Raw genomic sequence first — 51,978 nt, forward strand, 5'->3', positions numbered from 1 at the left:
AGCTAGACACCGAAAGGATGCATGCGGGATCACAAAACAACTTCGGATAATGGTACACTGAATAAGGAATGTTCAGAGCGTGCATTCACAGGACACATGTTTTAGAACTTATGGCAGCACTAAGTCGAAATTAATCATGCCATCGGTTGCACTGTGTTATTTGTACAAGAAATAAGGATTTTCCAAGTCAGCAATCCAGTCCATGCTGTTTCACCCACTGCAATCGAAGAACCAAAATTTAATTTGTCAACCGAACGGAATGACGATTAACGTGATTTAACCAGGTGAATGGAGAAGATTGTAGCTCACAACATGTGGCATACAACGTGTCTCTTGATTGCTGACTGATTCCCCTTAGAAGTAAATACAGTATTCACGAACCCGCGGGAGTGAATGCCTCGGAAAAATTGAAAGTGGTTCTCCTCGAACGGATATCCTTTCCAGAGAAGAATGTACCCTAGTTGTCGTCCCACATAAATACTTGATATATAAAGAAAAAAAAACAGTTGAATGAAAAAATTTCCAAAACAATCTGCTTCTTCTTTGTTTCGTTTAGCCTTTTCTGTACATATTCTCACTTCTGGGAGTGTATCCCATTGTGCCTAACCTTGAAATTGTGAGACTTTGCATCACTAAACGTCTTCTTCGGACTCTTCGTTGTCGGATTTACCTTGCCCTGAGAGTTCGTCGGAAATTTATTGATGGTCTGACAGGACCAGTGGTCGCGTACTGCTTCGGGCATTAGGCCTCTTAATCTGTGGTCTCGAAGTTTGTGCTTGCCTCAGCAACAAGGCTGTCGAATCTAGTCAGTCTACCAAAGGGAAACACCCGTAGACTGTTGCACTAGACAGATTGCTCCAGGCTAGACGTTGTGAGAACAATAGGTAAAAACGACTCGCTTTTCTGGTTGAAGACTTGGAGGTGATTTCCGCTAACCCAATTTGCCTCCAGTGGTTAACATTCCCGAGCTGAATGATTCCTGCACCTGGTGGCTGCAGAGGGGCCACTTGTAGACGACAACCGTAGTTCGTTCCGAATAACTGTTCGCTCAGTTTCGTTCTATCCGGGCAGTGGTTCGCTCTTAAAGGAGTTGACTCTCAGTGGAAGCTATTATGCCGAGACTCTGATGGGAGATCGACCAATTCGTAGTTCTGTGCTGCTCCACTCTTTGGGTAACCTCGTCTTGACAGACGTCGACTAAGTTTCCATCAGGTTAAAAACTTTCTTTCAACGGTTTAACAATAGAATGTTTTGCCTCGTGTCATGTAACACCAGTTTTTCATGTTCGGGCAGTCAAAGAAGTTCGATAATGCCGCGGTGATTGCGATAACAATGAAGATGATTGTGAGGTTGATGGTGATGACCGGGGGTCGATGAGGGTGAAGATGCAATCGATTGGGGAGATGATGAAGATGAGGTTTCCAGTGGAACGCCTGCACTTCACCAGATAAGCATGACGTGCGAAAGTTGGCGATAAGGTGTGTTCGGCTTTGGTAGGATACCAGTTTGGGTGACTGAAAACTCACAGCAGCGGAGCAGATTAGGCTCACGNCAAAGCGGCTATATAACGTGGATGGTTCAGCAGACGAGGTGAAACACTGGACACATGTGCACTTTTTGCTGTCTACGGAAGTTGAGGTTTCACCATCTCAACGCAGAGTGAGATAGTACAAGCCAAAATGAAACCTGCGAGATTCTAGAAGGGCGAATCATATCACGTCTCAGTAACCTCGATGTATAAATGAAAAAGGATTGCAGTACAAAGCATTTCATACTTTTATCGTCATCGTCGCACACGTTTACGTACACTACCAAACACAGCTGACTAGCCCTGCGGTAATCCTCTCATAGCGTCTAACAAAACGAGTCACGTCAAATTAAACATCCCCGTTTCTTGAAGTCGCCAAGGTGTGTGGTTTGGATCGGTGTGCACAAAGACGTACTGAATGTAACCATAGGGCTTGGGGAGTTACAATGCTGATTTGGTGAGACTCTGCTCAGCAAGAAACGACTTGATGCAGTCTGATTCACTTGTTTAATTGTGACACTCTTGCCTGACCGAACATGAGTTGCATGGGTGCGTGACGCACTAATAGCATAGCAGGTGAACTCGCCGGTTATGAGTTTACACATCTGAATGAACTTTGGTGAAACGTCAGCCTCCAGTGGACGGAATCCCCACCAAAAAGGAAACTACTCACAAGGTTGCTGAAAACTCTTCGGTAGCCCACGACGGGTTTCGCCCTTCCTGGGGCTCATCAGGTAGGCGCAGTCCCCGAGTTTCCATCAACTTTATGTTCCACTTGAACCCAAATTGGATTGTGAATGGTTTCCTTCATGAGGCGGTCTGTGTGCAGCACTTTCTGTTGTAGAATATCATAAACGAGGGATTCAGTTGAGTCTCTCGTGAAAACCAAATTAATTTGCAAATGAGTGTATTTCTCGGAATCCCCACAGCTTTTCGGCACATTATCATAATCAAAACCGACACCACCTCGCTGCATATACAAGAGCGACCTCCATGGAATCCGATCTCTAAAATCATGTGTTACGAAAGCTTGCAGTAAACTCAATAAACCTGAAGGAAAAAGGGCAAAACCGGGGGCTAGTTTTACCTGTGAAAGTGCGAGGTTCTGAAGAATCGACCATACCCCAAGGGGGGGGGGTTGTTAAGTGTTTGAACAGCTTCCTTAAACGTTACGTGATACAGATGCCGTCTGGATAATGCGTTCAAATAGTTCAGCATACGAAGGTATGGAATCCGGTGCCGTGAGTCTAGCCGGAAGGTCGTGGGTTCGGACACCCCTGAAGATTCATAAGCTGCTTACTGCTGGTGATTCCAAATGGGTGCAAAACAGCTATACAGTGCTTCTCAAGGTTTCAATGTGGATTGACTTCACTTACAGGGCGAAATCTCCATTGAAATACGAAGAATCCCGTAAGTCGTACGTCCTTCGACGTATTGATGGAGATCTACACTAATTATCCGTAACTTCCTGCGCAAGTCTGTTACAGAGACTCCATTTTTGATGGGAAGCCTCGTTGTCTTCACTTCCCACAAGTGGATTCCCTCTAGAGTGCATAACACTCACAATAAAACGATCAACTTGTACAAATAAACTATTTTCCAAAACTGCACGTGGGTCACAGACCACTGCTGTCCTCATGAAAGCGGTTTGAACGTTCCTGTGAGCAAACGAGCCAGTCCTGGCTGCGAACTTTGTGTGGCCGTTTTACTGAATGCCTTTTGTCAGATCGCCACCTAAGGAAGTGCGAAATTTCCACACCAGTATTCCTGACGCAGATAAAAGCAAGTCAAGCGAACAACTCGCCCAAACTCAGGCTTCTGTGTTATTTTCGCCTGTGGTCTAGCTGCGTGTTCTCATCTGAGGTAACCCAGTGACCCGTACGCTTTCTCATCTCGTTCGGTCAGCAAGTTTTGTTTCGTCAAACCTGGCTCTCTGTCCGCGCTCGGTGCTATGTCAGTATGCTGTTTGATCCGGCCCACGTGAACTGTCTGTACCCGAGGAGACGGAAGTATCTAAAGCTTCGTATGCAGTGGTGTACGCGGCTGCACTGTGCGGGTAACACAATATGCGAACCGGAAGACCAGAAAACTGTGCTGATGACTGAGATTTTGTTGATGTTCTCAAAGTGCGGCGTTCGAGGTGACCTTATCTGCCGGTACTCGGACCATCAGTCTTGTGATTTGGGGCGGCTACGGTACTATACTAATTATCTGTTGTTCTGTCTATCAGTTTTGGTGGGCCTAGTAGCAATCCAGGTTCTCAAAAGTCCAGTGCGTCCTGTCTGTTTACCACTTAGGAACAGAGGTTGCTCTACGCTAGTAAGAGATTTAAGTGTTGTCAAGGCATATGATACGATGGTTTCTAGGATGGGAGAGCCTCCAAGAGAATCTGAAGGGCCTGGGACAATTCAAAGATGACAAGATAATCCCTTGATGATTTGACATTGATGCCGACCAATACGGTAGTTTTCAGTTGGGACTGATTTGAACGTTGTAGCACAGGACCTGTTTGTCAGCAGGACCAACGATTTGGTCAATTCATCCATCATTAAACATCCAACAGGTCCCATAAGCCAAGAGTTGAATTCAGGTGAACTTTTCTAATTTGCTGAACTAGACATTTCGTACGCTGATCTACAGGGAGCAAAGTCAGAAGCCAAACTAACCAGTAAAAGTGAACAACGATTAAGACAAGGGCAACCAACCGCACTGGAGCGGAAGGCCGCCATGGTCTTCTGATCTCTTGTGATGGTTACGGAGCCTGTTCTAACCAGTAAAAGTGAACAACGATTAAGAAAAGGGCAACCAACCGCACTGGAGCGGAAGACCGCCATGGTCTTCTGATCTATTGTGATGGTTACGAAACCTATTGTCGATGTACCGGAACATCCTTTGTTCCATTCAATATCTGGTGGACCTGAACATAACAGCTCGGTTATACGACAGTGGTTTTTGCTGAAAAAACATCGTCTTAGTTCAATATCAGAGATTTTTCGTTCTTCTACCTGATTCGATAACCGATTTAGCGGTGTCTTTCATGCCTTGTAGTCAGGGTGTGTACGTGGAGTGCGTTAATTCTCTTGTGATAAAACGAACTGGATGTGAACAAGAAACCATTTCAAAGGCTTTGACATTGGTTTCTGGCATCTGGCAATTTCAGACAATTCTACGTCCTGCATACTCAGATTGATAGGAATTGCCACATCGGCCTGAAGTTGCTTTCATCAGCTATCAAATACGTAATGAGTATATGAGTAAAGAAAGAAAGGAAAAGAGTAAATTCTAAGCGTGTTAGCAAAATCGCTTACGTTTCACCGATACTATCCCCAAATAAGGAGTGAAGTTCTGTCAAGGGCTTGCCGGTCATTGGGCTATCTTTCTCCCTAAGTTCGTTAGCGAATGCTATCATGTCTCCTGTTTTAGGGCGTTAAATGCCATGCACGTAAAGGTCATGCTTCTGACTGAGTAACATCTGGTAACGGATGAGGGCGGTAGAATTCATCCGCGGTGAATGATGAAAGATGATGATGATGTCAGATTGATTGATGAAGATCTGAAGATCTTCAATCTGATCTTCTTCAATCTGAAGATCAGATTGAAGAATGATGCAAGGTGAACAGATGTCATTCAAAACTTTCTGCCCGATTCGTGAGGCTCTCCGAGCAAAATTCAAGCTTTAAAACTAGTCGGGGAAGAATTCATCCCTTTTGACACAAGCATGCATAGCGAATAACTGGACGGGATGGAAGTAGACGCAGCTTGGGTAGTTCAAACCTACGTATACCAATGAACTACCTCTGGTTGGAAAACTGAGCTGAATTCAAATCAGTAACCTTGAGCCTATAGTATAATCTTTTACAGACCCGGTTCACGATGGCCGTCACGTGCTCGTACTACTTAGGTCTAATTAGGTCCAAACTGATAGTTCTTCCTATGACTGACAGTCGCAAAACAGTGAATCGTTTCATCTGTACGCATCAACGGTAAATGTATGTGGTATGTCTGAATCGCACTCATTCTCAACTGAATTTCAGCTGGATGAGTCCGTTTTCTAACCCGGTGACCAAGACCTTGCTGACTGGATAGCTTCCAATGAACAATGCACAGACAATTCCATTAACTGCATATCTGTGAGTAGGCCCACCCCATTCCTCTCGAGGAGCTACGGTACAAATATGGAAAACTAAGCCTACCATGTGAACCAAAAGTGAAAAGAATGGGTGTGGAACCAGCCGTATTCCACAGCCACCCAGAGTGCACGTCGCAGATGTAGAATGCTTTGAAAGTAATCTGATTCAGAACACCACGTCGAAATTAATCAGAACAATGCCGGAAACCGTATTGTCAAACAGGCAGACGGCAAGTCGGTTTGAGTACGGGAGGGAATTCCACGCAATTATCGATCAGTATTGACACGCTCATGGTGTACAATTCCTGTTCGTTGTACTTCTGTTGAGCGCCAATCCTTCTGCAGGTCCTGCCGCCCAACGAAGCATCGGATTACGTTACATTCGGATGTTTGCCTCCGATGGAGACAGTTGACAGCATTTCATTGACCACAGCCTCCCCTTTTGGGCTCTCCCGAAGACGACACCTTCTTTTAGATAGTCATGAGGCGTTCTGTTGCTGGTAAGTATTTCACGTAACACCATCGCTACCGCAATACCATCTTATCCACATGCGATGGGAAGCCATGCGTCAGTATCACCCGCGAAATGTATTCCCACAGTGGATCAAATTTTACGTTACTATCACTCAAAAGAGGAATGAAACATTATTTTCAGCCTTCGGATGTACATTCCTAGAAGGTCCTGCTGAGAGTGAGAGAAGGTAAGTGGTAAACAGTTCAGTTAGATTTTCGGTGCTCAGGCGTCCCATAGTCACATGCACAACCGCAGGGAACAATGGCCTCACATTACACAATGCTGACGCTCAGAACGAAAGGCTTTTCAGTATTTCTCAACTAGCTGTCTTGCATTCGCTCGTCCGCTGTGCATTTCTGCGGAATTTTGGGGGTTAGTCGATCGGATCTTGGTAGCCCTGCTAATTGGTTTTCTGATGAAGAAGGTTGGAAAAATATGTTCCGCAATTATTCATTCATTTTGTCGTGCGAGTGTGAACGTACTTTCAGAGCTAATCATTTAGGATTCACAGGCGAACAGGAACGTTAATTAGTAACATGGAGAACGCAGTCGAATAGAACCAGATGCCTAGTGGGGATTTCGGTTAGTGTACATCCTCAGTGCCTGTGTGAACAACCACCAAAGGTGGTGTTGTATGCTTACTTGCTTGTGAATAAGCGTGAATGTTTCCGGAGTTTCATGTTGAAAGCAAAAGGCGCGAGCATATATGTTTGTTGTCAATGAAAGGAGAAGCATCACGGTTCACACACACGCGCCTAGTGTTCACTACATCATCCAGTGTACCTGCCGAAGTAATCAACGATTTCGAAGGAAACGGCTTTTTGGGGGTGTGAATGAGGCGGACATGTATACAAACCTACAACCTGTAGTGACTCAGTCGTGTGTGCTATGTATACCTACGGGGAACAGCGTTGTTTTCCACGAACATGGTATCGAGAGAATGGGATTGCGCAATGTCTATCGGAATTCCAAAATGTGTTCCCCTGTGTGTAACAAAAAGTCGGGTATTTGTGGCATTAGAATCCTTTTATTTTCATTTCGGGACTTTACCAAAGCAAACTGACATGGTTTCGTGACAGTTGAGCATCAGTGTTCTCAGATTAAGTTTGCTATCATTCATAGCGATGATTACGCAACCTTCAGTTTTCGCTTACTGAATTCACGTAGCTACTTGAAGCCAGCTTTCATGGTAATTTGACCAAGAGTCAACAATTTGCACCGACCACCTAGCCAAGTCTGTCAGAACCATGACGGTTCATTGATACATGAATCGATCGTATAGGGAAGCAGAAAGGGGTCAGGTCGATTGCGGGTACAGTTTCTATCACAGTGTTCTAGAAAGGACCTGGTTCCAATGGGACATTTCACAGGGATTCAGGCCTTCAAAGCCAGGGAGACTCGCGGGTATTCCTTGAACCGCTGCATTTAAGTCGCCGGTTGAAGTGTGTTAATGAAAGATTGAACTTCATACTCTTACCCTGAAGCAGTGTCACGTTGGGTGACCATGACCCTCATAAAGTGTACTTTAATTAAATCATCCTATCTTCGTTTTGGCCTCCTAAGCTTGGCAAACTTTGCAGTATATGTCACTTCCAAACTTTAGCTGTCCTCGGATCATCATAGTCCATACAGGAGCCAAGATAGTCAATTTAAGTCATCCGATGTTGATCTGGATGACATTTCCTCCTAGGGAGACCTCTCGGCGGCCCGAGTGGATTAGTCAATTGAGTGAATCGGCCAATCGTGTGTAGCTAGACTGTTAAGTCTGCTCCATCCAATCCGTTTGATTATCCACTCTACTGAAGTGAAATTTCGAGGTGAAGTGGTGTTTTACGAAAACAACAAAGTAGTTTAATGTACGTTTGGAGAGGAGAATCCGCTCAAAACATCAATGGAGGAGGCTTTTACGCAAGTAGCAGAGATACGAAGTTGTTACGAGCGGGTGTGGAATTGACTAGAAAACGAGTCAAGTTGGAAAGCACCGAATTACACTGAGTGGAAGTTCCGGATAGTCTGCAAGCAGATTAGGTGAATTCCACTTTGCTAAGTGGCTGGCAGAATGATGGGGGAGGGCATCGGCGGAATTCATTGTGTGGAGCTGGAAAAAGCGTGAACGTGATTGCTTACTACAAGTCTTTAGGATTCCACGAGACCTGACAACCAGGTGGTACTCCTTTTTTCAGTGAGCGAGGTCAGGGTGGGTGGGGAGTAGTACAGCTAATGAGGGATGGCACATGCATTAAAAACCTGGTGATACGACTGGCGGGAGCGGTCATCCCATAGCTTAAAAACTTGGACTTCGAATTACGAAAAGGTCGGACTTGGATATCTGACATCAGAAGTTCAGAGCAGAAGACCACCGAGGACCGAATAGGTTGTTGTGATGTCAAGTGGAAGTAGGTACTAAAAATAGGCTTTAGCATCTCGGTAAACTGAGAAATATCAGTTCGATCAGCATTCGCCTCAAGGTGTGTAAGGTTCTTTCGAACTGGTGAATATACACTCATTTGCAAACTAATTTGTTTTTTTTTCAAGAGACTCACCTGGAACCCAGCTGAATCTCTCGGATCTTGATTGGACAGAATCACTCGATTATCTTCCTCCCTAAGCAGACAAAGTATAATAAATCGTCGTGAAATACACTCAGTTGCAAACCAATTCGGTCATCACGGGATACTCGGTTGAATCCCTCTTTTATGATGTCCTCCAACTGAATGTCCAATTTGGGTTCAAGTAGATCATATACACTCATTTGCAAACTAATTTGGTTTTTTTCAAGAGACTCACCTGGAACCCAGCTGAATCTCTCGGTTTTGCTGTGTCCAGGCAACGGAATGAGCTGCACCAGGCCGCCTCATGTTTCAGTCGCTACGATATTCGAGATATCGTGATACATATATATTTTTGTAACGCACTACTCATAAGGTGGCTGAAAACTCCTCGACAGCCCACGACTGGTTCAATATCAGGATCGGTCGCTCATCGAATGGTTCACTGACGAGAAAGGTAGGTTAGAGTAGGGCGCAGTATTCTGCCACCTCGATTTAACCATCGGCATTTTAGTGTGGACCAATCGGAATAGCCCTGTCTAAGAATATCAAGCCTTCTGCATGGTAATACCACTGTGCAGAATAAATGGGGCGAGTTGAGTCTTTCGTGAAAACCAAATTGATTTGCGAATGAGTGTATTTCTTGAAAACAATCCAATTTGGGTTCAAGTAGATCAACTCGGGGACTGCGCCTACCTGATGAGCCTCAAGAACGGCGAAACTGGTCGTGGGCTGCCGAAGAGTTTTCAGCAACCTGGTGAGTAGTTTCCTTTACAAGTAGGGCGTGTTGTGACGATCAGGATTTAGTAAACAACAGCGCAAGTGTAGCAGAGAGAGTGGAGGATAGGAAGAACGGTCTAATTGCTTGTGAGTTGTCGGCGGATTCACAGTTGAACTTCCTGATTAATTGTACTATTTGCTGCCCGGATGGGCTATCGCGTTGACAACACCGTTCTCTCAGGTGCTGAAGAACGGGTTAGTTAAAAAATTCAATTAATATGAAAGCGAACCCATTTACCTAAGAGTCGGTCATTAACCAGGTGTCGTTCAATTAAACAATTAGCAACCCCTTCAGCTTCATTTTGAAATTTCTGTCAAGATTGTTCTACTTGTTAACGGAGAGATTCACCCGAAGTTAGTGTAGTGCTCAGATGTTTGAATTGTGATTCCAAGTTAATCTGTCAATCGATTGATCATCATCACCGTTAGCAGCCAGTGTTGACATTGATGCTTCAGTGATGTTAAAACCTCAAAATGAAAAGAGTGGTTGAGGAGATGAACTTGGTGCTGGACTACCGCAATCACTCTGAGGTGCCTACGCCTCCAAGCGCTCAATCAGACAATCTGGAATTAACTGAGAGCAGGAACACCAGTGACATCGATAAGTCGCCATTTCTTGTACTGTCTCCAGCCAAGCGCAGGAGAAGTCACGAGAGCTCCAACCTGAAAGGCATACAACACCAACAACACCCAAACTCTTCGTGACCTCTTTCACGTCTTTCTGCGTTGTCCACCTCGCAGTTTGCGCCATTCTGAAGGAGGCACGGAGAACAACACCGGTCTCGGTAGACGATGCTTTGGTATGCGTAGTACATGACCGAGCCACTGTAGTCGCTGATGCTAGATGTCTTGCCCGATTGAAGTGTCTGTTGCACAATCAAACACTTGTTCTCCAATCATCTCGTTTTAATGAACTGTCGACTCTATCCGACACCAGTAACGTATCCTGGTACAAGCGACCTCTGAGACCCAGTGGTATGCCTTTTCTGACTTCGCAACTGACGCAAATAAGCAAACGTGATTCTGACATTTGAGATTCGTGTACTGAACTCATCAGACACACTTCCGTCATAGCTAGTACAACTACCGAGGTATGTAGATATCGATTGAGTAGAGAAAACAACCATATCATCCCGTCAACGCCTGAAAACCAAAGCTTATGCATGCTGACGAGATGTAAACTTTCCGTATTGATGGTTTCCAGAGTTTAACGCTATTGTTCCCACTTTGTCATTTTTGCTCCTCATCCAGTACCGTCCAACCGTGAAAGATTGTTTCGCCTTATATCTACTCACCCCCGACATTCCTTTCTCATTAGTTTCATGAACAAACACGCATTCACACATAACGACTGCGTTTCTGTTTGCTATGACCTTTTGTTCTTTTTACAGATCATCTTCGGTCCACTCACGGTTTCGTGTCATAAAAGCCCGAAGCGAGCACAAACCAATGCCGGAGTAGGCGTATGGTGTCCATAGGCATATCAGAGAGCTCAGTTACAAACAAGACAAGCCACATCAGACCTGGTCGATAAATTTCGAGCAGAAATAATCTCGCCGTAACTATGCTCAATTCATTTGGGTCAGTGTGAAGTGAGAACAAGTTGTTGAGAAATTCACTGCATTCAAGAGGATACTGTAGGAAGACGCCATTAGTGAGGAGGAATTTCGACCTCTCTCTTCACATAAACAAGGTATAGGCTGATGCACAACACCATAAACGAGAGTGCGAAAGCAAACGGTGTGTTCTGGTTTCGTTGTTCCGTCAATTTGGAGTTGTGCTATCATTTAATCTCTCATGAAGTCTTTTCGAAGATGTGCTATACTACTGACAGATCATCATCATAATCATCAAAGACAGAAACATCAGTGTCGGCACTGAGGCTTCACTACTGTACTTGTTAGTTGTGCATGTCATGGTTGTGCGAGGGCTGGAATACTGCCAGGGCGCCCACACAGGCAGGAAGACGATTAGGGTCCTCAATCAAAGCCTTTGGCTCAAAAGCATAACCGCGGTGTTGGGCTGGAAATGCAAGTACATTAACATTTTTACGGAACACGTCACCATACATGTTCGAACCCCCAACCTGGAGGGCCAGGAGACTGTGTTCGTCAGACCCCCACCCATGGACCAACCTGGTATGAGAGACTCTGTGAGCATCGTGCGGACACTCTCCAGTCGACGAGGTACACAAACGCCACACCACGGTAAGGTCCAATCTCTTCGTGACAGAATACTTACTCAAACCAAATGTGTGACAACTTATTTCTCCTGTCTCGGGGGTGACAACAACAACAACAACAACAACAACAACAACAACAACAACAGAAGTTTGGATAGGTGCACGAAGATGAAATATTCCATAGCCAAGTATTGTATTCAAGTACAACTGTGATGGATCCGCTTTGAGATGACAAACATTTGACAGTGCCTCCTTTTCACTTACAAAGCATCACTAGGGATTGCGGTGCCTTTCATCGGTTTGTAAACAACAATAAATGGACCGGCCTGAGCGTTCTGGTTGGGAAAGCGATGATGGATGAGGTGGCTGTTGACCTGCTCACCAAACCTGGCGATTTTTCGTAACCAATTGTGCCAGGCTCGGCAGACAAATCAACGGCCACTTCATGTACAACCAACGAACACATAGTGCCGTCTGAGAAATCATCATTCGAAGAGGCAGACAACACGTTATGGGAACTGCGCTATACTCTAAGTGTGGTGGGTTAATCACATTGCCTATTGGTTGCTCGTTGCTTGTTTCTCAGCCTTACGTTCGAATATCTAGAGTTTCGTAGCACGAACACTTCTGATGAAGGCTGAAACGGTTGTGCTCATCGGGCTTTTCAGCATAGGTTGGTTTCACTTAAAGAAGGACATCCAGATTGGGAATAGTTTGCTGTTTGGTATGGGAACACAATTTGAATGTAAGACTCTCGCACGGTTGTCGCAAATATTGGCATGAAGCCACTGGCTACACATGCTGAATCCGTGTCTGCCGAGACAAATGCTACTTCCGATGCCTCCTTCAGAGTGGCATGGACAACATATGACTTGACGGAACAATGTGAAGGGTGAGGTGTCATTAAGATCCAATTTCCAGCACGAGGTCAGGGGGACCTTTTGCACCGGACTTTGTAAGACCTGATGCAGGGGGCGAGATGGTCCAAGTGGTTAGAGCGCGAAATTACTGACCGGAAGGTCCGTGGTTTGAACCCGACCTCTGCCTCTCGGCTTCCCTTGTCTAGGCTTGGGCAACCTGGCAGTATCCCAGCCTTCGTGCTCCACTCTGGTGGCATGGCAGTTAGGCACCGGACGATTTTTTTTACCTCTGTAATTTTCCGTTCGAATATCAGGGCGATAGCGTTGAAATGCAGTTACCTAAGAATGTCGATGTTGGGGTTTTCTTGGATAAAATTCTTGTGGTCACACAACAGTGGAGTATCATTAGCAACGTGTCACTTACAAAGCATCACTAGGGATTGCGGTGCCTTTCATCGGTTTGTAAACAACAATAAATGGACCGGCCTGAGCGTTCTGGTTGGGAAAGCGATGATGGATGAGGTGGCTGTTGACCTGCTCACCAAACCTGGCGATTTTTCGTAACCAATTGTGCCAGGCTCGGCAGACAAATCAACGGCCACTTCATGTACAACCAACGAACACATAGTGCCGTCTGAGAAATCATCATTCGAAGAGGCAGACAACACGTTATGGGAACTGCGCTATACTCTAAGTGTGGTGGGTTAATCACATTGCCTATTGGTTGCTCGTTGCTTGTTTCTCAGCCTTACGTTCGAATATCTAGAGTTTCGTAGCACGAACACTTCTGATGAAGGCTGAAACGGTTGTGCTCATCGGGCTTTTCAGCATAGGTTGGTTTCACTTAAAGAAGGACATCCAGATTGGGAATAGTTTGCTGTTTGGTATGGGAACACAATTTGAATGTAAGACTCTCGCACGGTTGTCGCAAATATTGGCATGAAGCCACTGGCTACACATGCTGAATCCGTGTCTGCCGAGACAAATGCTACTTCCGATGCCTCCTTCAGAGTGGCATGGACAACATATGACTTGACGGAACAATATGAAGGGTGAGGTGTCATTAAGATCCAATTTCCAGCACGAGGTCAGGGGGACCTTTTGCACCGGACTTTGTAAGACCTGATGCAGGGGGCGAGATGGTCCAAGTGGTTAGAGCGCGAAATTACTGACCGGAAGGTCCGTGGTTTGAACCCGACCTCTGCCTCTCGGCTTCCCTTGTCTAGGCTTGGGCAACCTGGCAGTATCCCAGCCTTCGTGCTCCACTCTGGTGGCATGGCATTTAGGCACCGGACGATTTTTTTTACCTCTGTAATTTTCCGTTCGAATATCAGGGCGATAGCGTTGAAATGCAGTTACCTAAGAATGTCGATGTTGGGGTTTTCTTAGATAAAATTCTTGTGGTCACACAACAGTGATCATTCATTAGCAACGTGTGTGGTGGTGACCAAATGGTGCATATGCAAGATGAATGCAGTGTTCAGTCGGGTCTGCCACACTGCTTGCCTACAGTGTGTTGGACAAAGAAAGCACCACTACACCCATCCACACATGCAACGCAATTCATCTTCAATAGTCGGACAACACTGTTCGCCTGACTGAGATATATTCCTGTCCCTTAAGGATATCAGCAAGTTACCGAGGCTCTGCCTGACGAGGACGGAAATCGATGTGTGACATTCCGAAAGATCTGGTTGTACAGTTCGATTAATGGGCGTTTGCGAACAAAAGCGTCAGCAGTCTAAGCCATTAGTGTTCAATTAGCGGTGTTCATCTTTAGTACTCAGATAGCGTATGGCACTGTACAAACGCTTTTTATTTGGTACGATAAGACAGCATCTCATAAACCAAAGAAAAGCGGTAATCAAGTTTTATCCACTCACTCACTTCGCTATAATATATCTCACTAAGGAGAGAATGTTTCAAACCCGGGCAGATGTACTCTTCCGAGTGGCTTATTTTCGGATCTATCCGAACAGTGGAAACGTCGGTTGCTCAACTATTGACACGATCATACCCTCTCGTCTTCAGTCTGCAAAAAAAAACAGTTGAGTAGATACGGCTAGATGAAACTCTGGTTAACAACAGGCCATATTACCATTTGTCTAGACCTGGGCAACCTGGCAGTATCCCAGCCCTCGTGCAACCTTCGGGTGGCATGGCAGCTAGGCACCAAAAGGGTGCTACAGCAGAACGATATTGAGTGGGACATCACTAGGTACTAGGTGATAAACTCCCACCGTCCCCAGTTAATGACGGCGGTGCATCTGTGTTCCACCATTGATTAACGATGATATTAGCCCGACGCGTCACAATCCGACTACTGGTTACAATAGTACTGCGAGGCCTGGCCCCGGCATATGAGTTGCAAACCACACAGTATTAAGCAGTTTTCATCGGGTGCGAAATACATTGATCACATCTTCACTTTAGGTCCAACGCTTGAACAACAACTATCGCGTCATTATCCAACTTCATAGGAGACTGATTCCGCACATAGGTCAGCTCGTGTACACACACACATACTGTCAAAGAGGAAAACCCCTGAAATTCATGCCTCTTTCGTTCACACTTCTAATTTTGTAAGTTACTGTGAACTGTCTAAATTTCACCTAAACTTGATGGGATCCGGCGAGGCTACCCTCTCTTCTCTTTTGTACTCATCGATAGCATCATGGAGTGCGTATTTCAAAAGAATGAGGATCCTGGCGACGAAAGTACACCTGTGGAAAGCCTAGTAAACATGGGCTATGTGGAGACAACAGTGTACCCCCGAAGGTTCAAGGGGGGCCAATTTACCTATCCGAATAGCCGCATTCGCCATGGCTGTGACAAAAGTCAATGTGAGCGAGCAATATTTGTGGAGTCAGAAACGAACCTCAACAAACGATCGTGTGTACTGTAGTATCGTCCGTGTTCTGTTGTGAAAACTGGCCACTCCCATCCGAGGAGCTCAAAACGGCTGGCCATCGACGCCTTCGGAGTATACGAGGCTTCAGTTCTAAATGAGGTGGTGCTGAATCAGAATCGTTAGAACAGAGAGCAAACTGGTTTGGATAAGTAGTACGCATATCGAACTGGCCCAGCATAGGGAACCGCAGTTTTCTACACTGAAATCTTGTTGGTGAAGACGTCAAAGCAACAGGCTATGAATTAGCAACGCAAGATGAAGGCGACTGATGCCAGTCTTCTTGGTTGGGTCCCCGTGATTCTCCCTATATGTGGTTGGAAGCCCCACAGGGCATGGAATTTTGACGGTCTCAGTGGCCGGCTCAGTTCCTATCCGGACCGCCCAGCTTCAGTTAGTTTGTTGTCGTGTGGTGCGCTTATTTTCGGTTAGGTTCGCAAAGGACGGCGCCTTACTCTAAAGTGATGCTTGGACGCGTTTGTGTGGTTGAGGTGACATTCGCTCAAACCTACCTGACCTATTGCGTCGGACGCAGAACAAAGTCATAAGGTGTCGACCATTCAGGACTGGGATGATGAAATTTGGTCGCTCTCTTCTATTGCCACTAATACGGTGTACATTTTTCGAAGTTTGTCAGTCGTGTTCACAACCACAGTCCCGTTTATCACTTTACTCAACTTTGTAAGTCACTTCCCGGATTCAACGCTGACTTTCCGAGGACACCCAGACTAAGGAACTCCGCTTCCCCAAACCTTGAGTTTAAAGGCGTATATACTGTGAAGTGTTTCTGATGAGCGAGGTTTTCGTGTTTTAATTTCTTTACCAAGGAATTCCTGACCATAAGGTTGGACTTCCTCTATGGTTTGAAACTGATCGGCCGAGATAGGACGACGCACAAAGCCACAAGGCTTCAAATATCAAAACCTGTCCGTTTCTCTCTTATGTAGAATCGGTAGATGTACAACAATGGTGCTACTGTCACATAGAATATTGTTCTAACAAAGCGATCTTAGCAGTCGCTGAGATCAGTCACGATAGTTTAGAAGCGGATTCAACATAGAACCAACTGCACCTCTTGCAAACGCATCCTACGAAAACGAAAGACCAGATAGTGTGTGCTCCACATGACTGGCAGCTGCTAACGCACGCGCACACAACTGATCCGATCGCGTGCCGTAGTAATACAATCAGTAAAACGGCGATCGATCCGTCAGCGTCGATGGCGGCATAGGTGGTGCACTTTCTCATGCGCGGTAGCCTCTAGGTCGCCATCGGATCTATGCGGGCTGTATGCAGAGCCAAGACGATCATCATCAATACCATTGTGTGCGCACATACGGCAACTTAGTGCTACCATAGTGATCATGATTGTCCCAGCAGTTGGTGGCGTGCATTCAGTGTGGGTGTGTGTGTGCACGGACCAACACGTTCCAACCAGGTCAAGTCGGCTTTACTGCTATATGGTGCTGGTGGCAGCATTAGCAGCAAGAGCAGCGGAGTACCAGCAAACAACGACGGAGGAGCAACGCAACGCAACGCAGCGCGCACAGTGCACGTGCTCGCGGGTGTGCGCTTGCATCTGTGTGCGCCTGCACCAGCGTGCAGGCTAAAAGCGCAAGGCGAAGTACGTGCACGCGCGCGTTCTTTGGAATGCAGTTGAAACCAGCGTGCAGGCTAAAAGCGCAAGGCGAAGTACGTGCACGCGCGCGTTCTTTGGAACTGCAGTTGAAGCCAGCAGGAACAATCGATACTCTAGACGACGATGATATCAAGAACACCGATGTACGGGTAGGCCGATGGCGAGAGCGAAGTGAAATCGTGGGTAGAGTCACACACTTATTGTATGCGTGTGTGTGTGTACGTGACAGAGTATGGAGCTATGTGGAACAGGCTTCATGCGCCCTAATTAGATCACAAAACATAGGAGTGATTGACCTCGACGCATCGTCGAACTGCAATGCAAAACGCACACGTACCAAGCAGCTATGCTGTTTGCGTACGTGGAATGCTTGTCACGTAGGAGGTAGACGAACGGGCAGACAAAGGCTTGACGATATTCATAAATGACAATGTTCTCTTCTAATCGAAACGGGGGTCGTTGTTTGTCATCATCCATTCTCCCAAAAAGCAACTATAGACGTACCGATACAAATAACATCAGTGTATGCAAGAAAACGAGCTTGTCAATCTACTTACAAAGTCAGTAGTGCAGACCCAATAAAAAAGAAACACAAGACAACAAAGTGTGGGAGCAACATTGGAATGTCGATTCTCGTGAAAGGGACGAAACCATGTGAACACACAATTGGTCCCATAAGCCATTGAACTGGGGGACGAGGGTGATATTGACAACGCATCCAAACCATAAGTCAACCGCGTGCAGCAAAAGACTGCCTGGTTGTATAGCAAACAAACGCGGTGGCAAACAAATACACGATGTGAAGAAAAACATCTAAAAAATCTATGCTCGTCGGTGAATTTTTTCTTCAGTGAACAAGGGTGAGTATAGAAGCACCGAGAACAGGATCTTGTGTTAGGAAAAACTGGCGGCGTTCACGGTGGAGGTGGGTATATACAAATTTTGTAACTATGGTGAAGGATAGTAAACCTAATTAGGGTCTATCACGAAAGTGTAAACAGAATAAACACTCGAACAAGAGAAAGCAACGAGAGAACAAATCAGTAAAATAATCGGACTTTGTGGGGAAAAATTGCAGGAGTTGGTTACGTTATGTGGTGGTCGGACACGGACGTTTGGATTTCAAAATCATTGAGCGTCGACTGCGCGACGCCTCAGCTGAGATCAGATCATCACTTATGGCTCGTTCCATGTCACTACCTGATATAGAAAAGTCGGACTGTTCAGGACTACGTGAAGGGTGAAATGCTTTGGGGCGGGGTAACATCAGAATGATTGGAGGTCGGGATGGATCTTCGCGAAACGATGCTTTAGAGCCCGACGGTGACAAGGTCCCGTTTAGGTGAGTGTGGCTTGTGGCGTCCTCATGCAGATCTGAGGGCGACCTGAGCGATTCGTTTCCATTGTTGAAGAAAACTTCACCAACAGGGTCATCGCCGGAGCACGCTTTCTTTCGCGGAGGACTGGTTACATGTGAGCGCAGCACGGGTGAGCCGACAGCTGTTAGTGAACGTTTCCGAGATGAATGTTGTGAAGTTAAATTGTTTAAACCGGTCTTTCGCAGAGTGGTTCTACGTATCCGAGAATGAGAAGACGAGGATGGCCGAGATGAAATCGGAGCCGAGTTTTCAGTCTGAAGAGAATAGTCCTCTCGGTTGAGACGACTGGAATTCATGGCAATGGTTTTGAAGCGTTCCGGTATGTGAGCATGTACACCCAAAATATGTTTCCGCACGTCACCAAATCCATGTTGGGAGGTGGATAGACACGCGCAACATACGTAAATGCGCTGAGGTGGACTTGCAGTGGTATGAAGTCTGGCAATGTAAACAGCGTGGCGACTGTATACCCTCATTCGTTCATGAAGACTTTCAATGAACAATTCGTTGTTGGGTAGCAAACGCCTCAGCTGCTCATCAAACACACTCTCATTGTACTGCAAACGGACGATTCGTTCAAGAGTCCACGTACTTGGAAGTGATAAATCTCGGCCCCAGGAAACAGCTTCTTCAACAGTGAGAATTCGGTGTGGTGCTTCCAAGTCTAGACGGGAATGCCGAGCAGCCAAGGCTTGTGAATTGACATTCTCCATCTTGTGTGTTGCTGCAGCTNTGCCGAGCAGCCGAGTCTTGTGAATTGACATTCTCCATCTTGTGTGTTGCTGCAGCTATTGGCTCGGCCTTTTGTGTGGGAAGAGAACCATTTTGAAGATTACTACAAGCTTGACCATCTAAACCGGATGCATCGGTTTCAGGATCTTGTTTCCAGTTGGGCGGGCGATTTCCAACGAACGGGAGTCGCGATACACTCGCATAACTCACATTATTTGACCCGAGACGGCCAGAAGTATCAGGCGAAGGCGGCGGCTTCTCCGAATTCATATCATACTCATCGGTATTCGCCCCGGAAGTGTCCGCAGAGTTCGCTGCCCTGAAAGGGGAACCAGCCTTGTTATAGGTTTGCATTCGAGCACTGCGGAATTTGTGTTGTTCGGCCAAAGCTAGCAACGAGGAGTCAGAATAGAGCTTGTAACCAGATTCTTTGGAAATCCGTGAAGCCTGGCAGCATAGCGTAAGAAGATCTTGGGGAATGCGTGCGTGCACACCCAAAATGTGCCGGCGACAGTCGGCCAGACTTGCGGGTCGAATAACACTGTCTTCATCCTCACGTATGACCTGTTTTTTATAACGGAATAAGATGTGAGTGGCGTCAAACAAAGTGGTAGACGAAAATAGAAAAGAACAATTCAGTGAGATCCAGTAAATGTTCAAATAAGAAACAGCCACAACGACCAAGGGATGTAGAGTATCTGATGCAATCTAAAGAAGCCTAAAAGGTTACGAAGAGAGCGGCAAAGAAGCTAAGCAATGAGTAGAATCGGAGAGTCGACGGAAGTGGAACCTATCGATACCCGAATTGCTTATAAAACCAATCACTTTTCAGTCACTTGATCAGTTTCAGGCTAGGAAGTTGATCCAGTCGCGGGGTACTTTCCCTTATGTTGATTCCGAACGCATCTGTGATGGCGCAGGGGGCTGATCTGGCATGTCGGTATGTCCTTGGGGCAGCGAACATGCTGATCTGGGATCCAGTACACATCATTCTAGCTGCGCTCCCCACCTCCGGTGTCCCATGGAATATGGTTCCATTGTGGAGCCACAATATGCTACTTCACGTCTTGAAGCAACCCCACGATGGTATTTATGGCGAAACAACCGCAGATGGCGGCAATACGATCACGGCGGCAGCACGCCTTTAAGAATTGTGATCGCTATAGTTACAAGCCAGAGACAAACTAGAACATACGCAACGCATCGGCTACTCAACTCATGACGTCCGACATTAGCAGCTCCCTCTCTCACTTCGGTCCATCTTCTTAATCCTACCGGCAACTGGCAACGTTGTAGTCGTGGCCTCCATCCTTCAATACAGTGTCATGATCAGCCAGATCATTCCACTGTTACCCAGAAAACCAAACGGAAAGGGTCAGGAGAAGAGACACCACATTAGTCGCATAAAGGCCGAATGCTGATTCGAGGATATTGTGTCCACGGTGGATGTCGGGTTGGATACTGTGTCAAGCATGCGGTGCATGCCAGAGCCCAGGGACGGTCCAGCCAAGCGAATTCACTTCAGGCAGCAGAGTGTGGCCCCACGATTGAACCACGTTGCATGGAACATCGGACAACTTTGACGCGGACAGAACCACCTGTACCGCATCCCAGATCGGCGTGCTTACTGCCCCACGGACGGCCCGACATGCGACAGGAGTTCACTGTGCCATCACAAGTCAAATGGATACAGCGGTCGACAAACAATATACTCAAAGGGCTGTCCGAAGGCAAGCCGTTCTAAATGACCGAACATCACGTCGATTGGAAGGGGATGTGCCACGAGGCGGTTACGTAGCGAATGGAAGTATGCCATGGTCGGTCAGAGTGTCAACCAATTTGGATGGAGCATCCACAGCTCGGTGCCTTTCGCTCCTTCACGAAGGTTTTCGTGACCTTGTGGAAACTTCCATAATAATCCCATAAATACAATTTTCCTTTATCTCCATAAAGGACTACTTCAAGCTCTCGTGCCTTTCGATATACCACTGTGGGCGGAACAGGAAGCCGAGAAACAATACAGAAGCTACATTACTACAACACATCACTTTCAAATAGGTGGCAACGACGCCAGCATACACGGTTGGCTATTCGTGACGAGGCAGTTACGCGGCACAAATGTTGAACAGCTGGAGAGAATGAGTATGCTAGAGGTCCAAAGTGGAGTTGCCAACATAGCCTATTTGAACCGTGTTGTCGTTAAAACGGATATATGAGAAACGTTTGGTACCTAGCCCCGGTGACATCACTGTCTTACGTTCTCCCGCCAGATGACAGAGGTTAGTCCAAGCGATTTCAATTCCAGTTCCGAGACACGTTTATTTACAGGTACGCGGATTCCAGGGAAGCAAATACGATGACCGTAAACAGCCGCGGTCTTCATCGGCGGTTTATGTCATGTAGCTAGACGAAGGTGAATACACTCACGCGAACGTGAAGTACGGATTGAATGACTGTGAAACTGAGCGAAGTGCAAGGGATTCAAAGATTCGTTGAAGAAAAATTATAATAATCGTTCAGCTGTAGCGCCCCTTCGGTGCATAGCTGCCATGCCACCCGAAAGAAACACGAGGGCTGGGATACTGTCAGTTTGCCCAAGCCTAGGCAGGGGAAGTCGAGGGGCAGAGGTCGGGTTCGAACCAGGGAACTTCCGGTCAGTAAATTCGCGCTCTAACCACTTGAGCCATCTCGCCCCCATTCGTTGAAGTCACAGCAGGCTAACTCGAGAATCAATCACAAGACGGCTCATTAACACAGGTATGTTTGGTTATAGCTCCTTTTGGTTTTATCGAATCCCCTTGGACCACCTAGAGTGATGAGGAGTGACGGTATGGGTTCCCCAGGGTGGTAATATGCCTCTGGGAGGGATTTGTGCATTGCCAAAAAACGGATTTCGGCATGCTGCATTTAGGATTTGAAATCAGTCGTTGAGTTGAAGTGGAGGCCAAAACATGCGAGTAACTCTCGGACGAACCGAAAACGAGAATGGTCTGCCATACCAACCCCAATGTCAGAGGTGAAAACTAGTCCAACCCGATGAGGTAAAAGCTGCTCTACAGGCTCGGTGACTCAAAGAAAACGACAATAGGACAAACACACCCATTCGAGAACTAATTTTGTTCCCAGGGGGGAGGCTCACCTGAATCCCAGCTGAATTTCTCATGATGCTGGACTGCACTTACGTGATGGTCCGAAATGGGGGCGAAACCGATTGTGAACTGTCGGATTTTCAGCACCTTTATGAGTAGCATGCTACGTCTATAAAACGATAATACGTTTTGATGGGCTGGTAACGGGGCGAGACGCTAACCACAAGATTTTTGTTTGAACCATCCTCCAAATCTCCAGCACAGATCATTTCGGCTGGTTCACATCCGACAACGGACCACTGGATTCGAGTTTCGTTATTGGTAGAGCACATAGGGGCGAGATGGCTCAAGTGGTTAGAGCGGAATTTACCGACCGGGAGGTCCGTGGTTCGAACCCGACCTCTGCCTCTAAGCTTGGGCAACCTGGCGCTATCCCAGTAACCTTCGGGTGGCGTGGCAGCTAGGCACCGGAAGTGTGTTACAGCTGAACGATATAAAATAATAGAGCACATCAGCAGGACGCCTCCTCGGTCATGCCAGAATATGGACTCCGATCATCCTGTATACTAGACAACCTCGCTTCCACTAATACTTCTCCAGCAAAACATGTCGGATGCTGGGCGAACAGCCAGCATAGGGCCCATGTGACCCTTCCGGTGCTTGGCTGGAGACACTGACCGATATTGGTGGCGTTCACGCCGTCAGTTTCTATCCAAATTGTGTGACTGAGCGTTGGAGGCGCAGGCATCCCGGATGTGTGTGATAGGTTAGCTTCCGGGTCCCCCCTCTACTTTCCATTATCAGGTCTTATTCAAACAAATGGACATGGTCGTACGGCAGTGAAGCACCAGTGCACTTCTCACATGTTGCCGTCAATGATGATGGATGTGCAAAAATAGCTCTTTGTAGGTCCAGGTTACGCAAATGTGTCACTGTGCACCACCTCATAGAGAAACGCCACGGTGAACATGATTTTGGAAGGGCTTGAGGGTATGTTTTATGCAGATGGTAAGGATTTGCTTTCCCGACGTAGGCAAGTGAATGTTGAACTAAAACTTGTCATTATAATCCACAGCACATTTATGCATAATGGTGCTTGATTGCCGTAGTAAAAGGTCTTTGTACGTCATACATCTGAGCCAACCTCAACGCTTCATGTGCACTAGGAATCGTCGGGATATTCCAATAACTACGGAGTTCCATCAGTGAAAAATTAAGTTACCGTAATCGATCGATTACCATCTTAAAAACAAAGATCAAGGAGACAATCGTCCAGATATAGCACCCCTTAGGTGCCTAGCTGCCATGCCAACGGAAGAAGGCACGAGGGCTGAGATACTGCCAGGTTGCCCAAGACTAAACAGCTGAGGTTGGGTTCGAGCCACGGGCCTTCCGGTTCGTAAGAGTGCACCCTAACCACTAAGCACTTAGTGAACAACTAAATGAGTGAATTGCGGTCCCGATAAAACAGTTGTCTCGTCTGAAGAAATCACCCCAGGGGGACTAGCAAAACGTGGTCTCCACTGGGGTAGGAAAGGATGGAACGTGGGGAGACAACTTACCGAAAAACGCCGGCCGCAAATGCAAATGTAGGCGATAATTCGATTGCCACGAGATATCACGGTCAGGTGATGGTTTGCGTAGATTTCCATTTTTTCGAGCAAGTCCTGTAGATGCTCAAGTAAACCCTCTCGTTCGAGGAGCGTACGAAGAACATCCGTGGAGTACGGGAGAGTCACGCGTCGATGGATCTCTTCGTTGCGTCGAGAAGTTTCCTCCGGATAGCTTTTCAGTATGGTATTGGCGAGCACCGTGGCCGCATCTGTGGGCGCCTCGGGTTTTGCGGACAACTCTTGTTCGATTATACTGTTGACAGGAGTGGCCGTCAAGAACCGATTATCACACTCTTGATGAATTCGATGCACTTCGTCCGGTGGTTCATCCTCGTACTCATCGTCGGGGTCCGCCTCAATGGTCATAGTTTCCAATTCTTCTTGGGACGTTGTTGGGATGTTTGAACGGAAGTGAGGAACTTTACTGGCGACAGGCAGATCGCCACCACCAACATTACGACTTTGTTCCTCATTTCTATGGACAGATGACTTTTCTACACACGCATCTTCGTCTGATTCAACGTGGTGATTAGTAGCTGAAGACTGCATCTGTCGACGACGGTGATCTTGCACAAAACGGATCATACGGTCGTCCGAGTGCAGGCGATAGGTCGTTGTGTCGTGCCTAGACGCACGTAAACACAGACGAAACCGTTTGGTGGAGATACCACAGTGGGAGCCCATGATGTGTTTCCGAATATCGGCCAGAGAATGAACCGAGGTGTACATACAGGTCGGACAGGAGAAACGCTTCTGCGCTCCACTCGGAACCAACACATCCATGATGACATGCATTCGAGCATAATGATTCATCCGATTGACGAGCTGGATGCGTTCAGTCATTGGAACTTGGTAGGCCTCGAGTAAACGCTTGAACACAGGGTACGAGTAAGCTAATTGAACGTGTTGACGACCAAGTCTAGGGAGGAAAACCTCGTCAGCATCTGAGGGCTTGGTAGCATTGACTGTGTGGGGTTGACTGGCGGCAGCGAGAGCCGCTGAGAGTGGCTTCCCTGCATCATCCAAGTGAATTATTCCTCCACGACCGGCCGGGGCTTCGGAAGCGACTTCTTCTAAGGTTTTCATATCCTCATACTGATCAGAAACACCAGTTCCAGGTATAACACGATGCACTGGAGCGCTTCCAATATAAGCTGAAGTCGGGGAGGTGACAAGCGGGAATAACTCGTCTGGAGTCCTTGGTTCTGTAGAATTGGGAGTCTCAGATTTCAAAGGAGTTGAAAGCTTCGGGACAACGGTGCGTTTCTTGACAGTTGTGCAATTGAGGGAGTGGATGAAAGACCTCCGGCGGAACTGGCGCGATGGCGGTCGTACTGTGAGGCGATGCAGTGGTTGTTGCTTCAGTTCAGGCGTTGGGTGGGAAGCACTCACATCGGATGTTGCCAATTCGTCCGTAGACGATCGAGAGTAGTGCGTGAAATCTAGGGCGAAACGAGTTATGGTACGTCGTACGTTGAGGTGAGCGATCATCAAATGTTTTTTCAAGTCTGTAAAACCATGATTGAACGCTTTCAAACAGACTGGACAACCGGCCACGCGACGCTGGTTAGCACGGCCCAGGATAGGGACTCTATAACCAGCGAAACGCCTGAGCTTTTCCAGTAGATCGGTCAACTCTGCACTTTGAGCAGCACGATTGGTCAAGCCGAGCTTCTCGTTTCTCGTATAGGCTGCTACAAAGGCGGCCTCGTTGAAATACAGCTGTACATACTCCTGTGTAGCAGGCCATTTGTTCGTTCCATCCGCAGCGGGAGAACTTTGAGGATGCTGCTGGTGAAAGAGGTTGGATGTATCTGGGTCACTTTGATGATAATCGGTCGTATGTGTATCCTGCCGAAGACGTGATCCATCGGTGTCGTAAGCATTGGAGGAAGATGATTTCTTTTGAACGTCACCAACGCAGTTGTTCCCGCGCAAAGGTGGAGAGGCGCTCACTGGACCTGGGAGATCTCCATGTCCAAGCATAGGGAGATCTCTTCCGGAGAACAAACCGGACAGTTCGCCCAATTTGGACGTGACTGCGGAAAGAACGGCCATAGTGGAGTTCGCGGCAGCCGAATACGCTGGTTGATATTCCTCTGCCAATGGAGCTGTAGCCGCCGCCGGATCATCGAACCGCGGTACAGTGAACTCCTCCGTGATTACACCAGCGGTCTGTTTTGAAAGGGATGGGTGGGATGAAAAATACAAACAACTGTTAGGCTGCAGGATGACATAAAAGCTTACCACAAAGGTCTGTGTACCAAGGTCTGAAAACATTCTAGTGCCACACAAATTCTACAACGGACTGATGACCGTTTGGCGCTGACTAGTCAAACTGAACGCTGGAAATGATGGCACGGAAAAGCTTCAATCCCAGGTTCCGAAAATCGTTCAGCCGCAGCACACTTTCGGTGCTCAACTGCTATGCTAACAGGAGGCACGAGGGCCGGTATACTGCCAGATTGCCCTAGCTTAGACAACAGCAGTCGAGATGCTGAGCTTGGGGTCGAACCACGGACCTTCAGGCTCGTAAGCTGACACCTAAACCACTGAGCTATCTCGAACCCAGGTTTACAAAACGATGGACAGAGAGTGTAAAACGACTAACAACGGGGAGAACCGCACTAGATTGATGAGTCTGTCGTGCGCTCACAGCTAAGCAAGTTTACTACTCAGCATGCGATTGCGAGCTTTAACAGCACAAAGCAAACGGAAAAATCGCACGGCTAAAACATCACTCCAAACTTTTGTCCTACCACGCTGTCAAACATGTTTGATCCCCTTGAAACTTGTTTTATTTGTACTGATGTGTGTTGTTGCAACTCCGGTGAATGTCTAAAGTGCTAATAGAGCAGCTGTTTTTGACATTTTCCGAGCGTTGGTAACCTCGGGTTTGGCAATCGGACCGAGTGGGCATCCGTAAAAAGAGCATATGATGTTGAACCGAGTACCAAATGAAAACGGAGCACACGCCTGCAATATGAACTTTCACCTTCAATATTTAGGATCGCTACATTTGAGGAACACGTGTTTTTCATGACAGCTGCGATCACATTCCACACACATGGGGAGAGGCATACCTTTCGGAGGGAACCGACATATCTGAGTTTGGACTGAAAGCCGGATACATACTTGAATCTTAGCTGGGCATGTCCGAGAAATTTGGGATTGGTTTATATAGTGTAGCAGTTTGCGTGACTTACTGAGGACACGCATCCACCGTTGGACATAGGAGTATACTGACGACAACAGACCCCACTGGAGTTCCAAATTCAGAATGACTCAAACGAGAAAACCATTCAAAAGCATTCCACTAGATGAGTTGCCATAACACGTGAGTTGGTGGGCGAGGCGTTATTACGGTGGTCGTAACTCGACCAAACCTGCGGCTTTACGTTTGGGCCTGGTCATCCTAGCTCGCTTGTTTCCTTCAAGACGCACGACAGCCATGCATCAAAATGATGCAATTCGATCGTCTCGTTTTCTTGAGGTCGATCGAATCAATGACCCAGAGGTCAAAAGATGTTCAAAAACAAGTAAAACGGTTTCAACTTCCGAAACATGATGTTTGAAGCGACCTGATTCCGTTCGTAAAAAGTCAAGCGCAAACTGCAGAGTTACCACAAGGCAAGCGTTCGTTATTATTATATTTTCACGCAGACCTGATAGCAGCTTTGGTGCCAGACCAGTCACTGAGTGAATAATTGAAAAATGCGTGCTACAAGCATAGATGTTCCATGTATTTTGAGTTGTTTTTGTTGTAGCCAATTAGGCATGACCTTGATCATGCCTGTAACCGACTTCGGCTCACTGCCACACCCTTGGGCGTCTTCAACCGCCGACAACCAGAATCTCTGGGCCCAATCCTGGGAGCAAATATCGCATGTAGGATAATCCGGGCGTGCCTTTTTTATCGCTGTTTGTTGGTGCCTTTTTCCAACTAAACCCAACATCCATACATAGAGTACAATAAGGTAGTCGCTGGAGTGCCATGCGTACGGCTAAAATGAAGCCATCTCAACTAGTGAACCAAACAGACTGCTGTCATCAGACACGTTCAGTGCTACACAAGCAAGGATTTTCAGCTGGTGAACGCAGTTTACGCAGAAAGATCAGGCTTGACAAACCGGAAAAAGCATGCCACGACTTGTTGGCGACTCCACGTGTGTTTCAGACTGGCAAACACTGTTACAGCTTCCGCAGCGCGCAGTGGTTTTATTCCTTAGGACCTATACCAGAGGCTATCTTGCTAAGTAGGTAAACCTGCTGACTACTTACAACCTATCACATTCCAAGATAAAAAGGAAGACTTAAGTTTATGACAATCCCGTGGTATTACCTTACACTACGAGGTGGCAAACCGCAAATCATACCTTTCCACCTAAGTTGTCAAACATCCCTAAAGACACAATGATGGTCAATGTACAGCATATGTAGCGATGTTCTGCAGAAAGGTGACGGTTTGATCAACACAGCTGCGGTTCGCACACAGACCGGTTTTCTTATTGTGCATCAGTTCCCAACCAACAAACGAAGGACGACTGACGCCAAAATTCTTAGCGCGACTGAAAGCACACTTATGCTGCACGAGGGCGACTTTCAGCGGAGATCTTGTATGACATTGTCACATGGAATCACACTAACGTCGGCCTGACCACATGCGAGTGTTTCGGAAACATAAGTGTGAATTCCCTGATGGAAGAGCTAGCAGGATGACCTGGGTAGCGTCTCGAATTCGAGTCTCTTTGATAGAAATATCGAGAATAAATGTGTATTTTTCTGGGCGATAGTTGGGACACGGAATAGTGGCCTGGGGGGTTGGCAGATGGGCTGGGAGGGAATGAGGGGGAAGGCCGGTGAGCGAAGAGCTCCAAGGGCAAATGGTACTGCCCGGTTGCCCAGGCCGGGTAGGTACCCCACCTTGAGCCTTCGATCCAAGAGGCTTAAACTCAAGGCAGTGGGACGACGTAGGGTTTTGTTCAGGGATTCTGCCCCTAGCCTCTCACTCAAAAGTCTGGACCACGAGACAGCGGTTGTTAGGGTTTTCTTGGGGGATCCTTCCAGAAGCCAATGACTCAATATTCTGACCTACTTGGTTGTAGGGGGCTGGTCTGGCCCGAGGTCGCAGGGATTAGGGCATTACTGTTTCACTCCTGATGCGGCTGCACACAGCAGGTGGCTTTTGAGCAGCGCCGGACTCTGATTTTAAAAGTATTTCGGCCGTTTTGAATAGTGCGCCGGCGGTCACGATCAACCATTGGGTGATCGGAGTGTGCGGTTTTTAGGGTCCGTTCTTTCTCGGGGGAAGGCGGCATCACTGCTTCCATAAATATGGACATGCTGGTTGCCTGGGGGAAACGCCTTACCGTCTTCACACTCCTATCGCAGAAGACAGTACGACTTTACATCCATACGTCCCGTAATATGATTACTCGCAGTATGAGGACTCACTGTTCTTCGTCGGGCTGCTCCCCGTTGGCCTTCCTGGCATGATTGAACCTTTAGGAACTGAGTTCCAGCCAGTATAACCTGCAGGATCATTGCAGCACAGAAGCCCAACCACCACAACAAGGTGAGGACAAACATGGGGAAGCAGGAGTTTTAAGGTTTGTGATAAGGCTGTGTGCTGAACAACAAACCCTAGGGTTCTTAAGTCAAATCTGTGTAAACTGAGCGATGTACGCGGACGGAGAAAAGCAAGCTGTGTGGAACAGGCAAAACAGCCCTTAGAAAGAGTGGGAATCTTCGCCAGGCTGAGACTGGAACATGTGCACGTGGTTCGACTATCTTCAGTGAACTCAGAGTTCACACATTTCATTCCGGCGATCCTGGGGCAATGGTCCGTAGATTCCAGTAAATGGCTATCAATGAGCTGTCCAGTTACCCAACCTAATCACTTGACATGGCAAATAGCGTTTGTTCAACCACTCAACCACAAAAACGTTGCTACAGAAGGCTCCAAACAGAAAGGCTGACAGGAAGTCTGGTGATAAGGAAGTTTTGCACGCAGAAGTACTCCTCAGTTTGGGTGTTTACCTTCCCACGGGTTTCAGGTGCTTGTACTGAGCTTGAGGTGCATGAATTCGCCGCAGTTTCCTCGGTATCTGCTAACTTTATGAACTGGGGTTTGATTGGAATTTCGGATAGTCATGCAGGATTGAGTTTCTTTACACAAGTTGATCTGCAAGATTCAGTATGACAGATTCCGAACCCTTGCAAGGTTGAAGAGCCACAGTATCGTCTATTTCCTTCAGTTCTTTAATGGCTCCATAAGTCCCACATGTAAGGTAACAAATCGATTGGCGATATCGAACAGTTCTGATCGAAACTATCAGGCATTCTGTGGTGAACTTTCTAAGTTGACCGTAGAAGCTTCCCAATTACACCCCTGTTTCAACTTTATCTGCTCTCTCTCTCTCTCTCTCTCATGGTATCCTAAAAAACTCAAAAGGTTGAGACCCCATTGAAACGTATGCTGTGCGTGCAAAACTTCCCACAACGCAAAATTACACGGCGGTCAGCTGGCAGTTTCGACTGCATACGGCGTAGATTAACGTCATTTTCTCTGGAGTATCTTGGAACATATTTAAGTGGGTTCTCAAAGAACATTTCTCCCCCACTCACGACAAAAACCATCTTGCCCAAGATACTTGACTTAAATAGTTATTTTGCATCCAGTGATAATATGCATCGCAGTTAACTATTCTCAAGATCTCATTCCTTTATGAACTGTACTGTCTGTTTTTCTTTTAAGTTCTGCATATAGACAGTTTTACGGAGTCACCGTACAACGTCCACTGGGAACAACGCTCGTTGAAACCATCCTTGGAATAACCAAAAGGCGAGTTTCTGATTATATCACCGGAATTCCGCTTTAAAGACTATGCATAGACTATATTCTGCTTGTCATTGGCATTGAACAGTATGAGACTATTGTGAATCGTCCGAACTTCGTCCACCATAAGCACGAAAGTGAAGAGTACCAATTCTGGATGCCCTGCTCATCAGACACCTAGATGGACCAGTCAGTCGCAGTGTACGTCGAAAGTCCAGTTGGAAAGGACAGCACATCCACTCCATAAGTTTTGCATAAGGCGCATACATGCGTGGACGGACAAGAACTCCCTTTCATCTGACCGGTGTCAGAGGCGTTTGTGCTGTCGGTTTATATCCAGATTGTTTAACTTAGTGTTGGAAATGTAGGTTACCCCTGCCCTACTTTTCTTCCTTTCATTATAAGGCTTTATTAAATAAATTGACACAGTTGTATGGCAGTGAAGCGCCATTGTTCTCGTCCAGTATTGTCAATGATGACGATAATGATATCCATTAATTCACACTCCACTTCTCTGTGCTCAATTCTCACAAAGATCGAGATACAGATATGCAGTCTTCGGAATTTCGATTAAATCATCATCACCAGACAGCAACACCAGTGTTGATACTGACGTTTCACTGAAGTAAGACCATAAAGCCCATCTATTTATATTCAGCCCTAGAGTGAAAAGGAGAAAAAAGTGGGTGAGGGAGGGGACCTAGTGCTGGTCTATGTGAAGCATTCTGAGATGCCTACGAACCCAAGTGCTCAAGCAGAAGAAAGGAAACTGACAGCCCGACCGTCAGTGATGTCGATCAGCCGCCATTAATTGCAATGTCTTCAGCCAAGCACAGGTGCGGTTCGTTTGGTAACGTTCATGAAGGAATTCGAAGGCCAGCACTACATGTTCATTGTACACGGACCGAGGAATTAAACATACACACAAGGACCGACTCCTCCGACACATACCTGTTGATCCAATATCGAATGAGATATTCAAAGTCGGAAGTGACTTCTGTGGGACCTTTTCTAAGTATTCCATCTCCGGTAAGGTCGTGGCTTCGCTTGAGGCCCGGCGGTAAATCCCCCAATTGCTACTACATAATCATCATTACCAGAGACGGTAATATCAGTGTTTACACGGATGCTTCATTGCCATAGAACCGTAAAGTTTAGCTGATAATGAAAAATAATGATAATAGTTCAGTCGTAACATTCTTTAGCAGTCTGGCTGCCGTGCCACCAGAAAAAAGCACAAAGGCGGAAATAGTGCGAGGTTACCAAAGCCTAGATGAATGCAGTCGTGATGCAGTGGTTCGATACAGGTTCGAACTACGGACCTTCCGGTCAGTAGGTTCGCGCCCTTAACTACCGAAGTGACTCGAGCACTAGTTCGATTCAAACCTTTAAAGTGAAAGGAAGAGAAGAGTGTAGGGACCTGACGCTGGACTATGACGTTTTCTGGAGTGCCTACATCTTCAAGCGCTCAGTCAGACAATATGGAAAGAAACTGACATCAAAAACGCCATTTCCTGCAAGGTCTCCAGCTAAGTATGGCAGGGGTCACGGGACCCCGTCCCAAAAGGCCTACCGCACCAAACAACGCCCGGACTACTCGTAATCTCTTTCATACCCTTCTGCCAAGTCATACGTTGTCCACCCTGCGATTTGGCCATTCTGAAGGAGGCACAAAGATCAATAATTCGGCGTGCGTAGCACATCGCCGAGCCGCCGCAGTTGATGGTGAAGTACCTGCTGCACAACCAAATACCCGTTTTCTAATTACTTCGTTGAAAATTCGTTGACGCCATTCGACACCAACAACGCTTTTGAAGCATCGGTGGCAACCATACAACAAAACGACCCTTGTTGTACCCTGGTACACAAGACTCTTGAGGCCTACCGTTTTAATGCAGAGTGACAGAAATAAGCAAACGTGATTCGAGTCTTTGAGATTCGCACACCGATTTCCTCATACACCTCCGTCAGAGCTAACACAACTATCGAGGTATGTAAACCTCCCGTGTTTCTTGAATAGCAAAATGCATGCTCAGAGACTGCGCTTCCAAAGTATAACTTTGTACGTTGAAGGTGCAAGACGCATTCCGAAAGATTATATGATGTTGGACAATTTATTTAATCGGGCTTGCACCTTGTCCTCTTTTACGTCTGCGTACTCCAAATTGTCGAGGTTCTCACACCAGCAACGATTTGAACGCAGGGGTTTGAGGACCTTCCGGTGTTCGTCTAGTCAGTTTATGGAAAAGAACAGAGAGAGCGGACATCTTTTTACGTACCAACCGACACCAGCTGAAGCCGAATGTCAGCACACATAGGGAGACCTGCTGGATCCACAAGTTTAGAAAGTGGAAGCGAAAAATTCTAAAAAAGTGAACAGGCAGTTCCACTGGGTTCGTTCAACGGATTATCAGGAGCATCTTGCCAGCAAAACATACATGGACCACAACGGCTTTTTGCTGTTCGTTGGATAGAAGTAGTTCGAACGACATCTGCTGCGTACCGTTCGGGCTGCCGGTCTGTGACAGAAACATGGACTGTGCGTATGGAACTCCCTTTAGCTTTAGGAGTGTACGAGTGTTCATTAATTCCTGAGTGTCAACATGCTCCTGGTCCCAACGATTTCCACCTGCTCCGCTCAAAGATGGTGGTAAATTCATCAATTGGTACATGCCTCATTCATATAGGTCTATCCAGGAGAGATAACGTCCAGAACTGGGACGGGTCGATGGTAGTGCGCACCTTTGAGAGGGATGCAGTGAATATGATACCCACAGGGTAACGTCGCAACAAGGCTTATGAAGTCTTAAAGGGGCAGGCGAAACATCGACTGGCGAGCGCCAAGCGGTCAGAAGCTGTATCGGCCGCGCACTCACACCTTGTCGGGTGTCAGAGCGGCACTACCTGAACCGACGACTCATAGTCTTGGTGTTAGTTGACTTCAAGTGCATGTCGACTGAGTGCATTCCGTCGACTGAGCGGTGACTCCAATCCCACTTGCTCTGCAGAGGATGTTCTATTGGTTCGCGAACACAATCTGGTCTCCATAGTTATATAACCACGGGCATGTGGGAGTGTGTAGGATGCTCTCTAAAAGCTTCACTACAGAAAGTAGCAATTCGCAGGGAAGCCCGCTAGGGTTTTCAAACCCTGGTGTCACAGTCGTTCCTGCCGAAAACCTTGTACATCTGGAGTGTTCAGACGAAATCTTCTACATACTTGAACATGAACAAAACATGGCCACATTACCTTTCGGCCGGTGCCTCACCCAAAAAGTGCAGACCTATGCCTTATGATGTGCCATTTTTAGTCTATACGCAAGGTAGTGGAGCCTGAGGAGAGTTTTACGTATCTCGGTGGTTGTGTTAGCTCTGAGTGTCTGGCGAAGTCAGTGAAAAACATCGATGGCGCTAATCACGTTCACCAACTTGCGTAACTTGTGCATTAAAAAAGCATATAACAAGCTACAGTAAGGACTGTTTGTTCCATGATTGCAAGAAAACGTCTTTGAGAATAGATGTGAGGCACCTTCAGGATTTTGGCCACCTGTACCTCGAAGCGTTGCTCGCACTTAATGCATGTGAAGCATCAGTGGCAACACTGATGTTGCTGTCTTTGATGATGATGAACTCGTAACGCGGGAACCATATAACACCATCAATTGAGACGGCTGGGCCGATTACCAAAGATGGCGGATCATCGTCTACTTAGACGAACAGTTATTCGTGCCTCCTTCAGAATGGTGCAGACTTGAAGATGTCAACGTGTTACTTTGTAGAAGGATGTGGAAGGGAACACAAGTTTAGGTGTTGTTAGTGTAGTCCACCTTCCAGGATGCAGTCCCATGATAGCCCCCTGGGAGCTTGGTTCTAGACTTTGCAATACACGGTGGTTGACCGATGTCAGCGGGGTCAATAGTATCACCTCCTTTCAAGACAGTCTGATTAAGCGTTTGAATAGTCAAGCACCCTGAAATGCTTGAGATGAGCTAGCAGCAGGTTGTGCTTTGCTCCATGACTGAAGGCGTCTTACTGGACTATCTTCCAGTAAACAGTTATATTTGCGCTGTTACGTTGATAGGTTCAATCAAGACCAAGAGATCTTGACGTGGCAAATAGGGCTTTCTTGTTGTCAGTAAACCCTCTGACAGACGGCAGCGCTGAGGCTGAGAAAGTCAGCTTCTATTAGGAATTGTCAGTTACCTCGATCAGCAAGAATACATATATCGTGATTCTCACAGGTGATATGAATATCCAGGCCGGCCGGCTAAGTCCGGAGGAAGTCCATCAGAGTGAAACGTTTGTTGCAGTGATAATGGGAAAGAATTCATCAGTTTTTGCTGTTGTTTATCTCTGGGCAGCACAAACTTTCAGCAGAATCGCCCACATCATGTGACCTGGAGGCCACCAAATGCAAAAACCGTGGACTCATTTGAACCATGACATTCAGTTAACGGTGAAGAGCTTCGATACAAGATTGTCATTCATTTGTGACTGCACCACTGGATTCTGATCATGGCACTGGGAGGGCATGCTTCCTTCCTGGAACACATCGGGCAATGCAATGCCATTCCGTCCACCACCTGCAGACCGTCTCTGCAGCATCATCATCGACAGCATGACATCAGTTTAACACCGATGCTTAACTGCCATGCAAATAAACATTACAGAGTGGAGAAGCGCCCAGAGCCCGACGGGAACAATGATGATTCGGATGATGATTGGAAAAGACCATGCTCGAGGTCTTCGACAGTCTACCAGAAGTCGCTCGCATCATCGGGGGTGATGCCTTCTAGAGTCAAGCTTAGTTTTACCCTGGCCGGAGTTGTATCGGTCATAAAATCATTCAGCTGTAACACTTCCGATGCCTAGCTGCCATGCCACCCGAAGGAGCACGAGGGCTGGTATGCTGCCAGGTTGCCCACGCCTAACAGGAGCAGTCGAGATGCTGAGTTTGGGCTCGAACCACGGACCTTCAGGTACGCGCTCTAACCACTAGAGCCATCTCAATCACATTTTAACTGCAACATGTGCCGAAACTGTGCCACTCCTTCCGACGAAGAATGATCGTCCCTCTGAAACACTCGCCTCGTTCCGTGGACGACTACGTGTCTACGACAAGTTCTCTCCTGAGTTCACCACATCCAATAGTTTCAGGCAGGGATATTCTCTGTGGCATTTTCTTGTTATCTCCTTGGACGATATTGTAGTGGAATCTTCTTTACCTGTCTCGGTGGTATGCAGATGGTATTATTCTTCTGGGATCCCACTCTTTCGAAATGGAAACTATTTTACATCAGTAATTAATTCAGCTGCACAGTTCGGTATGCACTGTGCACCTGTGAAGCTCTGCTGAAAGATTGGGTGTAATAAAAACCCAGACCTCATGCTCGCAAGTGAACTGATCGATATAGTAAATAAGTTTGTTTCCTGAGCAGCTGCATAAGTCCCGGCGTTCTGCCGAATGATGGAATCACGTTCCGAATCGGGAATGCCAGGGAAGCGTTTGCTGACCTCCGACATTTGCGGCACCGACATGACATCAGCTTGACTCCCAATGGTAGTGTACAATGCCACTATCCGATCTGTACTACTTTATGGGTAGATGCGTGTGGAAGGTCTCCGGAGACTGTTTGACCATCAGTGCCTCCGAAGCATTGCGCGGGTCTGGTGGGGACATCAAACCTGAGGTGCGGCAGATGGTCCAATTCTCCTCGATAAGCTAGCTGATCACACTCCACAGGTTACGCTGGTTAGACCACGTACTTCGTATGCCGGAATACCGTTTACCTAGCAAAGCCCTCTTTACCCAGCTTTGAGTCGGATGGAGACCACCCAGGGACAGCCAGCGCATGACTTGGTGAGGAAGCATGAATACCATTGCCGGTCAACTGAGTCGATTTGGCAACTGCTGTCACCTTGGATGGGGACCACGGGTCGGGACAATCTAATAATAAATGACTGAAAAATAGGGCCGTCATCCAGAAAATGGCGGTCATGCATCAAAACCACCGCCCTCGCCACGTAATTTCTACTTGCTGTCATACGGGATAAAGAGATCTATTTGTTGCCAATGCACAGGGCGATATGGCTTAGTGGTCAGGGCGCGAATTCACTGACCAGAAGGTCCGTGGTCTGAACCCCACATCTGCATCTCGACTTCCTCTGCCTAGGCTAGGGCAACCTGGAAGTATCTCAGACCTCGTGCTTCATTCGGGTAGCATGACAACTAGGTATCGAAAGGGTGTTACAGCTGAACAATTATTGGACCACTATTAATGCACAGATTCGGTCAAAGAAAGCAATGCATTGTTCTTATTTTCTGCTTTTCTTTATCCTCCGTGAACAAAGCTATGGCAGCTGGATCCATGCATTTCGATGCACGATTTCTGAGCTAAAAAAGGAATGAAACAACTACTCCTAAGGTTGCTGAGGACTTTTTGACATCCCAATACCGGTTTCGCTCTTATTGGGTTTCATCAGGCATGCATTGCCGCCGAGTTTCTATCAACCTTGTATTCTAATTGAACCCGAATAGCACGAAATTCGACAAGTATACTCGTTCCCATATAAATTTGGCTTTCACGGGAGACTCACCTGAACCTCCCATTTATGATGTACTGCGAAATCATGAACACCGTACCAACTCAAATATGAGGTGCCCTTTATGCAGCACCTTTAGTCGAATATCATAAGCAGGAGGTTTAAATGTCTCCGTGAAAGCCAAACTGATACTCTAATGAGTGTATTTGTTGAACTGGCGTTCTGAAAGCGAAAGGCTGAATCTAACAAATCTCCATGTGCCGTGTTCCCGACGATGACACAACTACCAACAGACAACCGTTACCTGCTTCGTCGACTTCCGGCTGGTGTTCAATCAAGAGGACCGAGGAGCTCCAGTCTAACAGAACCGGACGCATCCCTATGAAATTAACCAGGCGGTTAAGGGCTCAATGCGCCACTGCGGCGTCATGTGTGGTGAAGAATAGTCAAACTTCACTTTATCGTCCGAGGATCGACAGGGCCGTTCGATGTCCCATATACTGTCAAGTTTCGTGGTTGCCTAGAAAACGTGTTAATCAGCCGGTGGACGCAACAGAAAGGAGATTCGATAACAGATGTGGATCAGGGGTCGTAAATTCACCGATGACATCATCAATTCGTATCACCAGTCCTACAGCGGGACCTTAATAGAATCTCGCAGTACATATATCCTGTCGGCTTATGGGTAAACATTAGCAGTAGTCAAATGTTGGACCAGTCAAAAGTGAAGTGGCGTCGAGGAATACTTGGAACCTCAAACATGCGGGTATAACAAGCCTCCCGTACGGCCAGAGATACACCGGTTCCAGCTGCTAGTTTCGATCATCGGAAAGCGAGAGATGCAGCCAAGCACTAGAGGCGATCGCATGTTCAGTTAGTTCGGAAATCGAGTAGATGAGCATTGAAGGCAAAGGCCTTGATGAAAAAGCACCACTGGCTGCCATGTCTGCTAGTGTCATTAATCTTTGTTGACTTGAGTCCCGGGGTTCCCATCCTGTGAGGCGGCAGTTGTCGGCCCGACTGAGTTTACTGGTCTTCTGAGTTTTTATACACCAAACCTCAGTATATCAAATTCGGTGTTCCCACCAATTCCGACCAATGATTTGGAGACACCGATGACGGTTTTCCCACATCCTCTGTTTGCAGAAGCCACGTTTTTGGTCCATAAAATAATAGCATGGATCGCATTCCCACAGTGTATACTCTGCCCTTGACAAACTGATGTCACGTCGGCGCCATAGGTGTAGGGTGGGGGGCGAAAGCTGTCCTGGCACTTCAGCCAGGCCGTCGTGAATCATACAACTTCGCAAGTAAACAACTCTATCTAACATGTTGATTAGCTCGTCTGCAGGCATTAGGTTCAGGTTTGATCTCACCCAGTCTTGTAGCAGCACTTTACAGGTTTTAAGTGCTTACCAAATTGTGCTGTAGGATTATCTAGGTCATTCGGAATACCGGACAGTCATATCGTCCATATACTCAAATCCTGAGGGAACGCCCCGAGTGCATTTCGACTCCCATTTTTCGACGACAAGCACTGTATACAGTGGATGTATTTATTCAATGGCACTAGAAACTTCGGGAGGATAGATGAAAAGCTCATGAGCGTAACCTCTTGAACAACTGTATTCGTTTTCTAAATGATCTTTAGCATCAATGTTGTGATACCTGAAGCTTTTAAGTAGGTGATGAGATGGAGGTTAGACATACTCGCATCAGTCGTTGTGGGGGCAATACTGAGAAAAAGTGACGGCCAAGTGGAACGCAAAGCCTACAGGTGTAACTTACTTCCGAAACACCAGGATGCGATTCATGTAGGTGTTCGAGGAGCATATTCTTAGCTGAAGTGATCCAGCCGCAGACGGAACAGTGATGTAGTGAACAGGTAACAGAGAGCGACCGCAAGTTCTTTGTCTGCGATGGTAGTGGAAGACAAGATCCCAAATGTTCCGCAAAGTTTTCCAGGTTGTGTGTACCAAACGAACACTGGGGGCAAAATAAACTGCAGTTTCCAGTCGTACGTGGACTGGATTCCGATGTGTTCTGGGTTTGAGGTCGGGGACAATCCGACGGACAGAGCTCACTCGATAACGAACAAGAGAACTGAAAGATACGTATGAAGGTCTACCATAAACTTACCATTCGCGTGAGCACAATGCCGGCTGAACCACTTCCATGACGTAGGGAACAGTGTTTCAAAACCAAATCTCGGTGCGTAGATTTTACTAGACATTTGGGGTAGTTGCAGTGATAAAGAGGTATAAAATATTTATTCAAATGAGCTGATAATTCTGTAGGAGTTCCTGTGGCTGCATTACAATGCCCGCATTTGTAAAACACAAGCGCAGGGTTGACGTGATGACCGTAGACCGCGTGTTGAGCAAATGATCTTAGTGTACCATAAGCCCTCGGGCATAGTGGGCACGGATAAGGTTCCTGGTCTGATAAACTGAAATGCCGATCAATATGCTTGTTGATTGCTGTAACCGAGACTAGCCGTGCGCAATAAACACAGGTGATTTGTGTGCTGTTTGGATGCTTCGCAACGCAATGCACCTCGAGGGAAGGCTCTTCTGTTGGCGTTTCCGGTTTTGCACACAGCGTACACACATATCTAGTCGGGGACTTCTCCAGAATGTGAATAGCCGTCTCTGAATCACGACCACCCATTGCGACTAGAGGCCGGCGAAAACACGTTCCGCATCAGATCAAAACACGCGCACTAATGTACGACGCCTTTTGTGGTGGGTAAGTTCAATAGGTTCAAGGGGCTCGTGGAAGGTCGCAGCCTCCGGCAGCTGAGTTGGGGTTTCTGACCTAAGTTTCGCTTTGGACTGAGAGCTGCAGTGAAATAAATGAAGAAGATTTAGCATCTTGAGTTGTGAACGGGGCAATTGCTGGGTCATGACCATACGTACGAGGTGTGCGAATCTGGTCCCATGGATAAAAGGGATTCACGGATTGATACACAGGATCGAGGCTTTTACCCAAGTTTCCCGGATCGATTTTGTTCTTGCCGTTCAGCAGCTGTCATCCACCTGAAAGGCACAAGTGAAAAAGGGTGTTCTCAGCGCGGGACAGTAAACTTGCCACCGCGAGGACTCGCTGTGAACTGGGTTCTAGGAGCGTGGACAGCCGTCGGAGGAAGGTTATTCCACGCACCTACTACCCGAAATGGTAACAAATTTTTCCTAGTGAATGTGTGCTCTGTGTTGAAAGGCTTCTTACTATGTCCCCGCCATGTGTTTGCTGGGTAAACGGTGAAAAACCTGTTTGCCAAGCTTTGTTCAAACAGGTCATAAGTAAAAATGAGGTCCTCTCGGAGGCTACGGTACTCCAGGGGAAAATGGTCAAACGCCGCCAGACGCGTTTTGTAGTCCACGGATATGAGACCGGCCACTATTTTCGTAGCGGCTCGCTGGGCATGCTCAACGAGGGTGACGAAATTCGAGCGTCCTGAATGGACAACTTGGTTGGTACATTCATGGAGCGGTCTGACGTAGACCCCATAGAGTATTTGGAAGTCCGTCCGAGCAATACGGGAGAAGATGCGTCGGATCATCCGTAACATGGCGAATGCCTTTTGGGCCGCTTTCTCATAGTGCAGTGTGAAGGACAAGTTTTAGGAGGCCCAGGTACGCAAATCTTTTTGGCACCTATCCTCACGAAGTTTTCTGGTCTTTTCTCACCATAAATGATAAAGGCACTCGCTGAGTCTCCTCCAAATGACATATGGACGCACTTTTCTTCCTTCAAAGGAAGGTGTCAGCCCAACGATTACTGCTTTGCAGCGTTTACATCCACTCGGAGGGCACTAGCGTTGGAACTCCAGAATTTCATGTCGTCCGCAAAAAGTAGACGTGTACTCGCAAGAACATCTAAAAGGTCGCTGACGTAGATCAGAAACAGCAGCGGTTCCAGAATGGCGCCTTGAGGAACTCCAATGGAGACCGGCGCTGCAGAAGGGTAGGTCGAGCCTATTCTCACTCGGAATGATCTTTCTGATAGGGACACCTTGATCCAGCGAAGGATTTTCCCTTGAATCCCGTAGGGGAATGAGGATATGAGTCCTTCGACCTTGGCTTGGGTTGAGCTGCCCATGAACACAAGCATGTTTGTCACGCAAGGACGGTTCGGGAGAAATCTGTGTTGAGCTGGACATATCAAGTTGTGGGAAGTAAGGTGAACCAGGATAGCTCGCTTCAGAATGCGTTCCATCATCTGGCACGGAACGCCAGTAAGACTTATAGGTCTGTAGCTACCAGGCGATAGGGTCACCAGTTTTGTAGATTGGCGTGACAATCGCTTCCTTCCAAGATGAGAGAAGGCGGCCTTCGTCAAACGACTCACGAGGCTCCAGGTATCAATGATTTGCCAGTGTAGACGACGTTTCCTTCAGGATCCCTGAATGGACTTCTTCGGTCCCCAACGCGCGGGATGAATTGATTTTATTCACGAGTTGACGCATGTCCTCCATGGTGAAGACCAAATCCGCTAGAGGTTGTTCATATTGGATTGGATGTGACGGGTCTCTGGGATCGAATACGGACCTGTACAGTCTTCTCTGTACACCTCAGATAACACTGTTGCGTCACTCATGGGTTCCTAATTTTCAGTCTCGAAAACGCGGCGCGGATGGCTTTTTTCTTCGGCGATGTCTCCTGCTTTTCCCGGCGAGGTCCAGAATGGTGACTTGTTTTCGTATGTCCGATTGGCGGATTTCTGATTTAAAGTGGTTCCGCATTTCACGAAACGTCAGCACATCTTCTGTATCTTCTGTAGTCAACTATTTGAAAAACGTTGAGACCTGTTTTCCAGAAGACACCAAATCCCTTTAGACAGCCTGCAACTCATCCGACTTCGTTCTGTTTTTTTTGAACGAACGTTGCGTCAGCCTCGTGAGCCTTCTGGACAATGGTCCTATACATATCTTTCGCTAAAGCTGGTCTCATTTTAAGTCTTTCAAGAGAGACGCGCATTCCTGAGAAGTCTGCAACGCAGAAGTCTCGAAACCGCGTTCGAAGTTCGGTATTTCCGGCCTATAACAGGTGAAATCAAAACTTAGCACACAGTGGTCGCTATGTCCCAGTGGAGCGTTAATTGTTACCAGATCGACGAAGCGTTTTTCGTTAGTGATGACCAAAACCAAGAGTGATGCTAGTTGGCCAGCGTGGTATCTGGTGTGTGCAACGACATTTTGAGTCCAAGCGATCTGTTGAACGACTTCAATCAGCGCCGCTTGATCCGACGCGTTGGACCTCCATCCAGGAGGTCCCTGGAGCGTTGAAGTCACCTACCAGCTGGAAATGAATGAAGTGTTAGATGGAGGAGAGCTGCTCAAGGGTTCGGATGAGGAACTGCTTATCTTCAGAGGGACTCGAGAGCTTTATGCGCGCTCGTTCTCCGCATCTGGTTGCTACCATTTGTTTGTCAACCGTTGATTGCCCGGTCATGTTGGGCCAAAATTACGCACCACGCTCAGTGGTCGAATGGTTGCTTCCTGATTTAATGCTGACGTCTTTTATGGAATAGGTTCAACAGGGTCAATAAGTTAGCAGATTGATTTGAAACTCAAGCCTATTTGAACGTTTCTTGCGATTTTTATTCTTGTAGCAGGTTTGGGTTGTATTTCTCAAGTAGAAGGTATTAGAGAGTGGCATCATCATGAGTGTGGGTACGGGGTTGGTGTGTACCTGAACTTGTAAGATCGATTGTAAACAATTTTGGTTCGTGTTGAAGTCTAGTGGTAAGGTAAGCATGCAATGTTATGGACGAGCTGGTTGACATCACGCTTAAAAGTAATGGGGTAGAGGGCGCGATTGGTCTCATCCGCAAGTTTGTTTCGAATTCGAACAGGTCGAAAGGTTAACTAATGTTGGGATGGATTAGGAACGCATTTAGTTATTAAAGCTGTCAAGCGTAGCGGAAAAGAGTTACGGGCCCCAGGATCAATTATGTTGTGTTTATTATGTTGTGATTTATTCACAGGAGTCGTTCGAGCCGGGAGAATATTCTGAAAAGAGTTACGCGGTGCATACGTGAGCATATCATCGTAACGGTTTAGCCAAAAGCCATATGGCCCCACAGCACCCCATCAGAAATGGGCTGCAGCATGGTGATACTAAGCTAGTTCAGGCCTGGAGACGTTGAACAAAGCAGGTTGGCCAGACTACCCACGCTTTCCAGAAACTGGAGGACCATCTTACAAGGGTGAAGGTCACAGATAGCCCAAACTCAAGTATTTGTAGAATTATCACAGAGACGATGAGAAGATAAAAAAGAGGTATACGTTTCGCATGGGTGTTCGATAGGGTTACATGTGATTCATGGGGGAATTACCATTAGCTCAGGAGGCGCATACATCTGCGTCCGGCTGCAAAGCATGGAGACTGTTGCAACTTAGCATCATCATAAAGTACCGCGTTATAGTTGAACCGCAGAAAGCCACTAAGCTGGAAGGATTCTGTGCAAGGTTTCTTCCATGACAGACTATTGCTTTCACGACACTTTCCAGGCTGATTTTCGAAGAGACTCCGATGTAGCTTACGGGTTCACAAACTGACGCAGCAAATTGGGGCACTCGTTCAAGCCTCCCAAACCGGGGTGATTTTTTCTTTCCACAGCTTCCGTTCACGAGACAAGTGCAAACGGGAAACGGTGTAGCACGGCTGCTTAAGCTCAGACTGTGAGTCAGTGGGCCCGTCAGCACGATAACTCATAAAAAACGTCCGAACCGGTGCCAGATGCAGCGCAAAAAACCATCGGAGGAAGCTTATTCCGTGCACCAACTACTCAAAACGAAAACCTTGTCGGCTAAAAAGGTCGCATTCTGAGTTGAAAATCTTTTTATCATGCAACCAACGCGTATTATTGGGTGAACGGTGAATAAACTGCCGGCCGACCCCTGTTCAAACAAGTACCAGGTATCCTCGGAGGTGATGATTCTACGGTGGAAACTGGAGACGAGTTCCATGGCCACTAAATGTGAAGCCGGCAACCATTTTCGTGGCAAATCGTTGAGTATGCTCAATGGGTTTGACGTAGGCTCAATAGAGTATTTTGAAGTCCATACCAGTAATACAAGGAAAGGTGCACTAAACCATCCGCAGAACGTTGAACGCGTTTTGAGCTAATGTTTCTTCGTAAAGTGAGAAGAACACTGTAACGGTCGAACGGTATCTTCGAGTGACGCGTAATACCAGAACCTCCGGGGAGGCAAAACAAAGTCGGAGCTGGGTTTCTATACGGTACTATTAGGGTAAGAGAAATTCACAATTTGTACAAACCTCGACAGTAGATACGCGTCCAAAACAAACAGTCCGCTTGGACTACAAAAGTGCAAAGCAAGGGAGCAAACAGGCTCCAACGTGCGACAGTCACACGTGCAAAGTCAGATACAAATGGCCGGATGACTTCAAGGCCAAATGGGTGAAGTGGTAAGGACAAACAAACGTCAGTTCATATATACACACTAAACACAAAAATGGGGCGGGGGTTACAAATGGGGGCATAATAAACGTGGGGAATTTCATTGTCAACATAACGGATGATACAAACACGTTTGAAGAGATTCATATGTCTAAATCTCTTTTCGGTATCTATCATCCTAATATGTTCTGGTCCATTTTAACCATACACCACAAGAAAGTTCGACGAGCGTGCCGCAAATGTCATACGGACGAACGTTTCTTCATTCAGAAAGAGGTGCGATTCTCGCGAGCACTTCTTTACGGTGGAGTTTCCGACTTTGAAACTTTAGAATTTCATGTCGTCTGCGAAATAAAGATACGGAATTAGAAGAAAGTATGGGGGTCGTTGATGTGGATCCTTGGGCGCACCGTCAAGCGCCTTCAATGGAGATCGGTGCCGTGGAAGAGTAGCTCAAAACGGCTTTCACTCGAAATGTTTCGTCTGATTGGGACACCCTAATCTAGCGTTACAGTTGTCCGCAAATCCCACAAAACTCGAGCTGGTAGTGCGATATATCACTGGGAATGTGACTAGAAGCCTTTGAGGAGTCAAAAACTATATTCCTTTGTCCTTAGCTTGGGTTAAACTGTCCACAAATACGAACATGTTTGTCACGCAAGAACCGTTAGGGAGCAATATGTGTAACGCCGTGGATAACAAACTGTTGGAAGTGAGGCGGTTTCAGATGGTCCAATTCAGGGTGCGTTATATCACCTTGCACGCTATGCTAGTGGGGATAATGGGTCCGAAACTGCCGGGAGACATGTGCACTTTACATTTGTAGGTTAGCGTGACATTTGCCTCCTTCAAAGCAGAACAACCGACGGTCTACCCGGTCGAAACGCTTTACCAGCGCAGGTGACGGTTCCTTCAGGGTCAATGGATGCGACTCCTCGGGCTACAACGTGCTGAAGTGGATTGTTTTTGCAAGGGTAGAGGAACGTACTCCCACGTAAATCCCAAATCAGTTAGAGGTTTTTCGTAGTTGGGTGTAGACGGGCGCGGATGTGGCGAGGTCTTCGGGGGAGAATAAAATTATATACAGCACTATTGTAGGCCCCAAATGCCATTATCATGTCACTCGTGGGTTCTCCATATCTCTCTGGTTGGCTTATTTCTCCGGCGATGTCGAATGCACTCAAGTGGCACGATTTTGTTTTTCCAAGCGAGGTTTAGTGTCATGGTTCGTTACCGTACGTTGCATTGGCGAACTTCTGATCTCCAGCTGTTCCGCATTCTACTAAATCACCCGTAGTAATCTTTTTCAAGAACAGCTGGACCTCGCTCCCAGAAGATTGTAGATCCTTTCGGTTTGTTTCATTGCGCCTCGGTCATTTTGGGACGGACCCAACGCTAATTTCGTGAATTTTTTCAGGCAATGGTCATATAAGTCTCCTTCACTGAAGCTGGTCCTGGTTAAATTAGGTCAAAATAAGCATTCTAGAGAAGAGTGCACCGCGAAATTTTAAGCCCACGTCTTTAAGCCCACGTCTAAGGTGGCCCGCCCCTGGCCCGGTAGCCAGATAGAATAAAAAGTCAGATAATAGTGATCACCTTATTGCGGTGGAGCCTTAATTAACACTCGATCAACGAAGTGTCTTTCAATGGTGATAACCGTAACCAGTAGGGGTGGTAACTGGCCTACGTGGCATCTGGTGGGTGCAACGACATGTTGAGTCAAAACGCTCTGTTAAACTACTTAGATCAGCGCCGGTACAAAATATTTACTACATTCGATGCATCGGAGTTCCTCCTAGGATGCTCTGATAGCGTCAAAATTAGTTATCAGGAAGAGACGCCTGAAGTGGCATCTGGGGTAATGTTGCTCAACGGTTTGTATAAGGAACATGGTATCTTATAATGGACTTGGGGGGCAACGGTGGATCACGCTGAAAAAAAGATGATGGGCCACACACACTGGGATTCGAATCTACAGCGCATCATAAAAAGTGTATGAACGATTTTGAAAAGCTCACAGATCACGCTGAAAAAAAGATGATGGGCCACGCACACTGGGATTCGAATCTACAGCGCATGAGCGGTGGGCCTGCATTTGCAAGTTTAGAGCAACCTCAACTGCCTTCTTGACTTCGAACTCGGTCATCCATCGATACTTTTGCATCAGAGACGTCTGGCGTGAGCCAAATGCTTTAAGCAAGCCAACTGCTTCACAAAGCAATGGTTGTTGAAAGACGGAGATTCTCTGTGGATGGGCATTTAAACGCTTTCTCTTCGGTGCTGATCGAGGTGCGTTACTGGGGTGGCAAGCAAATTCAAATGTTGTATGCCCGGTTAGCAGCCAAGGCTTCGAAAGGGTCTCCGTACTAGTAAGCCAGATACCACCAGCCCCTTCCTTCACCTCTTTTTTACTTGTCCCGTATCATTTTTCCTATGCGCACGCCCTCCCTCATTTGTTTAAATTTTGCTGCATGACATTGACCGGCCAAATACCCCCTGGTCTTTCTCTAAGGGCTCTACTCACCACTCATCACCTTCCTCACTTAGTGTAATGGGTTGGTCCCGAGTTGGGCGCAGCTTCATTCGTGACCTACATAGGCTAGACCTGATGTTCTGAAATGAGCGTCACCCGTAGTCAATCCACGCTTTCCATGTAGGTATCACCCTATAACGCAGTCAGTTCTAGCCCAGCCGCTCCTCTAAGTCCTCATTTTTCATCTCTGCTGGCTTTCATGGACTAAAATGTCCCATTTCTTTCTACAAACAATCAGTGCGGTAATCGTATATTCGACCAAAACCTACTGAACAGGATTTACCTTATCTGTCCCAAAAAATGTAACCCCGGCATTTATATCCACGGCAAGGGTCATTCAATTACGTGTTTGTGCCTCACCGAAGATTGTCCCGTCATCGGCCTTGTCAGTATAGTTGACCACTTGAACATTTACTTCGCTAGCTACCAGTTTTTCCTCCCTCCAAAACGAAACCGATAGTTCATGCCGCACATTCCACTTCTCTACACCGAGGTGGTCACCTTATCTTAACAAAATAACCGTCTTCATAGATGACCTTTTTGGCCATCTTCAAAGTCTTGGGGACTGCGCCGCGCTTTAGGGCGGTAGCACACAATCTCTTGTTCTGAGATATTGCGGCCAGGATGTGGAAATCCCTGTTCCAAATGTTTTACCTGATCAATCAACCCTGAAATTGTCCCCGCACGGTAAAAACAATGCATGGTACACTCTAATTTCAGATCCAGATCCAGATAATCATAATGCTACCTTCCAACTGGTGGGTGGCATACCGTCGGGCATGATTATAAAAATTGAATCAGAATAAAAGCATGACCGGCGGAGTTTATGGTACAGGGAATAGCGCGGAAGAGTCAGAGTCATAAACGGTGGACATCCTTCGATGTAGACACTAGAATTTGAAGGTGACTGGCAAAAACAAAACACAGGAGGGCAAAACAAGGTACATGCTGTCTGACACATGATAAGAAAACTGCAAATGTCGGAAAGTGAGGAACCAGGACAACGGATTTTGTGAAGCAGAAGAGTTGGTATAATCCAGTCGGTCAATTTGAACTGACAGTATAACCCCCGCTGAGGCCTCACGGCCTTGGACATCTGGGCCTACGTACAGGGTCACGAAAAGCGTGAGGATGACAAGCAGGAAGGGCTAGCGATGCCAGTAAATAGGAACAGGAATTTCAAAATCATGGCGTACAGTGAAACTTCAGAGGCCAAATGGTGTCATTGCTGTAGTGGATTCAGGTGTAAGAGTTCTTTGGAACGGTTGGTGATAACGCACAAGCTGGAGCGCCAAATGGAGAAAGTTGTAGACTTTGTGGGGAGCACATACTAAAAGTCAACCAAAACGGTCGAGCCCGAACGGAAGTTTCAGAATATTGGAAGGAACGCCTCCTGGAGGCGGCTGGGGCCAGGTGCAAAGTTTCTTCTTATTCGCGGCCAATGAGACGAGTGGGCGAGAAGGTACGGTCAAAAGTAGGGAGGGAATAGTTGCGTGTATGCTATCGAACTTGGTATGGCAGTGTCCTGCCATCACTGGTCTAACACACTTCGGTTTTTGAACAGCTATTCTTAAGGTCATTGGGCTGAGACGTGCGAATCCGTGGATAGCGGAGGTTTTCCGGTTGGCCCAGGGAATCTGTGGAGGTCGAACGAAGTTGGTGTAAAACTGCAGGATGTTAGAGGTCACCGCGATATATGCGTGGAGAGAGGTGATGTGTTAAGAAATTCAAACGTATACAGCTTGACTGGAGGGGGCCTGCAAGATGATGGAGTATTTCATGGGGAATTTATTTCATGAGTTGTAGTGTACCGTAGTCTAGAAGAGAAGGTAAAAGTATGACAAATGTTCACCAGTCTCCGAAGCACTTCCATCAGCTCCCACGGCACTGAAATTGTGCCAGTTTAGGTATGACATCGTCTGCTTTGCATAATCTCCATTATTTGTTTAATAACTACTAACTGACCTCACCTTGTCGTTACGGTCGTGTCTGATGGTATAACACCCGCCAGCAGGGAAAAGTCATACCCAAGCTGTTGAAGAATCCACCAGGTCAAATCAAATGAAATTCCGAACACCAGTATGCTTCACCAAGCAGCGCACATGAGTCGGAGATATATGGGTCAGAGAAACAACTCGAGCTTTCCTAAAGCCTATGTGAAGTCAAGAGAGCGCGTCACCCCAAACCCTTTTCGTTTTTAATTTAAGGTCTAAACATTTATCCATGCGGATTCAGTCTGAATCGATTGTGTTCTTGAGGGATTTCCGGACAATGGCTGCTGATTTGTCCATGTTTCTATTCTGGGTAATAGCTTCTGAATGAATTTTACACTAGCGCACATCTTATCCCTAGCTACAATCTGCTGCATGCCCACGGCCCGCTTCGGTCTGATTGGCAAGTCTACGTTCTGAACTGGCTTTTTAATTATAAACAGTGAATTTTTTAATCCACTGAAGTTTTGCAAGTTTTCCAAGTTTTGCAGGGTTACCGTATCTTTGAGGTCAGCTTTGAAATAATGTACCTAGTAATGTTCCACTTTTGGTGCGCGATAAGTCGGGCGTGTTGGACCGCCTGATGTGTCATTCCACGAGGTCCACCCTTCCTAACCAATATTGCATCTTGCACGTGACGATGATACTCAGTGTAACGATCGAACGGTATCTTCGAGTGACGCGTAATACCAGAACCTCCGGGTAGGCAAAACAAAGTCGGAGCTGAGTTTCTATACGGTACTATTAGGGTAAGAGAAATTCACAATTTATACAAACCTCGACAGTAGATACGCGTCCAAAACAAACAGTCCGCTTGGACTACAAAAGTACAAAGCAAGGGAGCAAACAGGCTCCCACGTGCGACAGTCATACGTGCAAAGTCAGATACAAATGCTCGGATGACCTCAAGGCCAAATGGGTGAGGTGGTAGGGACAAACAAACATCAGTTCATATTACACGCTCGACACAAAAGTGGAGCGGGGGTTACAAATGGGACAGAATAAACTTGGGAAATTCCATTGTAAACATAACGGATGATACACCGCCCGCCAAATTCTCCACGTTGATTCAGCGGGCGCCCCGGTTCTTGCCTACTACCTACGCTCAGCTCCATTCTTAGGTACCCCACCAGCCACCGACACGAATGGTCCGAGTCCACGCCTGCCACAAGTGCCGACTTCGATGGGGTACAAGCCTAATCGCGTCCCTCCAGTAAACGCCTTTCTAATATCTCTCTAAAGAACGCCGCCCGCCGTTCTAACATGCTGGGTTATTACTGAGCCATCTGGGCTCGCCTCACAACTATCAACTACCTCTAGAGGCCATTTCTCACGAAGCACGTCCTCACCAGAGACCAGAACCAGGCCCCCTCGTTTCAATTCTTGAGTTGCTCTGAGCAACTTAGTACGCACCTGCAATGTTTGTAGATATTCCCTTATCCAACGACGACAGAACACGCCAGCGAGATAAATGACCTGTTTGCAACCGGTATGATATCGCGGGGCAAAACCTTCGCGACCTGGTACCGCAGGACAGCACCGCATGAGCAACAAAATGTTTAGAGCAAACGGCTCCAAATCGTTGCTGGCTGGTGAAAGCGGGACTATAGGTCGGTTAGTTAGAATCCGTTTTGCCTGTATAAGGAGCGTAGTTAGTTGTTCATCGGTCAAACACTGCTCCCTGCATGGACATCAAACTATACGTCGTGCCGACCTGATTATACGCTCCAACACACCACCACGGTGGCTAGCTGCTGGTGGGTTGGGGTGCCACTGTATATTCATAGTCAAAAACCGATCTGATAATTTACTCTGACTCCACCGCTTTATATTATCCCGAAACGCCGTTAGCGTACCAACGAAGTTCCTACCATTATCACTGTAGATATCGGTGGACTTGCTACGTCTACCAATGGAGCGTACCAAACATTGCAGGTTGCCTGCCATTTCCAAACGGACTGCTCTAGTCTTCAGACAGCTAAAGGTAGAGCGATAGCGTTCTCCTTGCGGACGGCCGCGTTTGGTCTTAAAAGGTTCAAAGTAGTCCACCCCCACGCACTCGAAGGGGCAACAATCCACTCCTACTCTGTCTGCCGGTAATGGGGCCATCATTTGTTTACCGAGCAGCGCGGACCGTCGCCTGCATAAAGAGCACACACCAATCACTCGCTTGACGGCGCCGTTTCAATTGATAATCTAATATCGCAGCCGAGTAGAGTCCAAGACCTGCCCTACTCCACAGTGCTTGTCTACTTCATGAAGGTGACGTATGATCAAGGCAGTAACTGGATTTCTGCTCCAAAGAGCTGGATGTTTGACTGACTGACTGTAGTTCGGGTAACTAAGTCTGCCTCCCACGCACAAAATGCCACCGATCAAAACGGGCGAAAATTTTCGTAGGCTGGAACGCTTCGCATCCAGTACAAAAGCGTTGACCTAATGCAGCTCTTGCGCGAAGTGACTGGATTGCACCATTTTTATCAAACAATTACGTGCTTGGCGGAGTTCGGATACCCTGATAACACCGGAAAATAGAGCCCCTTTTCTCGCTCTGCCCGTCTTAATCAATAGATATTGCCTGTAACGCAGTAACCAAGCCACGACCCGTAGCTTCATCTAACAAGAGAACCGAGACATTAATGGGCACATGACATCATTTCCCTCCAACCGATTAGCCTGTCCTTCAAGGCTCTTCAGTGCACCTCTATCGCAAGAGTCAATCTTGACCTGTAGGAACATCTCTT

General features: G+C 47.0%; 1 protein-coding gene across 1 annotated transcript; it reads right to left on the reverse strand.

Annotated features, from left to right (window-relative positions):
* Nucleotides 1–18,179: 18,179 nt before the first annotated feature.
* T265_15133 (hypothetical protein) lies at nt 18,180–39,360 on the reverse strand (the record flags this gene model as incomplete). The annotated part of the gene is made up of 3 exons (XM_009176720.1): nt 18,180–19,181; nt 23,852–26,077; nt 39,071–39,360. Coding segments are annotated over 3 exons (3,516 nt in total), but the record flags the coding sequence as incomplete, so codon positions are not given.
* Nucleotides 39,361–51,978: the final 12,618 nt, after the last annotated feature.

Source organism: Opisthorchis viverrini, assembly GCF_000715545.1.
Source record: "Opisthorchis viverrini unplaced genomic scaffold opera_v5_377, whole genome shotgun sequence".
Taxonomy (NCBI): domain Eukaryota; kingdom Metazoa; phylum Platyhelminthes; class Trematoda; order Opisthorchiida; family Opisthorchiidae; genus Opisthorchis; species Opisthorchis viverrini.